The sequence below is a fragment of the Pan troglodytes genome, chromosome 20, assembly GCF_028858775.2.
Source record: "Pan troglodytes isolate AG18354 chromosome 20, NHGRI_mPanTro3-v2.0_pri, whole genome shotgun sequence".
NCBI classification, from domain to species: Eukaryota; Metazoa; Chordata; class Mammalia; order Primates; family Hominidae; genus Pan; species Pan troglodytes.
In genome coordinates, this window is record NC_072418.2 from 45,981,307 (window position 1) to 46,053,395 (window position 72,089).

At 42.0% G+C, this 72,089-nt stretch overlaps 1 protein-coding gene across 1 annotated transcript; it reads right to left on the reverse strand.

Annotated features, from left to right (window-relative positions):
- Window positions 1-26,034: 26,034 nt before the first annotated feature.
- On the reverse strand, window positions 26,035-42,499 carry PSG2 (pregnancy specific beta-1-glycoprotein 2). Its single transcript, XM_063800758.1, is given in 6 exon segments — window positions 26,035-26,119; window positions 31,212-31,466; window positions 31,863-32,141; window positions 34,868-35,146; window positions 40,788-41,153; window positions 42,375-42,499. Coding segments are annotated over 6 exon segments (1,287 nt in total). The 5' UTR covers window positions 42,439-42,499; the 3' UTR covers window positions 26,035-26,075.
- Window positions 42,500-72,089: the final 29,590 nt, after the last annotated feature.

Sequence of the window (72,089 nt, forward strand, 5' to 3'; positions counted from 1 at the left end):
AACATCATCAACAGAAAAGAAAACGGCATGTCAGTTTCTTAAAAAAATTAAAGCATTACCACTTAAACCAGCAATTCTACTTCTGGACATACAGCCAAAAGTACTGAAAAATATTTGAACAGATATTTGTACACTGATGTTCACAGCAGCATCACTCAAAATAGCCAATGGGTGGAAACAACTGAAAAGTCTATTGAAAGATAAGTGGATGAACAAAAAGGTATATCCATACTTTGGAATGTTCTTCAATCTTAGCAAGGGATAAAATTTTGACACATGGTGCAAAATGGATGAACCGTGAAGACATTATGCGAAGTGAAATAAGCCAGACACAAAAGGATAATTATTATATACTTCCATTTATGTAAGATAGTTAGAATAGTCAGTTACATAGAGACGGAAATTAGAATGGTGATTACCAGGGGTTAAGGGGAGAAGGAATGAGAGTTATCATTTATTGGGTTCAGAGGTTTAGTATAGTAGGATAAAAAAAGCTCTGGAAATAGATAGTGTTGATAGTAACACAACACTAAATTGCACTCTTAGAAACAGTTAATAGTAAGTCTTAGATACATAGTGTCTGGTACTCTTACCCTCTCTATAAGTACACTTTTTGTCACTGTTCCTTCCCTGCCATAGAGAGCTTCTGTGAGTTAATCTCCCTATTTCTCCAAGTGTGCATCACTCACAGTCTGCTGTGCTGTGTTCCAAGAACTGTGTCCACAGACTCAGACAGGCAGTGACTTCAGAGCCAGGACACAGCCCTATTCCCATTTTTTAAAGCCTTACCCATGGGAGGCTTGGATTCTACTGGCCACTTGATTTAGCCAGATTCAGAACAGGCCACCCAGGCACCTTATCCACATGTCCTAGCCCCAGCCCGGGTGGAGTCAGGGCAGGGTCGGTCACTTGGCAAGCCCACAGCAATGCAGGGAGCAGAGTCTGGGCTGCTTCTCCCTCACCAAGGGGCTTCCTCCTCTCATTTGGGAAAAGTGTGGGCTTGTTTTGAAGACTCTGATGTTCATCGCAGCTCATGGAGTACACACACACAGACACAGACACACACAAAGGAGACAGAAGGGATGTTTTGGTGACAGAAACAGCTTGACCATGAGGACCCTCCTCTTTCTCCCTCTGTGAAGGCCCTTACACTGCATAGTGCTTGGGGCTGATAAAGCCATTTCCCTACATTTCTCAGGCTGGACCCAAGGTCATCCACCAGAAATTTGGAAAACAAAGGGAAGAGAATCTGTAGATATGAATTGGGAGGGTTCAGGAGAAAAATTGGGGATTTACTTTTGTGCATGGGACAAAGGCTGAGAATAAAAATGTTTTCCTGTCTCTTTCTTGGAAAGCCAGATAGGCTTCACCTGAAAGCATATTGCCAATGCTCCAGCGATTCACTTACCAAGGACTGTGATTTTCTTGGTTGCGAAGATTTTGCCATTAGTGACTGGGTTATGGACATAACACAGATAGTCCCCACTATTCTCTGTAGTGACGTGGGGGATAAAGAGCTCTTGTCCTGTTTGCTGGTTATTCCCATTCAGCAGCCAAGAATACTCTGCTGATGGGTTAGAGCCCGTGAGGCAGGAGAGGTTGAGGTTTGACCCTGGATAGTAATAGGTGTCTGAAGAATAAGTTGTGGGTTCATCTGGGCCATCTGGAGCAAAGAGAATAATGCCACAGGTAATGTTATCAGAGGGAATGGGAAGCTCCTGGTCTGTGAAAGGGACACAGTGTTCCTTTTTGCCAAGTCACAACCCCGAAGTCCCAGCCAAACTTCCTCTGTGTTCACTGAACTGGAGGAGTCTAAGACATTCACCTGTTTCTCCCATCACAAGCTGTGGAACCTGAGTCTCCTAAGACCAGAGAAGCTCCTCCCTTCCTGGGCCTACCCAGGTTTGCCTGGGGCAGGAAATCACGGCCAGCTTGGGGATCCAGGGGTAAGTGTCTTCATACGTGGACCTGAGAGGGACTGAGAGGCCTGGCCTCGAGTTATGTGGATTTGGGCTGGCAGCCTTGTCCATGAAGGAAAAGAGGATACTCACAGAGAACATCCAGGTGACTGGGTCAATTTGGCTGGTACTCACTACATTCTTGCTTTGACATTCATAGAGTCCTGTGTCACTCCGAGTAGAGCACGGACCCTGTTGTCATTGGACATCTGCAGCCTGGAAATGACTATGAGTCTATGACCATTTACCCACCACATGTAAACTGTGCCATGAGTCTCAGGTTCACAGGTTAAGACCACAGCCTCCTCATCCTCCACGGGGTTGCTGGCAACATAGGGCTTGAGCAGATTTGCTGTGCAGATAACAGAAGATTCCCCTGTGTGGCACCGTTGATTTCTCCATGAGCATTTTCCAATCAGAGTTGACATCTCCCACCTCTCAGCCAATCTAAGTCCTTAGAAGCCCACAGCAGGTCTGTGTGTCAAAAGACAGATGGATGCATGATTATCTGAGGGCTCAGAGACCACGGGGCCACCTGCTCTGTGTGGGAGATGCACAGACTTCTGAAGTGTGACTCGAGCAGCAATATTGGTGAAGTGTGAATTGAGCAGGGTCAAACAATTAGAGTTTGATTAACTTTCTTTAAATTGAGACGAATCCAAGTGAGGCAGCAGTGGCTCATGCATCTCCCCACCCGAAGGACCTCACCTTATGACACTGTTGTTATTATGAATACACAGGTGTGCAAGAAACAGGCAGTAAATCAGACAGCACCCACCTGGCCACCTCCACCTGGTCCTAGGAACCACCAGTATTCCCATTATGTGTATGTTACAGCTTTTTAGGCTACAAAATATAAAATACAACTACAGAATATAAAATATTCTATTGTCAATATAAAATATTGAATATGAAGCTGAATATGTTGTTCCACTTTTTCTCACTCTTGTTAAACTTTGCTGATTCAGTTTTGGAAGTTTCTATTGACACACACTTAAGCTAGAGATTCTTTCCTCAGCTGTGTGCAGCCTACCATTAAGCCCATGGAGGGCATTCTTTATTTCTCTTAAAGTGTTTTTAATCTCTAGCATTTCTTTTGGTTCTTTCTTAGAATAGCCATCTCTGTTTAAATCACCCATCCATTCCTGAAAGGTGTCTCCTTTTTCCATCATAATCCTTAACCAGAGTTGTTTTAAATTTCCAGTCTGATAATTTCAGCATCCCTACCACATCTGTGTCTGGTTCTGATCCTTGCTCTGTCTTTCAAACTGCATTTTTTTTTTTTTTTTTGGCCATAGTCTGTCTTGTATTTTTTTGAAAACCACACATGATGTACTGGGTAAAAGGGACTTGAGTGAGCAGGCATTCAGTGACATGGTGGTGAGTGTGGGGAGGGAAGGGTTCTGTGGTTCTGGATGAGGTCTGTGTTCTGGGCTGTGAATGTCACAAGTGCCTCTCAGGTTTTTCTTTCCATTAGGTGGGATATGGTGACTTGAGGCTAGAGTTGGATATTTCCCCTCCCCATGGCCAGTTAAGCTCCCATCAAACTCCAGCTAATTCGGATGCAGTAAAATAGTTTCTCTTAAATGTAGGTCTTACCAAGAAGAACATAATTCACTGGCAACTTTCCAAGTGTTTTTTTCCCTTCTTCCTACAAGAAGGATGTGGATTGTTTTTGAATATTGACTGTGAGAACCTGGTAGAGCTCCAGGAGCTAAGAGTCAGAAAACTGTCCCCCTACTCCCAAGACTAATCCATCCACTGTTGTGTTTATCTCTGCGCTGTGTCCACACTGAGCCTCCAGAATTTCCTCAATTGGAGTTCAGGTTTTCTGACCCCAGCACTGGTTCCCGCTGGGGTTTATGTGCCTGTGTTTCTGCCTAGGTACTGTGCGCTGCTCTGTATTTGCCTGTGGGTCTCTCCAATATGTGGGCCAGTTAGCACTGAGACCTTGCTTCCTGAGAAATCTAAACGAGTTGTTGATTTTTCCATTTGTTCAGCTTTTTACTTGTTGTTAGAACTGCGTGAAAATTTTTAAGCTACTTACATGCCTGATGGAAATTTGAAGTCTCTAGGGCATGACTGGAGGATATGAGCCCCACAGCAGGTTGAGGATGGAGTCATGAGTGAAATGGGTGAAATGAGCCCATGGGCTTTGGAAATGCAGATCTGTCCTTCTGCCTCTGACCCCCTGGTGAGTCCATGTAGAAAGTGAAACCACCATTGCAAAGCATATGATGGTGAGAGGAAGCTAGCTTGGCTGCCCGCATCTCACCTCTAGCCTCAAACTGGCTCTTTTCTCTGATTCCTGGACATAGGCCAGGGTAAGCATGGGAGGAATATATAGTTTAACTTTGAAGCAAGGATGATAATAGTCCCTCCCTAAAATTAGCTCCTCCTTGTCAGGGGCTACCTTGGTAAATCTAAGAAAAGACCATGAATTATGGAGGGGCCCAAATTCTGCTAAAATGCGGGCATAGTTTCTATAATCCCTTACTGCTCAGGAGTCATGTGTCCAGAGGTCACAAGATTTGTGACTTTCCTAGTTGCTCCTATTGATAGCAACACTAGTGTAGAATCTGAGATTTATCTTTTGAAATGTTTCTCAGACTTTTGCATTCTGGCAACCAGCTGACCTCATCTAGACTCATGACTAATTGCTCAAGCAGTCATGTGGTCCCCACTCAGGGGCAGATTCAACAAATACATACCATTTCCCCTACCCGCATCATTTCATCTCCAGCCAGTCAACAGTACTTATTCCTTAGACCTTTGCCCCTTCAAAGTTTTTGAAAAACTCTAACCTCAGAGCCATTGGGGAAGGTGATTTGAGTCATAATAAATTTCTGTCCTCCTGTTTGGCAGCCTTGGGCTAAGCAAAACCATTCTTTAGTACACATCACCTTCACAATAAATTGGCTTTGCCTGTGCAGAGGGCAAGAACCTGTCAGGTGATTATAAGAATGGATGGAGGAGTCACTGATCTCTTTCTGGTGGCCTGTTTCATGAGTCAGCCTCTCAGAGGGAAAGAGCCCTGGACTGGGACACAGTGGAAGCTCATTCTCCTGTTGACCCGGGGACATTGCCTCATTATGGATCCTGGCAGGGGTGGCTACTCTGGCTGATTTTGGTGCATTTTTCATTTCCCAGAAGGCAGGACAGGCCTCAGTGTGAGCAGGAAGGAAATGGAACCATCAGTCTTGTTAGAGAGGATGTCTGGGGAAGTCCTCAGGGTGGAGGAAGCTTTGCAGGACAGGGTTCATCAGGTAGAATGAAAGGGGGATGCACTTTTTTCACTGAACACCTTTCAGATGTCTCACTAACTCTGGCCTCACTGGGCTCTGCCTTTCCTTCTGAGCCCTGAGCCCTGAGCCCTGAGCCCTGATTCCTGGGAGGGAGGGAGGGAGGAAGGGTGAAGCTGGGATGTGTGCTGTCCAGGTTTCTTCCATCTCTGGAATCTTGAAAGCGAGGGACCCTAATGTGTTACCACAGAGGAGACCATGGGAAAAAGCTGTTTCTGAGGGGTGCCTGGCTTATGAATTGAGGGGAATTCAGACCAGGTTGGACTCGTGAACTGCAGGGACCCTGTTCCATGTCAGCAACCAGCTCCTCTAGCTCAGTGTTTCTCTCTGTGGCTAATTCTTTTGTGTGATTTCTGAGCCCATGCTAGAGTCCTCCTCATGATGCCTGATGGTCAGACCTGTGTGGGGAGACCTAATGATGGGGTGGGGGTGGTCTTGTGTGTCACACAGAGTGTCCAGGGAACAGGCTTTGGGACTTTCTCTGCCCCAGCCCCACAGCAAGATCTGGATAGTGGGCTTGGTCAGATAAAGTCAGAATCCATGGGGGAGGGTATGTGTCCTGGCAGTTCTGAGGTTCGTGCCTCCAGCTTAGTTCTCAGTCTCTGCAAATACATTTATGTTGTGCATGTGCTGTTTTCTGGACTGTACTTCTTGAACCTGTCTGCAGATAATGTCATGAGAGGTCTGCATGGAAGTATATGAGGGCTATCAGATTAGGGTGGGTGTGTTTTACATAGTGGGTTTTTTTTTCACCAAACACTTTTCAAAAAATTGTGGTTGAGTGTGTATATAGAAACACATACCTACTTATATTTGTTAGATGTGTATATATCTATATGTGTATATATGTGTGTGTGTGTGTGTGTGTATATATATATATATATATATATATATGTATAAAATGTGCCATTTTAACCGCTTCACTTAAGGAGAGAGAGAGAGAGAGAGAGAGAGAGAAGAGAGTTTGTACTAATACCAAATCTGGGTTAAATAAGGGTGGTCCTATTTCCTGGGGTTGGCCCTCTTCCTTAATGGGCTGTATCTTGAGCACAGTGATTCAGTTGAAGAACAGAGACCAAATTAAAAGCTACATCGCTAAAGAAACAACAGGTGCTGGAGAAGATGTGGAGAAATAGTAACACTTTTACACTGTTGGTGGGACTGTAAACTAGTTCAACCATTGTGGAAGTCAGTGTGGCGATTCCTCAGGGATCTAGAACTAGAAATACCATTTGACCCAGCCATCCCATTACTGGGCATATAGCCAAAGGATTATAAATCAAGCTGCTATAAAGACACATGCACATGTATGTTTATTGTGGCACTATTCACAATAGCAAAGACTTCGAGGCAACCCAAATGTCCAACAATGATAGACTGGATTAAGAAAATGTGGCATATATACACCATGGAACACTATGCAGCCATAAAAAATGATGAGTTCATGTCCTTTGTAGGGACATGGATGAAGCTGGAAACCATTATTCTCAGCAAACTATCGCAAGGACAAAAAATCAAACACTGCATGTTCTCACTCATAGGTGGGAGTTGAACAGTGAGAACACATGGACACAGGAAGGGGAACATTACACACCAGGGCCTGTTGTGGGGTGGGAGGAGGGGGAAGGGATAGCATTAGGAGATATACCTAATGTTAAATGACGGGTTAATGGGTGCAGCACACCAACATAGCACATGTATACATTTGTAACTAACCTGCACATTGCCTACATGTACCCTAAAACTTAAAGTCTAATAAAAAATAAATAAATAAAACCCCATGGTGAATTTCTATTATTTTTGTGTTACCTTGGCATCTTTTTAATCTTCCTTGAACATACCAAATTTTTTCTTGAAAAAGATTAAGTTCTCTCTCTCTCTTTGCTTTGAGATGTAAATGTGCTATGTATTTTCTCTAAAACTCGGTAAAGCCTTCCTCAGATAAATGTTAACCTTTACCATTTACAACAAAGCAATTTGAATCCAATTATCTTTTAAAATGGTGGGTTTTACAGATCTCATGCCTAAAGCCCTAAAATCAAAATTCTAAAATCTTTTTGTCTCTCTCTATCTTTATATGAACATACATAAGTTATATGTTTTATCACATACATGTATATGTCACACATTTATATACTGTTGACACATAGTATCAAATTAATGTAAAAATAAATGAGCACTCACAAATTAAGTGAATAAGCCCAAATGCTTTTCTATACATGTGATTTTAGTAAACTTTGGTGAATATAGTTTTAAAATTGTTGGTAAAATAAAGTAAGAATGTCTTCATAATTTAATTTATACGTTTTTGCCTATGTCTGTTGGCAGGCAGGTTTATATTGTCTTTACTAGATGTTTTAAGGTCATCAAACAGTTGTTTCCATATATATACATTTTCTTAATTTGTCTGTGAGCTTATGTCTTTATATTTGAAGCTTTAAATTCTGAGTTCTAGATGAGTGACCATAGTAAGAACTGGGGACAAAACCCATCCCATCCTCCAGCTGTGCCTTTTAGCCATGCTGGGAGAGATGAGATTATCCAGGCATTTTCTTCATAGTTCTGTTCTTTGTCTTGGGCTTTGCATCTGGTACATAGTTAGAACGGTTTCCTCCCTAGTTTTTTTTCTACTGAAAATAAGGCTGTTTAAGTCTCTTTTTACATTGCTACAGACAAATACATGAACTCAAATAATTTATAAAGAAAAAAGGTTGAATGGTCTCATGATTCAGCAGGTTGTAGAGTAAGCATGATTCTGACATTGGCTCAGCTTTTGAGGAGGCCTGAGAAAACTTACAATCACGGAGAAAGCCAATGGTGGAGGAAGACATCTTATATAATGGGAGCTGGAGGAAGAGAACAAGGGTTGCACACTGGTAAACAACCAGATAAAACTCACTGTTGCTATAACAGCACCAAGGAAAATGGTATTAAAATATGAGAAAGCACCTCCATGATCCAATAACATCCAACCAGGCTCCACCTCCAACTTTGGAGATTACAATTTGACATGAGATTTAGGTGGGGATAAAGGTCCAAAAAAATATTATTCTCCCTATCGTCCCTCCCAAATCTCATGTCTTTCTCACATTGAATAATATAAGAATGGCTTCCCAACAGTCTCTAGAGTCTTAACTCATTCCAGCATTAACTCAAAAGTCCGAAATAGCAAGTTTCATCTGAGACAAGGCAAGTTCCTTTTACCTATGAGCCTGTAAATTCAAAAACAAGTTAGTTACTTTCAAGACACAATGGAGGTATAGGCATTGGGTAAATACTCCCATTCCAAAGGGAAGAAATAGGCCAAAGGAAATAGGATACAGGTCCCATGAAAGTCTGAAACCTTGCAGCACAGTCTTTAAAACTTAAAGCTCCAAAATAATCTCCTTTGACCCCATTTCTCATATTCAGGGCACACTGATGTAAGACTTAGGCTTCCAAGGTTCTGGGCATCACAGGAACATTCCAAGAGAGTCACAAAAGAATTTGTAGTGTGGTTTTTGATGCTAAAGAGCATATTAGACTGAGTAAGTCACTGAAGAGAAAAAAGTCAGAGGAGAAGATGGGTGAGGGTGACAGAAATGGAATGGTGAAAGGAAAGTTCTGATAAAAATGTTTACCGGCAGGGCATGGTGGCTCATGCCTGTAATCCCAGCACTTCAGGAGGCCGAGGTGTGCAGATCATGAGGTCAGGAGTTTGAGACCAGCCTGACCAACATGGTGAAACCCCATCTCTACTAAAAATACAAAAATTAGCCAGGCATGGTGGCATGGACCTGTAATCCCAGCTACTCAGGAGGCTGAAGGCAGGAGAATCACTTGAACTTGGGATGCGGAGGTTGCAGTGAGCTGAGATCACAGCATTGCACTCCAGCCTGGGTGACACAGTGAGTCTCCATCTCAAAAAGAAAAAAAAAAAACTTTACCCAAGAGCTCATCTGGTACCTTGCTCTGTGACTAATATCTTACACATTTTGATTTACTCTTCCACTTTCATTTTCTGATGCGCAAAGGGTCACCCTTCAGCTGAAGATGAGAAAAGAGGCTGAGGGAGCTCAAATGAGTGGTCTAGAGTCATCCAGCTACTTCATAGAGCTTGTGTGTTTCACCTTGACATTTGTGCACAGACAGAAAAGTGAGACACAGAAGGAAGGCAAAGGAAGTTTTTGTTGTGGGTGACATTTATGAAAGTTACCTGTGTTGGCAGAATAACGGACTCCTAAAATGTTTGCACCCTAGCTCCGGAACCTGTGCATTTACTTTTCTTTGTAAAAACACGGTGCAGGGGTGATAAAATTAAAATCGTAAGATGTGGACGTTGTTCTAGATTATCTGGGTGGGCCCATTGTAATCAGAAGTGTCCTTGTAAGTGACAAAGAAAAGCAGGGACATCAGTGTGAGAATGATGAGCCTGTGAAACTCCACTGGCCAATGCTGGGTGTGAGCATGCATCAAAAGACAAAATTACAACTAATGTAGTTATAGATTTTATTTTTCGTTTATTATTTAAGGCAGCTCTTACTCTACAAATATAGTGATAGCACTTCCTGGGCTATACAATAACAAAACAGTGGGTTTTGTCAAGTGGGAACCAGTAAACAAAGCCATATAAATAAATAAATCGGTTAACATTAGGGTACTTCAGTTCGCTTTTCTGTAAAAGTTAAAGCAGAGGAAACTTTTATTATGCTGTCTCAGGTAGAGTGGAATCTCCTGTTTTCAACAAAAAACAAAGGTCTGTTCTGGTATCTCTTTGCTTCATTAAAATTTCAGTTGTAGACTGTAGCATTTAGCAGGAGTGGTTCTATTTTGGAGTCTCTAGGCTCTCACTTAGGTGAGAGTGTGACCAAAATTTAAAGCATTGGCATTCATCTCAGTAACCATCATATTGGGCTTCCATCATTTATAGGTTTATGATGTCTTCCTGATCACAAATTTCTTTGAGTTTTTGTCATTTCAGCCAAAGAGAGACCCTTTGGTATTTGTTGATGGCTGCACACAAAACTTTTTAAGATTTTGTAGAATTCACCACACCAAAATGTAGAATTAAAAAACCTGTAGAATTTATCACGCCAGAGAGGCTACTAGTATGACTATTAGAAGGATAACACCAAAAGTTTGGAGTATGCACTTTAGGCAAGATGCAAACCAACTAAAATAGAATAGATCAAAGAATGAGCCAGAAGAGTCTAGCAATTTTAACCAAGTAGTATGTTTGGTAACTTCTGTGATTGAGTCATTATTATACTCAATATATTTGTTTATGTGCAACAGTCGGTGTCAGAATCTGCACAGGCTCCTCCCTCTTCAGCTGGTAGGGAACAATTTTATTATGTAGCATTCGACGGCTCATTAAATTAAAACAGGGAATGAGAACAATGAGTCTGAAAATGTAACTTTAAAAGGGCCACTGTACATTTGAACAAACAATAGTGTTAAATATGCCGTTGGGTGGACTAAATGATATCTTATGTAAAAATTTGAGGGTGACATGATATATCTGTCACTCTATTACGCTACTCTCAGAAACTACTTCATGTGAAATTCTAATGATACCATCATCCTGCCAAGTGAAAGAGGCAGGCATAAGCATGGACAAATTAAGAGGGGTAAGAGCCTGATTTTGATGTGGAAACGTGTTCTGACAACTTGAGAAAAGCTTTTGACAGTGTGAAGTTGTCAACTTCTTATCCTGGTTTTCAACTTGAGTGTCTCTAGTTATGGTGTCAAACATATTGGTGAGCTCTGAGTGACTCATACTTTAGGCACGAGGGTTTTCCCATGAAATTTACCTTGAGCTTTCCACCTCCAGCTTATAAGGCTTCAGGAACAGAGCAGATTTTGTTCTTACTGATTCAATAAGAGAAAACTGGATGGGAGGAACTAGAAGAATTCAGGGTCTAGTCCAGTCTACCGGTGAAAAATAAAAACTCAAAAACAATGAACAGAGCAGCAATTTCATAGCAGGTATACTACACTTTTTATTTTCAACATTATTTTTCTCTCTATAGGCATATCTATTTTTACCAAAGATAAACCCAATAGGACAAATTTGTTTACAAAGTAGGTTTAGTCTTATCAAGCTTTGCCAGGATTCTTTACATTAGTGCATCAAGAGTAGCAATGGACCACAGAGGCTCTTCCTAAAGTTTGCTTCGCTAGAAATTTTTATAAGTAGTCTGAGATTAAACTTTTACAAACCTCTGGAGACGAGGAAGCCAAATGTAGGCCATCTTCAGACTTTGCCTGCAGTACTTATGGGTCCATTCTATGTATATTCTCAAATATAACTTCTCAGTCAAACCTTGGTAATATAACCAATGTTTTGAAACGTGTCCTTTTGTAAAGAGAGAAGACTCTTACTAAACTTGTGCAAATAACTGTATTAGCATAAACATATGAATACTCATGAATAGTTTCCCAATCCTGGGACAGTTAGGTAAAGAGCAAAAATAAATGGGCTTCAATTATTGCTTCCAAAAGTATACTTTACCAAATTGCTTTAGATATAGCTAGCTTAAAAGAAGGAAAATTCCATAAATCTGGAAAAAATCATTTAAAGAATCAGCAAATTTTCAAATAAAAGTTATAAAAACATTATCCACATTATCATTGATTTCAAGGAAATTATCTTTGTTTTGCTTGGTCTAGGTTGGCATATTTCATGAAGGCATCAACCTGTTTGTTAAAGTTTTGGAAGTCTATAGACAGTTCAGTGATATAATCTTGAACTGCTAAGAAACTTGTATGCAAGAGTACTTGTCAGCATCTTTTCCATAAATCTTTTGAAATAGAAGCAATTTTGGACTGTAGCTGATTGCAGATGCTTTCAGGAAGAATCAAAACAACTATCTGTGAATGACCAACATGTAAAATTACTATTGTTAAAACTCTGATAAGAGTTTGGTATAATAAAGAGAGTAACTCCAGCCAGTACTCCAGTCATGATGCTGACAGTGGCCCCATCTGAGAGACCAAAAGAACTTTCTTGTCCTGAAGCAGCTGTCATGGAAAAAAAAGAGGAGAAGGAATAAATAATAAAGACAGCAAGGGTTTTAGCCAATTATTTTTTGAGATAGGGTCTCACTCTGTTGCCTAGGCTGGAGTGCAGTGGTGCAATCTCAGCTCACTGCAACCTGTGCCTCCCAGTCTCAAGCAGTCCTCCCACCTCGCTCTCCTGAGTAGTTGGGACTATAGGCACACACCACCACACATGCTTAATTTTTGTATTTTTTGTAGAGATGGGCTTTTACCATGTTGTTGAGGGTGGTTTTGAACTCCTGGACTCAAGTTATCCACCCACCTTGGCTTCCCAAAGTGCAGGGATTACAGGTATGAGCCACCGCCCCTCCCGGTTTCATGCTTTTTATAATAAGAATCAACTCCTTATGTAATAGTAAATAAATAAACAGAAATTATTTGCTTTAGATGTAGCATATGTAGATTTAGATTGTCCAGAGTCAGGAGCTAAACCTCATTTTTTTTTTGTTTTAGCTCAGTGTAGAGTGCATTGAAGGTGTCCTAAAAATAATTCCATATAGTAAGCCAACTTTAAACCCTGCTCACAGCTAGATCTGCCAAGTATGAGCCAGGTAAAATTACCAAAAAGGGTGGCTCTGACTGACTCCTTAACAATAACGTGGCTTACAAACAAAGACTGATATGAAATAGTTGATCCAACCCAAACACTTTGCTCATTTCCCAAAATTTTCTATACAAATATATACAACTTACCACAACATAAAGATCATAATGAAAGATTTGCCTTTTATTCCTTTAAATGACCGTATGATCAGATCTGATGTACTGACAGCAATAATTCTCCATTAAGCAGAAACCTAATAAAATTTGAAAAATAGTGATTTTATATTTAGATGATACTCAGATCTTCTGCTACATATGTGAAAATGGAATTATTGCTAGAAACATAGTTTAAAGATTAGGGTATGAAAGGAGTATTAGGAAGTCAGGAGGTTCTTTCCTTAGGAAGCAGCTTATCTGGATTCATTCAAAGAGCTTTAGGTGAGTTTGAGGTCTTTCTGCAAAATGTAAATTGCTATCTGAGAAACCATATATAGTCCAATGATGAAAGAATGCAAAGCCTTAGAAGCACAGGAGACAATTCCAGTATCTTCCCTAAAGTTCTGACAAAAAGGAAAATAACTATCAAATTATTCAACTCGAATGTTTGTTATGTATGTATAAGTCAGTCGGCAGATGAAGAGAGGCGGGAAATATGACTTCTACCCCTAGGGAACTCACAGTCTTGTGGGGGCCACTAGGGGTGGTGGTGTGACCTGCCTGGAGCAGCGCTAAGTATGGACTTGTGAGTCAGGGGCTATCAAAACCTAAGTGAACTGATGGCCGTTCAGAGAAGGTAGAGTTCCATTCCACAGTTTGCAAGAAGGACAATTTCATGGAGGAGGCCACGTTGGACTAGACCTTTAAAAGTTGGTAGAATTTAAAAGCAAGGATATGGAAGCAGGAAGAGTGAAAGTGAGCAGAGGTACAGGAGTGAGGCAAGGGTGAGCAGTGTTAATTTTTTAATGGTGGTATTATAAAACACACATCAAAATTTGCCATATTATTATTATTATTATTTTGGAGACAGTGTCTGGCTCTGTTGCCCAGGCTGGAGTGCAGTAGCTCAATCATGGCTCACTGTAGCCTCCACCTCCTGGGCTCAAGCAATCCTCGTACCTCAGCCTCCTGAGTAGCTGGGACCACAAGCATATACCACCACGCCCAACTAATTTTTATATTTTTGGGAGTGACGAGATCTTCCTATGTTGCCCAGGCTGGTCTCAAACTCCTGGACTCAAATAATCCTCCTGCCTTAACCCCAAAGTCCTGGGACTACAGGTATGAGCCACTGCACCTGACCCCATCTTAAAAATTTTTAAGTGCACAGTTGTGAAATACATTTGCATTGTGCAACCATCAGCGCCACCCATATTCAGAGAGTATTTTTCATCTTCTAACAGGGAAAATTCATATCCATGAAAAACTAAATCCTCATTCTAACTCCTCCCCACCCCAGGTAACCACTATTTCAGTGTCTCTATGATTTTGACTGCTCTAGGGACTTACATAAATGAGATCATACACTGTGTATCTTTTTGTGACTGGCTATTTCACTTAGCATAATGTCCTCAAGGTTCATCCATGTTGTAATATATGTGAGAATTTTTTTCCTTTTGAAGGCTGAATAATATTTCATTGTATGGATAGACCACATTTTGTTTATCCATTCATCTATCCATGGACACTTGGGTTGCCTTCACTTTTCGGCTATTGTAAATAGTGCTGCTAAAAACATGGAGGTACCAATATCTGTTGGGGTCTCTGCTTTAAATTATTTTGACTTTATACCCAGGAGTGGAATGGCCAAGTCATGCAGTACCTCTAAATTTAGTTTTCTGAGGAACCACCATAATGTTTTTCACAGTGGTTGCACCATTTTAATTCTTATGAATAGTGCACAAGGGTTCCAATTTTTCCACAGTCTCATTAACACTTATTATTTTCTGGGATTTTTGCTTTGCGTTTGAGAGTAGCCATTTAAATTGGCATAAGGTATAATTTCATTGTGTTTTACATTTTCATTTCCTTAATGATTAGTGATATTGATCAATATTTTATATGCTTGCTGGCCATTTGTACATCTTCTTTGGAGAAATGTTTATGCAGGTCATCTGCCTATTTTTTTAAATTGGGTTTTTTTTTTTTTTTTTTTTTTTTGCTGTTGTTTAGATACAGAAGGCAATCTTTGGATACCAGTGATGTTTCACTAATGCTGGGCCATTGATTTCACAAGTTGTATGAGGTATTAGTATGTGAGTTTGGTTTCAATCATGGCTGAGGTTGAATGCCTTTTCCAAAATTCAGTGTGAATTTCACCAGAAGCCACAAAGGGTCCAGGAGCAAGAACATGGTGTGACTGCTCTCTGCTAAAGAATTTCAGTCTGATGACAGTGAGCAGGCTGCTCATGAGACTGACACAAGAACAGGTGGAAAGGGAGACTTTCCACTGGAAGAAGGTGATTCTAACATGCAGAATCACCTTCAAGGAGCAAGTAAGCAGAAAAATAGACAATGGCACAGTGGCCAGGCAAGAAGACACTAGGTCCAGAATCTGAGGTTCAAGTCCTAGCTCTGTGAGACAACAGCATGCCTTGGTTTCCCCATGCTACTGAAACACCAGGGTTTGGGTATACATCCCATTGCTCACTGCACAGAAAGCCAACCACTGAGACAATGAGCATTGCCAGGGAAGAAGGCTTTATTTGGGTGCTGCAGCCAAGGAGGTGGGAGATCAGTCTTAAATTCATCTCTGCAGCTGACTCAAATTGGAGGGTTTATATAGCTGGGAAGGGAGGTAACTACCAGCAGGGAAAACAGCAATTAAGGAGGGGTAAGGAAGCAATCATGATAAATGAGGAGTCTGGTGTCTCATTGTCTGATGGTGATGTGGTGAGTTTCAGTCTCTTGCCTGAAGGTCCGTTTCCTAACTCAGATGACTGACAAATGTTAAGTTTCAAGTTATAAGACCAGATGGGTCAATTTCTATGTTTATTCAAAAACCCTGTAAATATCAGTTCTATGTGGAACTTGAGCTGGTTTCCCCCCAGTTATCACAGTTAGGGTTAAATGATGCAATATAAGTAAAATACCAGCAGTTTCTGACACACACACACAGAGTGTGTGTCATTTTTTTATTACACTTTTTATTACACTTTACATTACACTTTTCGTTCTGGGATACATGTGCAGAACCTGCAGATTTGTTACATAGGTATACAAGTGCCATGGTGTTTTGCTGCACCCATTAACCCATCATGTACATTAGGTATTTCTCCTAATGCTGTCCCTCCCCTAGTCCCCCACCCCTCAGCAGGCCCCAGTGTGTGTTTTTCCCCTCCCTGTGTCCATGTGTTCTCATTGTTCAACTCCCACTTATGAGTTAGAACATGCGGTGTTTGGTTTTCTGTTCCTGTGTTAGTTTGCTGAGAATGATGGTTTCCAGCTTCATCCATGTCCCTGCAAAGGACATGAACTCATCCTTTTTTATGGCTGCATTGAATTCCATGGTGTATATATACCACATTTTCTTTATTCAGTCTATCATTGATAGGCATTTGGGTTGGTTCCAAGTCTTTGCTATTGTGAATAGTGCTGCAATAAACATATGTGTGTGTGTGTCTTTATAGTAGAATGATCTATAATCCTTTGGGTATGTACCCAGTAATGGGATCACTGGGTCAAATGATATTTCTTGTTCTAGATCCTTGAGGAATCACCACACTGTATTTCACAATGGTTGAACTAATTTACATTCCCACCAACAGTGTAAAAGCATTCCTATTTCTCCATATCCTCTCCAGCATCTGTTGTTTCCTGACCTTTTAATGTTCACCATTCTAACTAGCATGAGATGGTATCTCATTGTGGTTTTGATTTGCATTTCTCTAATGACCAGTGATGATGAGCTTTTTTTTGTATGTTTGTTGGTCACAAAAATGTCCTATTTTGAGAAGTGTCTGTTCATGTGCTTCGCCCACTTTTTGATGGGCTTGTTTTTTTTTTCTTGTAAATTTGTTTAAGTTTCTGGTAGATTTTGGATATTAGCCTTTTGTCAGATGGATAGATTAAACCTTGCAAGCTGAAACTCAATGACTTATGTAAACTTCTGGAGAAATCATAGCAACTTATGTATAAACAACCTTTGTGGCTGCTGATGTGTGGACTATACAAAAGGTACACATGAACACTGGATTCAGACTGCAATTCAGAGAAATGTGTCAGATTGCCATTGCAATTAGAAGATACTTCAGAAACTCTGGAAAACCTACTCTATAGGGTTAGAACGATATTTGCCAAATGAATTGCTCTAATTGAAGCAGCAGTTGTGTGACTTTAATAAGGTTCCAGGATTATACTGTCCCTTTGTTGCTATGACTTCCCTTTGCCCTTTTCTGATTTGTCTTCATCCCCTTTTCCATGGGGCATGACTTCTTAAGAATGAGCCTTCCTAGTGATGTAGGATGAGATGAAACTTACAGTCACAAAGTCATGTCTTCTACAATGCTTTCTCTGAAAGCTTTTGAAGAATTGGGGGGCCAGGTGTGCTGGCAGAGGCCTGTAATCCCAGCACTTTGAGGGTCTAAGGCAGGAGGATCACTTGAAACCAGGAGTTTAAGACCAGCCTGAGCAACAAAGGGAGACCACGTCTCTACAAAACATAAAATAAATCAAATTAGCCAGGTGCAGTTGTGCATGCCTCTAGTCTCAGATACTTGGGAGGCTAAGGCGGGAGGACCGCTTCAGCCCAGGAGTTCAAGGCTGTAGTGAGTACACTCCAGTCTGCGTGAGAGAGCAAGGTTGTGTCTCTAAAAGAAAAAAAAAAAAAAAAAGGAAAGGAAAAGAACGGGGTAAACAGGAAAGCCAAAGATCTCGGGCATCTCCAGATGATTGTCTGAACAAATTGTTTTTTCTTGGCTTCAAAACCTTTCAAGATGTATATTTCTTTGTAAAAGAAGGACATGCCAATTGTAACTTTAAGTGAGCAATCAAAATCTAGGTCCTAAAACTGAAGTATTTTAACTCTCATTCTGATAATATTTATTTTCTGAGGCAAAGAAGAAAGACAACGTTAGATCAATTGTTTCTCTGCCCACTCCATCTCTTCCAACCTGCCTTCTCCCCTTTAATCAAATGTATAAATGCTAAGCCTCCTGAAACGTCTTCAGAGAAAACACAAGCCACAGAGGTTTTTTGCAACTCATATATTCCCAGGGTGCACTGTCAGGCTCTGGCTCAATAAAACTCAATTGGTCAAGACCCTTGCCTCACTCAGTCATTCTGGATAACCACCATGAGTCCTGCAAAGCCCTTCAGTAATCTATTGCCTGCTTAGGTGATGTGTACCTAGATGAGTCAGATCTTCATGAGTCAAACACTCATCTTCCTTTTCTGTCTTTCCCAACCCTACCACTCAGTGCTGTGTGCTCTGATCTGACCCCAGCTCCCAGGTTGTTTGTATTGGTCTAAGAAAGCAAGACCAGGAGGGGCAGGTTGAGAAGGAAGTAAGAGGCCAACTACCATGGAAAGTGGCAGGTAGGGCTGTCATTGCTCAACGCCACACACCCTGGGTCCATTTTGTGAAATTTTCTGGAGTCATAATCTTTTCCCTGTGTGTCTATCTAGAAACTCACCCTCCTCCTACTTTCTTCTCATTACACTTTCTGTTTCTAGTGCACTCGTTTATGTCCAGAGAATGGCCATGCAAATAGTTGACAATAGAATAAAAAATGACGATTTGTCAGACTTGGAAGCTGGCCTTTCTTTTTTCCAAAAGAGACTGACGTTTCTAAAAGCTGGCTTTTATGCAGGGCTGTGCAGTTGTGAGTGTAGTTTTAGGGAACAGGTGCATAAGTGAAGGGTGAGACAGAAAACAAAATGCTGGCTATTTGTCAAATCCTGAAAGTGAATGGGACAAAAATCATTTTTGAAGGAGGATGTCATTCAGCAGACCTTGTAAATCTTAGAGTGTCCTCTTACCAGATGAAGTGGAGGATGAGGTTGAATTATGGAGTTAGGTGACAGTGGGTACATACTTCTCTGCCTCAGTTTTTTTTTTTAATCTGTAAAAATGGGGATTGTGGTACTTGGGATTTTTTGGTGAGGACTGTAGTTTCCTGGAAAGCTCTCAGGATAGTACCGGGTACATAGTGAGTGCTGCATCAGTGTGAGCTATTATAATTATGGGAATAGACAAAGGTGCCACCCTGGCCATCCAGAGTGGGGAGATATTTTCTGGTCAGGGTCCAGGCAGGCCAGCTGGAGATGAAGCTGATTAGTGGGGAAGCTTAACTTCCAGGAGTGGAAGAATTTAGGAGGAGTAAACAGAATGCACAACATTCTGTAAACATTCCTTTACCCAACAGTAGGAATACTCAGAGTTGGTGTGCCTTCCGTGCTAATCATTATCTCCTGGGAATCTAAGAATGTGTCCTAGAGTCAAACGGCTTTGATGTAAGCCAAACCCAGAAATGGGCTTCAGGGCTGCCTTGCACATAGCATTCATTCATCTTGAAAAAGGAAAGCATTCATCTTGCTAAAGGAATCCCCTCTTCTGGCCCAGGCCATTATTTTTGTTTTTGTACTCTCCTAATTTTTAAGGTGTAAGGAGAAAGTCCGAAGAATAAAACAATGGAGTACATGTATGAAATAACAGGGTAGAATTGAGACGGCTACATGTAAGTTAAGAGAAATTGTGTATAAATTTTGTGTGAACATAAGAAGGATTTCTTGTTGCAAACAGACCTCTCCATATAAATAATACCCATTGCCTTTAGTGGATAGCAGACCACATCAGAAGAACATTCCAGCAGAGTCATGAGACAATGGGTAGTGTGGCTTCTTTAATTGGCAGGTTAGACTGATTAAGTTACTGAAGAGAAAGGAGTTGAAGGAGAAGATGAGTGAGGGCAAGAAAAATGGGAAGGTGAAAGGAAAGGACTGAAAGGAATGTTTACCGAGGGCTCATCAGGTACCAGGCTCTGTGACTAATGTCTCACACATGTTAATTTACTCTTCCACTGTCATTTTCTGATGCAGTAAGAGTCAGCCTTACACTGCAGATGAGGAAAGAGGCTGAGGGAGGTCAAATGAGTGGCCGAGGGTCATCCAGCCACTTCATAGCAGAGCTAGTGTGTGTCACTGTGGTTCGTGCAGACAGAAAAGTGAGACGTGGAAGGAAGGCAAAACATTTTTGTTGTTGGTGATGTTTATGAAAGTGACCTGTATGAGGCAGAATAATGGCCTCTTAAAAATGTCCACATCCAGGCCGGGTGCAGGGGCACATGCCTGTAATCCCCACACTTTGGGAGGCTGATACGGGTGGATCACAAGGTCAGGAGTTCGAGACCATCCTGCCCAACATGGTGAAATCACATTTCTACTAAAAATGCAAAAATTAGCTGGGCGTGGTGGCGGGCAACTGTAATGCCACCTACTTGGGAGGCTGAGGCAAGAGAATCATTTGAACCTGGGAGGCGGAGATTGCAGTGAGCCCGGATTGTGCCACTGCCCTCCAGCGGGGGCAACATGAGTGAAACTGTCTCAAAAAAAAAAAAAAATCCACATCCTAACTCTTGGAACACATGCATTTACTTTTCTTGGCAAAAACACTGTTCAAAGGTGATGAAGTTGAGTATCTTGAGAAGGAAAGCTTATTCTGGCTTATCTGAGTGGCTCCCAGTGTCATCATAAGGGTCCTTGTAAGTGAAAGAGAAAGGCAGGAGGGTCAGGGTGAGAATGATGCAGCCTGAGAGACTCCACTGGCCATTGCTTCCTGTGAACATGTGTGATAAGACAAAATTACAACTAATTTAGTTATAGATGTAATTGGCTTTTATTTTTGATTTATGATTTGGGGCAGCTCTCCCTCTACAGATGCTTCAGCATCCCAAGTAGCTGGGACTATATTGCGGGATCTGGCCAGCAGCTTGCAATGCAACAGGGCTCTTTCTTTGTTCCCAGGCAGATCGGCAGGTTGAGAAATAAAAGACACACAAAAGATAGTGAAAACTGGGTCCAGAGGGGTCACTGCCTTCTGGTCCTGCGATGCTACCAATGCACTGGATATACCAGCATTTATTATTAAGTTTAGTGAGAGTGTTGGTAGGTTAGTGAGGGATTTAAGGTCATTTGTAAGCTCTCCACAAGGGTCGCATTCCATTCCCAGAGCTATGGACGTCTGCTTTTCTGGGATAGGAATCTTGGTAATGTGAAACCTCCCTGACTGCATGTCCATTCATAGGCTCTCTGCAGGCGGAAGCACATCACATGCTGTTGGCTCATTCTGGCAGCCCAACCTGGCATTTGTCTTTACACAATCCTGCATGCAATTTTGTATTTACAATAATCAGGAGCATTTCATCTTTTATTCCATAGCAATAGTTTCAGGGGGTCTCCCTACATCTCCCCCTTTTCTCTGATTTAAATGAACCATAGCAATCATAGCTTGGCACTGATCATGATTGGATTGAAGAATATTTTTTCCAATTTTACACACGAACAGTAAACCAATAGCACAAATTATACACAGAACAAAATTAACGATAGTGGATCCTCCCAAAGATTTTACCTATTGAATGGGGTTGAGATTAGATAACCCCTCAGAGATACTGTCTAAATCTTCAGCACTGGGTAAAGCAGATAAGCGTGCTTGAGAGGCTTCAAAAATCTGTTCTTTCAGCTTGCTTATGTCTAAACTTAAATTATCTTCACTTCCTTGTAAATGGTATTTTACAGATTCCCAATTGTGAAAAGACTCTTTATATTGGAACGGAGTTATACAAAAATCAGAAGTATTCCAATGACGTTGCATTTGTAATCTATGTTCTAAACTCATAATTCTATCTCCCATCCATATAACAGAAGCACATCACGCGCTGTAGGCTCATTCTGGCAGCCCAACCTGGCATTGTCTTTACACAATCCTGCATGCAATTTTGTATTTACAATAATCAGGGGCATTTCATCTTTTCTTCTGTAGCAATAGTTTCAGGGGGTCTCCCCACAGGACTACAGGTGCGCGCCACCATGCCCTGCTAATTTTTGTATTTTTAGTAGAGACAGGGTTTCACCATATTGACCAGGATGATCTCAAACTCCTGACCTTGTGATCTGCCTGCCTTGTCCTTCCAAAGTGCTGGGATTACAGATGTGAGCCACTGTGCCCGGCTCATAAATCACACATTTCTTTGAGTTTTTGTAATTCCAGCCCAAGAGAAACCATTTGATATTTGAAGAATGGCTGCACACCAATAAAAACATCTGTAGATTGCACCACACGAGGGAGACTACCAGTATGACTATCAGGAGGAAAATATCAAGAGTTTGGAATATGCACCTTAGGCAAGATGCAAACCAACTACAATAGGATAGATCAAGGAAGAAGCCAGAAGAGTCTAGTCATTTTAACCAGGCAGCACATTTAATGATTTTTACAGCTGAGTCTCTATAAAACCCGATGTATTTATCCATGTGCAACAAGAAGGGTCAGAAACTGCACAGGCTCCCCCCTGTTCAGCTGATAGAGAGCAATTCTATTATCTAGCATTGCATGTCTATGTTAAATTAAAACAGGGAGTGAGAATAGGCAAGTATAGAAGTGGAAGCCTAAAAAAATCTCCATGCATTTGAGGAAAAAGTTGTGTTACAGGTGCAGCTAATGTCAGCCTTTGGGTGGATTAAAGGATCTCTCGGTATGTAAAAATGGGTGGGCTGGGTGTGGTGGCTCACGCCTGTAATCGCAGCACTTTGGGAGGCTGAGGCGTGCGGATAACCTGAGGTCGGGTGTTCAAGACCAGCCTGACCAACATGGAGAAACACTGTCTCTACTGAAAATACAAAATTAGCTGGGTGTGGTGGCACCTGCCTGTAATCCCAGCTACTCGGGAGGCTGAAGCAGGAGAAGCACTTGAACCCAGGAGGCAGAGGTTGCGGTGAGCCAGAATTGTGCCATTGCACTCCAGCGTGGGCAACAAGAGCAAAACTCCGTCTTATAAAAAAAAAAAAAGTGTGGTTGACATGATATATCTGACACTGTTAACTTACTCTCAGAGGCTATTTCTGGTGAAATCCTAAGTACAGCATTATTCTGGGAAGCAAAGGAGACAGGCATAAGCAAGGACAAATTAAGAGAGGTAAGAGTCTCATCAAGATTGATAGTCTTGTTCTGACATCTTGAGAAAAGCTGTCCACAGTGTAAAGTCATCAACTTGTCGTGGTTTGCAGTTTGAGTGTCTCTAAGTTACGGTGTTGAACATGTGGTGAGCTCTTAGTGGCCCCCACCTCAGACACGAGGGTTTTCCCATGAAATTTACATTGAGTTGTCCACCTCCACCTTATATGGCTTCAGGAACACAGCCGCTCTTGTTCTTAATGATTTCATTGGAGAAAATTGAATTGGAAGAACTAAAAGAATTCAGGGTCCAGTCCAGTCTACCAGTGGATTATAAATACTCAAAGATAATGAACAGAGGTTCAATCTGGTAACAGGTGTACTACAGTTTTTCTTTTCAACATAGTTTTTCTGTCTATAGGAGTCTCTATTTTTACCAAAGATAATTCCAGTAGGATGAATTTGTTTGCAAATTTGGTTGAGTCTCACCGAACTTGCCCAGATTTTTTACCTAAGTGCGGCAAGAGTAGCAATGGACCGTAGAGGCCCTTTTTAAACTTCGCTTTGCTAGAAGTTTTTAATAAGAATTTCAGATTAAACTTCCAAAAACCTCTTGAGACTAGGAAGCCAACCCAAGGCCCACTTCAGACTTTGCCTGCATTCCCTATGGGTTTATTCTATGTATATTCTCAAATATAACATCCCAGTCAAAGCCTTGGTAATATAACCAATGTTTTCAAACGTGTCCTGTTATAAAGAGAGCAGATTCTTACTGAACTTGTGCAAATAACTTTATTACCATAAACATATGAATACTCATGAATAGATTCCCAATTCTGGGGCACTCAGATAGAGAGCAAAAGCAAATGTTTCAATTTTTGTTTACAAAAGTATACTTTACCAATTGCTCAAGAAAAAATGTTCATAAATCGGGAGAATAAAACATTCAAAGAATCAGCACATTTTCAAATAGAAAATTATGAAAACATTATCCTTTTGATTATTTAGTCCAATAACATTGAGTATTTTTCTTCTTTGTCTTGAATTTCATGAAGGTATCAGCCTGTTCATTAAAATTTTGAAAGCTCTTAGTCCAGTGGTATGATCTTGAAGTTATCAGGAGCTTCTATTCAAGAGTCCTTGTAAGAGACTTTACCATAAATCTCCTTGAAGAAAATGCAATTTTGGACTGTAGCTGATGGTAAATACTTTGAGGAAGAATCAAAGCAACTGTCTGGGAATGACAGAGATTTAAACTGACTATGGTTAAAAATCTAATGAGAATTTATTATGGTAAAGACACAGCTCACATAGAAATCTAGTTACTTCTGTGGCATATGACACTATGATAACATATTTGATTTCCAGAAATTTCATATAATTTTTAGAATACTCATTAAAATTTTTTTTTTTTTCAGATGGAGTCTCACTCTGTCACCCAGGCTGGAGTGCAGTGGTGCCATCTGAGTTCACTGCAAGCTCCGCCTCCTGGGTTCATGCCATTCTCCTGCCTCAGCCTCCTGAGTAGCTGGGACTACAGGTGTCTGCCACCACACCCGGCTAATTTTGTTTTTGCATTTTTAGCAGAGATGGGGTTTCACCATGTTAACCAGGATGGTCTCGATCTCCTGACCTCATGATCCGCTCACCTCGGCCTCCCAAACTGCTGGGATTGCAGGCGTGAGCCATCGCGCTCAGCCTAGAATACTCATATTACTAACATTCCCATAAATATTATTTAGACAAGGTTTAGCATCACTTATCCCTTATTTGAAAATGCCTTCTATATAATTTAATATATCAAATAAGGTGGCTTTTCCGTTCAGCTGCTGTTTCTCAAGAGGATTACTGAGTTCTTGGTGTAGCCCATTCATAAATAGGGCCAAAAATGTATAGTCTTACGTATGTTGAAAAAGGTCCTTAGGTAATTCCAGTACTTTTAACTGAAAATCATTGATTTAGTTTTAAGTTCTACCTATTGCAACAGGAGTTCTCCATCCTTGTTACATGTTAGTAGTGTCAGGGAAGACTTAAAAATTACCAATGCCTTGGTCCCTCTCCAGACCTTTGAACTGGAACTAATGGGTGGGGCTTGAGCATCCACTTTTAGAAATGTTTTCCAGTGATTCCAATGTGTAGCTCTATTTCCCATCAGATTTCTCTGATTTCTTGTGGCATTCTATTTTTTCTATTTTGGTATCATGATTATTTTCAGGTCTCATTTCCTGTCTTAGGCTTTACGTCTCCCGGGGTAGGGACCTTGCCTTCTTCATTTCTGTATGTTTTTTGAACACATGAACTGATCATCAGGAAAAGATCTCAACCACACATAGGTTGTGTTCTGAGTCCCACGTTCACATGTTAATCCTAAAGTCTTTGTTCTCCACGAGGTCACATGTTGCTTGTGATGAAGGGTGTGGTTAAGTCTGCATTGCAGATGGTGGAAGGGATTTCACTCTGTTTTTAGACATAGCATTGGAACTAAGAATTTTATGTCTATATGGGTGAAGGGGCAGGGATGTGTAGGAAGACAGTTCTAATTAGGATGGAGGATTTATACTAGGAAGTAGAGGTAAAGGAAGTGAGAAGGCTTAGTGAATAGAAGAAATGTGAACTTATCAAATAGGCTAGAGTAGACCCCTGGAGATTCTTGATTAAGTGAATTAACTAGATTTTAGAAAGGTAATGAGGCAGTCATATGCAAGGAAGATTTCAAAGTCTGGAGACAAGAAGTCAAGCAATACTTTGAGAAGTGGTTGAGCTTTATGGGAATGGAGAGAATTACAGTATTGAGAGATGTTAAAAATAATGAAGAGGGTTTCACCATGTGAAATTGTGTTTCTCATTTGAATCTGAGAAACAAATGAGCAGAGGCTGGAGATAATTATGTCTAAAAGACAGTGGGGTACAGGGAGCATAAAGGCCAGGGAGAAAGGGAACTGCAGGAATTAGTGCTGAGAAGCAGGAGTTTAGTGGAGAAAGGAGGAGATCCAGGCCCAGATACAGGCAAATAAGTCTTTTCCCTCTCCCAAGCATGGCAGTCAGCCCTGCAGGAACCAGGATAAGAGAAAAGGCCATCATACCTGCCAGTCTTCCTGAAATACAGAAATGACATCACGGCTGCTATGTTGGATTAAGGAGAGGAAGAAGTCCTATTTTTGTAGAAGCTGTCATGGAAAGAAAAGAAAAGAAGGAATGAAGGTGATGTTATTTTACATGGGGGAGCGTCAGGAACAAGCATGTAGCATGAGGTACTCTATAATTGTTTCTTCAAGGACTACATTATTTCTCTTGGAATATTGATGGGAGATGATTATATTCTTGCAGTTTTTTTCCCTCTCACCACGTGTCTCGGTTGGTGATCAGTCCTCTGTCAATTCTCTACTGCACTCAGATATTTTGGAAGGCTTTCAGATGTGAGAAAGGCTGATTGCTATTTTCTATGTCATTAGAACTTGCCACATTTTCACCTTTTCATGGTTGCATCTTTTTCTCGGTGTTTCTGTTGTGGCAGTCATGAATGAGACTCTGTCAGGTCTCCATGGCAGGGACCTGATTGGCAGAAGGCCCACGTCAGTGCATTTCAAATTCACCACCTCTTTTGCACAGAAAGCTTCTTTCCTACAGGCTCCCAGGAAGGGTGTGAAAGCAAGCCTAGTTCTCTGAGGCTCTCTTTAACTCTAATGGGTGACTGGTTGGAGGATTCCTCATCAGCCTTCCAAAAACTCTTAGAACTGCATTGGTACCTAAAACTTCTTTCTCTTTCTCTTTCACAGGAATCAGCTCTGCATAGTGGTCTGCGGGTTCTCCCATACTACCTTCATGCCTGCCCCACATTCCCTCACAGGTGTCTTCCCTGATAAATTATCTTGTAGGTCTAATCCCATCTTGGATGCATCTCAGTTGGTAAAAACTAACATACCAGGCTTGATTCTTTGCCCTTAGCTTTTTTTCTTTCTCTCCCACAAGCAGTCAGTAACCATGTCCTAGTGTTTTATGTGTTACCTCTTTTTCCATATATATATATATATGGAAAAAGGTAGGTACTGTTGAGGGGCACTTCCTATGTGCCAGGCCCTGTGCTAAATGCTTCCCTGTATCTCATTTAATCCACACAATAACCCTGTCAGGTAGACATTATTTCCATTTTGGCAATGAAAAGACAGAAGCTTAGCGTGGTGTAAAAACTTTCCTGGTGTCATATGGCTAGTGACAGGTGGATCTGAGATTTCATTCTAGGACTATTTGACCTCAAGGTTAATGATGATGATAGTAATATAGTAGCTGACATTGGTTCCTCTGTGTGTGGCATCTTGTTTCATTGACTGCATTAAATCTTTAAAAGAATGGTATGAAGAAAGCACTGTCATTGCAATATTCAGGTAAGGAATCAGAGGTTCAGAGAAGTTGAGTCTTGTGCAAGAAATTTATAACTGTAAACTCTTACATTAAAAAAGAAGAAAGATCTCAGGTCAACAACCTACTTTAATACTTCAGGATATGAAAGAAGAACAAACTAAACCCAAGCACAGAGAATGAGGGAAATAATAAGGATTAGAGTGGACATAAATAAAATGGAGAATGGAAAAAGAATAGATGAAATTAATGAAACCAAAAGTTGATTCTTCAAAATGAAATCAACAAAATTGACAACTATTAACTAGATTGACTAAGAAAAAAAGAGAAAAGTTTAAAATTACTCAAATCAGAAATGAAAATGGACTCTGAGCATGGTGGGTCATGTTTTAATCCTAGCACTTTGGGAGGTCACAGCAGAAGGATTTCTTGAGACCAGGTGTTTGGACCAGCATTGGTAACCTGGGGAGACGCTGTGTGTACAAAAAAATAAAAAACCAATTAGCTGGGCATGGTGACATGCACCTGTAGTCCTAGCATCTTGGGAGGCTGAAGAAGGAGAATTGCTTGAGCCCAGGAGGTTGAGCCTGCAGTGAGCCATACTCACACAACTGTATTCCATCCTGGGCTGGCCTACAGAGTGACAGCCTGTCTCTCTCTCTTCAACAAAAAAAAAAAAAAGAAAGAAAGAAAGAAAAATGAAGCGATTACTACCAATTCTAATAAAATAATGATTATGAAAGCACTATAAATAATTGTATGCCAATAAATTGGATAACCTAGATGAAATAGACAAACTCCTAGAAACACACAAAAATATGAATAAAACTATAATCAGTAATAAGATTGAATCAATAAAAGCATTTGATGAAATTCAATATTTTTTCATAAGAAAAACATTGTAAGAGTGGAAGGAAACCACTTCAACATAAAGGCAATATGTGAAAAACCCAATGGTAACATCATACTCAACGGAGAAAGACTGAAAGCTTTCCCTTTATGAGCAGGAATAAGACAAGGATGCCCACTTTTGACACTTTTATTCAACATAGTGTTGAAAGGTCTAGTCAGAAAAATTAGGCAAGAATTTAAAAAAAGACATTCAAATTGGAAGGAAGGAGTAAAATTATTTCTGTTTATAGATAACTTGAACTTATATGTAGAAAATCCTAAAGGTGGAACAAACCTATTAGAATTAATAAATAAATTCAGTAACGTTGCACAATAGAAAATCAACATTCAAACATCAGTTGTATTTCAATACACTAACCATGAACAGTCTGAAGGGAAATTAAGAAAAAATTTCAATTTATATTAACATCAAAAAGAATAAAATATTTAGGAATAAGTTTAACCAAAGAGGTGAAATGATTATACCTGAAATCTACAAAATATGGCTGAAAGAAATGAAAGATGACATCAGTAAATTGAAAGACATTTTGTTTTCATGAATTGGAAGACTCAATATTGTTAGGAGGACAGTGCTACCCAAAGAGAGGGGCGGATTCAATACAATTCCTATCAATCAGAATCTCAGTGACATTTTTGCAGAAAAACAAAAATGTGTCCTAAAATTTATATTGCATCTCATGACTCTAAATAGACACAGAGCTTTGAGGAGGAAGAATGAAGCTGGAGGACTCACACTTCCTGATTTCAGCATTTACTACAAAGCCCCAGTAATCAATACAGTGTGGTACTGGCATAAAGGAGGACATAGAAATTAATGAAGTATAATAGCCCAGAAAGAAATTCTTGCATATATGGCCAAATGATTTTCATCGAGTGTGCCAAGATCGTTCAATGGGGAAGGGACAGTGTTCTCACCAAATGATATTGGGAAAGCTGGATATCCAAGGGCAAGAAGAGTAGAACCTTTACATAACACCATGTACAAAAATCAACCCATAATAGATCAAAGATCTAAATGTAAGAGCAAAAACTATACAACTCTTAGAAGAAAAGCTTCATGATGCTGGATTTCACAATGATTTCCTGGTTGTAACAACAAACGCATAGGCAACAAATAAAATGGATAAATCGGACTTCACAAAAATCAAACCTTTTATATGTCGAAGAACATTATCAAGAAAGTAAAAAGGCAACCCACGAAATCATAAAAATATTTGCAAATTATGTGTGTGATAAGAAATTAATTTCCAGAATACATGAAAAGCTACAAGTCAACAACAACAAACATCCAAAAACCCAATTAAAAAATGAACAAAGGATTAAAATAGAGTTTTATGCAAGGGAGATATACAAATATCCAATAAGCCCATGCAAAGTTCCTCAGCATCACGAATACTTGGAGATATGCAAATCAAACCCACAATGCTACACCACCTCACACACTTTAGGATGGCTTTGATAAACAACAACAATGACAGCAACACAAAGCAACAGGTGTTTTCAAGCAGATGGAAAAATTGGAGCTCTAGTGCATTGCTGATGGGAATGGGAAATGTTATAGCCACTGTAAAAACTGGTGTGCTGTTTCTCAAAAAATTAAACAATAAATTACCGTTTGATCCAGCAATTCCACTTCTGGATATACTCCCCATAGAATTGAAAGAAATTTGAACAAATATTTGTGCACTGATGTTCAGAGAAGCATTACTCACACTAGCGAAAAAATGGAAACAACCAAAAAGTCCATTGAAAGATAAGTGGGTAGGCAAATGAGGTATGTCTATACATTGAAATGTTATTCAACCTTAACAAGGAATAAAATTCCAATACATCGTGCAAAATGGATGAACCTTGAAGATATTATGCTAACTGAAATAAGCCAGACACAAAAGGATAATTATTATATAATTCCATTTATAAAAGATAGTTAGAATAGCCAGTTACATAGAGACAGAAATCAGAATGGTGGGTGCTAAGGGTTCGAGGGAGAAGGAGTGAGAGTTACTGTTTATTGGGTACAGAGGTTTAATATGGTAAGAGGACAAAGTTCTGGAAATGGATAGTGTGATGGTTACACAACACTAAATTGCACACTTAGAAATAGTTAATGGTAAGTCTTATATTAGATATATATAAAGTGTCTGGTAGTCTTACCCTCTCTATAATTACACACTTTTTGGCACTGCCCCTTTCCTGCCATGGAGAGCTCCAGGGGTGAATCTCCCTATTTCTCTAGCTCTGCATCAGTCACTGTCCTCCATGCTGTGTCCCACGTACTGTGCCCACAGCTTCATACAACCGCTGACTTCAGAGCCAGGACCAGGCTCAGGAGTCTGCCCTGAGGCTCCTTCTCTTCTCATTTCCCTGCAGCCTGGCCCGGGGGAGGCTTGGCTTCAACTGGCAGCTCCATTTAGCGAAATTCAGGTCAGGCCACAAGGGCTCTTTCTCCACACATGCTGGTCCCACCCCAGGTGGAGTCAAGCAGGGCCAGTCACCAGAGGAGCCTGGAGCAGAGCAGGAAGCAGAGTCTGAGCTGCTCCTCCCTCACCCAAGGGGCTTCCTCCTCTCATTTGGGGGAAAAGTGTGAGCTTGTTTCAAAGCCTCAGATGTTCCTTGTAGCTCATGGAATAGGTACAAGAAAACAAAGACGTGGCAGAAGGGGATGTGTTGGTGACATCCAGAAGCAACTTGATCTTGAGGACTCTCCTTCTTGTCCCTCTGTGAAGCCTCTTCTACCACATAGGGCTCAGGGCTGATAATGACCCCTCCCTACCTTTCTCAGGCCAGACACAAGGTCAGCCATGAGAAAACAGAAAAACAAGGAGAAGAGAGTTTGTAGAGACAAATTGGGAGGGTTCAGGAGGAGAATTTGGGATTTGCTTTTGCCCATGGGACACAGGCTGGGAATAAAAAGGTTTTCCTGACTCTTCTCTGAAAGCCAGATAGACTCCACCTAAAACCCCACTGCCAAGGATGCTGGGATCCACTTACCAGAGACTTTGACTGTCAAGGATGTGGAGCTTTCCTCGCCAGTGGCTGAGTTACGAACAGAGCAAACATAGAGCCCGCTATGCTTTGTAGTAATTTGGGGGATAAAGAGATTTTGTCCTGATTGCTGAAACTTCCCATTAATTGTCCAAGAATACTGTGCCGGTGGGTTAGAGTCCGCGAAGCAAGACAAGTAGAGGTTTTCTCCTGAACGGTAATTGGTGTATGAAGGGTGAATTCTGGGGAGGTCTGGACCATCTGGAGCAAAGAGAATAAAGCCACAGGTGATGTCATCTGAGGGAAGGGGATGCTCCTGGTCTCTTAAAGGGACACAGTGACCCTCTGAGCCAAGACACATCCTCAAGTCCCAGCAAAACCCCCTCTATGTTCACTGAGCCGAACCCTGAAGTATTCACCTGTTTCTCCCACCACAAGATGTGGGCCCCAAGTCTCCCATGACAAGAGCGTCCACTCCCCTTATATTCTTGGTTAAGGCTGTGTCTACCCAGGTTTTCCCAGGGCAGGGAGTCATGGCCAGCTTGGATGTCCAGAAGTAAAGTTGTCTATACTTGGACTGGAGAGAGACTGAGAGGCCTGGCCCCTGGTCATTTGGATTTAAGCTGGTGGCCTGGCCCACAGAGGAACAAAAGATACAGAGGACATTCAGGGTGACTGGGTCACTGCGGATGCCACCATATCGGTCCCGTACTTCACATTCATAGGGTCCTGTTTCATTTCTCGTGACACTAGGTAGAATGAGGATCCTGTTTTCAATGTGTCGCTTTACCCCGGGACTGACCGGGAGGCTCTGACCATTTAGCCACCAAATGTAGGTGTAGTTCTCACTCTTAGGTTCACAGGTGAAGGCTAAGACATCCTTATTCTCCCTGGGGTTTAAGTTGTTGATGGTGATTTAGGGCTTGGGCAGCTTCGCTGTGTGGATAACAGAGAGAAGATTGTCCTGTGTGGCACCTTTGATTCCTCCACAGGCATCCTTCAATCAGAGTTAGCATCTCCCACCTCTCAGCCCACCTGAGTCCTTGAAAGCCAATAACTGGTGCGTGTGTCACAAGACAGATGCATGATGATCTAAGGGCTCAAAGACTGTGAGGCCGTCTGCTTCTTCTTAGGAAAGCACAGACTTTCTGAAGTGTCAATTGAGCAGCAGTGTTGGGTCATGGACAGACATGTCAGTGGGAGTCACAGCCCCTTGTACCCCTCCCAGTCCCTCCCTAATCAGTTGACTGGCTGGCTCACCTTGGGTTCCTTACCTGGAATGTGCAACTGCTGGGCCCCTTCCAAATTCCATCCTACTTTGCCCCCCTAGATGTGATTTCTCTGCAGCTTCCATTTCCAAGGACATTCTAGAGATGAGTAATAATGGGACTTCCCATTGTCCTGAAACCCTGAAGATACTGAGCAGCCTGGCCTGGGACTGGATGTTTCAGCAGAAATAACACAGGGGAGACCAGAGTCAAGCCTGGAGGTCAGTTCAGTCATCAGGCAGTGGAGGCACAAGGTGGGGCAATTTTTTGCAGGTGTTTCATGATGACTTACTTGAACCAGTGACCTCTAAAGATAGAACAGAGTGCAAGGAATGATCTAGAAAGAGTGAAGGTGACAGGCAAGAGCTGGTGGCTTTGGAGCAGAACCATGTTCCCTGTCTTGGGTTCTTTAAGTTTCCTCTCCTTCTGCAGAGGGCAGGTGAGGACCATGTTGGTCTTTCCAGAAATACATGTGGACATTTGCAAAAGCAGAACTGACTGGTGGAAAGGGTGGGAATGAACTGCTGGAAATCTGGTCGTCATGGACCATGTGTGTTTGATGGATATGAGACAAATTTGGAGAGAAGTTTTGCAAATATTTTCTTTCACTGAAGAGTCTACTCTGTGATTCCCTGGGTTCGACTACTCTAGGGACCTCATGTAAGTGGATTCCAGAGTGAATATGAGAAGAGACTGCTGGTTACCAGGAGCTGGGAGTGGGGAGAATCAGAACTTGTTCATGGGTGTGCAGTTTCAGTTATGCAAGGTAGGGAGTTTCTAAAGATCTGCTGTAGAGCTTGATGCCTATAGTTCACACAGACTGAGTATTTCTTATGCATAAGACTTAAGACAAAAAGTGTTTCGGATTTCTGACATTTTTTGATTCTGAAATATTTGTCGTATACTTACTGGTTTAGCATCCCAAATCTGAAAGATTCAAAATCTAAAATGCTCCAGTGAGCATTTCTTTTCAGCATCAGATTAGTAGGCAAAAGTGTGAGGTGATAAGCTAAATATATTCTTGCCCTTTTTTTTCTCTCACCACATTTCTAGCTTGGTATTAGTTTTCGGTCAATTCCATACTGGCCATGCTGCAGTCATATATTTTTTAAGGCTTTGGGTTGTGAGAAAGGCTGATTGCTATTTTCTATGTAATCAGAACTTTCCACCTTTTCATGGTTTCATCTTTTTCTCAGTGTTTCTGTTGTGGCAGTCATTAATAAGAGCCTGTCAGGTCAGATTTAGGACGGAGTTTTCTAATTCTGCAAAAAATGTTACTGGGATTCTGGGAGGGGTTGCACTGAATCTGCAACTCACTTTGGGTAGTATTGTCTTTCTAACAATATTGAGTCCTCCAATCCATGAAAATGAAATGTCTTTCCATATATTGATATCATGTTTAATTTCTTTCAGCAATGTTTTGTAGTTTTCAAGGTATAATCATTTGACCTTTTTGGTTAAACTTATTCCAAAATATTTTATTCCTTTTGATGTTAATGTGAATTGAATTTCTTTCCTTAATTTCCTTTCAGATTGTTCATTGTTAGTGTATAGTCTAAAGAATGATCTAGAAAGAGTGAAGGGGACAGGCAGAAGCTGGTGGTTTTGGAGCAGAAACATATTCCCTGTCCTGGGGTTTTGATTTTCCCTCTCCCTTTGCAGAGGGCAGGTGGCTCTTCCCTGATAGCTAGATAGACTTCACTGGAAAACATATTGCCAGTGCTTCAGGGATCCACTTACCAGGGACTATGGTCCTCTTGATTATGAGATTTGTTCCAGCAGTGGCTGAGTTATGGATGAAACAGACGTAGAGCCCTCTATATGTTTTAGTGATTTGAGGGATAAAGAACACTTGTGCTGATTGCTGGAACTTCCCATGAATCAGCCAAAATGCTCTGCCAGTGGGTGAGTGTCTGTGAGGCAGGAGAGCTTGGGGACTTCCCTTGTATGGTAATAGGTGTATGAGGAAGAAATGGTAGGGGCATCCAGGCCATCTGGAGCAAAGAGCATAAAGTCACAGGCACTATTGTCAGAGGGAAGGGAAAATCCCGGTCTGTGGAAGGGCCACAGTGACCCTGTGAGCCAAGCCGCAACACTGAAGTCCCAGCCAAATCCCCACTGTGTTCACTGATCTGGAGCCTGAGACATTCACCTGTTTCTCCCATCACAAGCTGTGGACCCTGAGTCTCCCATGACAGGAGCAGCCTCTTTTCTCCTATTGTGGATCAAGCCTAGGCCTACTCTGGTTTGCCTGGGGCAGAAAGTCATGGCCAGCTTTGATGCCTAGGGGTAAAGGTCTCTGTACTTGGACCTGAGAGGGACTGAGAGGCCTGGCCTCTGGCCATGTGTATTTGGGATGGCAGTCTGGCTCACAGAGGAACAGAAGATACTCACGGAGGAGATTCAGGGTGACTGGGTCACTGCGGCTGGCACTCCCTGAGTTCCGTATTTCACATTCATAGGGTCCTGCAGTATACTTTGTGACACCATATAGAAAGAGGGTCCTGTTGGTTTCGGACAGCTGAAACCTATGAGTCATAGGGAGGCTCTGACCATTCATCCACCACTGGTAGCTTGCGTCCGGAGTCTCAGGATCACAGGTTAAGATCACAGTCTCCATGGCCTCCCTGGGGTTTAAGTTGCTGCTGGAGATGGAGGGCTTGGGAGTCTCCACTGTGCAGAAAACAGAGAGAAGATTGCCCTGTGTGGCACCTTTGATTCCTCCAAAGGCATTTTTCAATCAGAGTTGGCATTTTCCCCCTCTCAGCCCACCCAAGTCCTTAAAAGCCCATGGCAGGTGTGTGTGTTACAAGACAGATGCATGGCAATCTGAGGGCTCAGAGATTGTGAGGCTGCCTGCTTTATGTGGGAGAAGCATAGACTTTCTCAGGTGTGAATTGAGCAGCAGTGTTGGGTCATGGAAAGACACAGGACCAGCAGTCACAGCCCCTGGTGCCTCTCTGAGTCCCTCCATCTCCAACTGCCTGACTGGCCCACCTTGTGGTCCTGACTTGGAGCATGCAGTGCTGGAATCTTCTTAGTTTCAGTCTTACTTTGCCCCCGAGGTATGTTTTCTCTTCAGCTTCCCTTGCCAAGGACATCCTAGAGATGAATGATGGAACTTCCCATTGTCCTTAAACCCTTTGGGTACTGGAAAGCCTGGCCTGGGACTGGGTACTTCAGCATAAATAACACAGGGGAGACCAGAGTCAAGCCTGGAGGTCAGTTCAGTCATCAGGCAGTGGAGCCACAAGGTGGGGCAGTTTTCCCAGGTGTCTCATAGTGACTGACTTGAGCCAGTGACCTCTAAAGATAGAGCAGAGTCCAAGGAATGACCTACAAAGAGTGAAGGGGACAGGCAAGAGCTGATAGCTTCCGAACAAGACCATGTGCCCTGTTCTGGGTCCACAATGCTCCCTTCCCCCTGTAGAGGGCAGGTGAGGACCATGTGGATCTTTCTAGAAATACATGTGGATGTTCGCAAATGCGAAACTGACTGGTGGAAAGGGTAAACATGAACTGATGATGGAAGTCTGGCCCTCATGGACCATATGTGTTTGGTGGATATTAGACCAGTATTTGGGAAGAAGTCTTGCAGACACTTTCTCTCATTAGATATTCTACTCTGTTTCTGAGTTTGACTACCCTATGTACCTCATATCAGTGGATTCCAGGGTGAATCAGAGAGTAGAATAGTAGTTTCCAGGAGCTGGGATCAGGGGAATAGGGCATTGTTCCGTGGGTGTGTGGTTTCAGTTATGCAGGATGAGGAGGTTCTAGAGATCTCCTGTACAGCCGCATGCCTATAGTTCATTCAGATAAAGTGCTCCTTATGCAGAAAGCTTAAAACAAAGTGTTTTGGATTTCTAATTTTTTTTATTTTGGAATATTTGCCGTATATGTACTGGTTTAGCATCCCAAATCTGAAAAATTTAAAATCCAAAATGCGCCAGTGAGCACTTCTTTTTAGCATCACATCAGTGGTCAGAAGGGTTGAGTTTTGGAGCATTTCAGATTGTGGATTTCTGGATTTGGGATGCTCCATATTTAATAGTGTAATTATCCCATAAAAAGTTGTCAGGAGATTAGACGTCATGTTATGTTCTGACTCTAGTAACAAAAAAAAAATTTGGAGGAAACATTAAAATGTTTTCATAAGTGGAAATTTTTACCGATGGTCTAAACATCTAAGATCAATTGCTGGTAGTAGTATTTCTCTTGAGACCAACATAAGGTTTAGGTGTGCTGTGAATTCCAGCAGGATCACATTATGCTCAAAGAAAGATGCCAAAGGTGATTTGAAATTAGCAGCTCCTTAAGTAGAGAGAGTCCCGTTAAAAGGACAGAACTGGTCAGTGCATCAATTACATAAAGTGAGGAAGGATGCCAAATTAAAAGAAGTGATGTGTGTTATGTTAGTAAATATAGAAAGAACTTCCTGCTTCTTTTTTTTTTTATTATACTTTAAGTTTTAGGGTACATGTGCACATTGTGCAGGTTAGTTACATATGTATACATGTGCCATGCTGGTGCGCTGCACCCACTAACTCGTCATCTAGCATTAGGTATATCTCCCAATGCTATCCCTCCCCCATACCCCCTCCCCACCACAGTCCCCAGAGTATGATATTCCCCTTCCTGTGTCCATGTGATCTCATTGTTCAATTCCCACCTATGAGTGAGAATATGCGGTGTTTGGTTTTTTGTTCTTGCAATAGTTTACTGAGAATGATGGTTTCCAATTTCATCCATGTCCCTACAAAGGATATGAACTCATCATTTTTTATGGCTGCATAGTATTCCATGGAACTTCATGCTTCTAATTTCTGTGCAGAGTTAGGAAAAATGGGGAGGACCCCAAAACAGTTATGTGAAATGCTTTCTTCATTTTCTCCTAAGCTCAGGAAACACCACTAGAGTTTAAGTTTGTGTGAAATTGGAAGAGTCTAAGTGAGATGCCAATGGCTCGTGTGTCTCCCCACAAGAAGAACTCCAACTTATGAAAATGACATCATCATGAGGAAACACTTGTGTGTGGCACAGGCAGTAAAACCATCAGATAGCACCCACCTGGTCACCTCCAACTGGTCCTCAAAACCACCAGTATTCCTATTATGTGTACGTTACAGCATTTGTATTTGTCCCACAACTACATAATTTAAAAATTGCTATTGTCAAAACAAAATATTAAATATGAAGTTGAATAAGTCGTTCCACTTTTTTTCCCCACTCTTTTTGAACTTTCCTGTTTCAGTTTTGGAAATTTCTATTGACACATCCTCAAGCTAGGGATTCCTTAGCTTTTTTACTTAGTGTTGGAACTGACTGACAAATTCCAAGCTTGTTATATGCCTGACCGGAAGCCAGAAGTCTCTAGGAAGTGACCAGAGAATGTGAGCTCCATAGCAGGTTGAGGATGGAGTCACGAGTGAAATGGGTGATATGAGCCCATGGGCTTGGGGGTCTGCAGGCCTGTCCAGCCTCTGACACCCTGGCGAGTCAGTGCAGAGATTACAACAGTGACAGCAAACTAGCATGGCTGACTCCATCTGGCATCTAGTCTCAGGCTGGCTGTCCTCACTTATTCCTGGGCATAGGCCAGGCTAACCTTGGGAGGAATTTAGTTTATGGTTTAACTTTGAAGCAAGAATGATAATAGTTCCTCCATAAAACTAACACCCTTACTTTGCCCAGGGACGGCCTTTGTAAAACTAGTGAAAGACCATGAGATTAAGATTATAGGAGGGAACTGAATTCTGCAAAAATGTTGGCACAGTTTCTATAATCCCTGACTGCTCCAATGTCATTTGGCCAGAGTTTACAAAATTTGTAACTAATTGATCCTATAGATAACATCACTATTGTAGAAGGTGAGATTGGTCTTTTGAGATGTTTCTCATTCTTTTGCATTCTGGCAACTGGCTGACCTCATCCATACCTATGACTAATGGCTCAGCCAGTCATGTGGTCCCTACCTAGAGGCGGATTCAAGCACAAACTGATCATTTCCCTCCGCCCGCATGATTCCATCACCAAACAATCAGCAGAACTAATTTTTTAGTCCTGTGCCCCTGAGACTATCCTTGAAAATCTCTAATCCCTGCTCCACTGGGGAGGCTGATTTGAGTAATAATAAACCTCCGTCCTCCTGTTTGGCAGACTTGGAGTCATTAAAATCTTTCTTTAATACAAATCACCATTTCAATAATTTTTTTTTTTTTTTTTTTTTTTTTTTTTGTGCAGGAGGCCAGAAGAACTTGTCTGACAATTATAAGAGTGGTTGGAGGAACTGCCTATCCCTGTCCCATTGTCTTGTCCACAGGTCAGCCTCACAAAGGGAAAGAGCCATGGATGGGAGTACAGTGGAAGCTCATTCTCTTAGTGACCTGGGGACATTGGCTCGAGATGAAGCCTGGCAGGAGTGGCAACTCCAGGTGATTTCTGTGCCTTTCCTATTTCCTGGGAGGTTGGCTAGGCCACAGTGTTAGCAGGAAGGGAACAGAACAGCCGGCCTAGTTAGAGGGAGTGTCTGGGGAAGGCCTAGGGGTGGAGGAAGAAGCTGTGCAGGACAGGGCTTGCCAGTCAGAATGAAGTGGGAGGGAGATGAGGGACACAGAGAAGCAGAGAGAGGCAGAGACACCATGGCAGTGAGCAGTGAGGGAGACACTGACTTCAGAGACCCCAGGGACCAGGTGCCCCCAGTTCCACAGTCCAGGACCAAGGAGCCCCAAGAACCTTCCAGTGGCCAAAGTGCTTCAGAGTTACATGAGGTGGGGTTGCTTTAGGGGCAAGAGGTAGTGGGGGTATGAAACATGGGTGTCAGCCTCTGAAGGACAAGGGACAGGTGTGGCTAGAACCTCCTAGGATTCTGCATCCAAGATCCAGTCTCTAAAGAGGTTTTGGATCATTCATTTCTTCATTCCATTCCTTCATTTGTTATGTGAGAGCTCCTGAGTGTGTGTCTCTGGCTGGGCCTGTGCTGGTGTAGGGTGTGAGGGGGGAAAGAAAACAAGGTCCTCTCCTTGATCTTCTCATGACAGTGACATGGACACTTTGGGAAACACAGGATTTCAGGTTCAGTGATGGGGGTTAAGATCTGAGGGGGAGGCCTGGACATGTTTTTTGCACTGACTCTGATGGTTGAAGCAGGTGATTTAGTTCTGGAGTACAGACTAATCAGTTGACCATTTGCTCTCACCCCTCTGAGGTTTGGATGCCTAAGAAGAGAGGATTTGAGCCAATAAATGACAAGGGGTCCTTGGGACCCAGTAAGCCCTCGCTTCTGGTGGAGGAGAGGATGGGCCTGTGGCTGCAGACAGACCTCATGTGACCCTGATCTCCCCTTTGTGTTGGTGTGACTCTGGTTCAGTGACAGTGCCTTCCTGTGCCTCAGTTTTCTCTCAATCAAATAAGTTAAATGGCAAATGGACTGTGGCTTTTCATGCTATCTGTGAATAAATGTTAAAGTATTCACCGTCACTTGACCTAATGCTTGGCACAGTGGAGGTTTCACACAAACAGCATTTATTATTAATTTGCTTCCATGAGAAAGCACCATTACATCAGATCCCTGTGGACAAGCTGCTACCAGGTACATCTTCTCTCTTCTGTTTCTGCTTCTGGGGACATTAGACTTCCTATGGACTCTCCTAAGCCTCCTAAGGGAGTTGGCTGATGGCCTACAAAGCTTGTCTTTCTGTCCTCTCCACTCTGCCTCTCCTGTTTTGACCTCTGTCCTCTACACCATTGCCCAGATGAGGCTCTGAGGGCTGAGCCCTGGCTGGTGAACAGCTCCAGGAGACACAGTCCTCAGACAGCTGGTAAATCCTTGGTCCCAGTAAGCCCTGCCCATGAAGCCACAACCCAGCCCTGGCACAGGCTCCTCAGCTTTATCTGGAGCAAGGATTTAGGGACAGCGTTTGGAGGTTGAGGTTTCTAGGGCTGAGCTTCTCTGAGAGTATCTCAGGGGGACCCTCAGGCCAAGCCCTACTCAATTCTCCAGGGTCTTTCTCAGGGTCAAATTCATGAAGAGGGCATGAGGTGCTTGGCTGAGACTGATCTCCTCCTGCTGAGTCCCCCCATCAGACTGTCCTTCCTCTGCAGCAAGTGTCTGCAGGGTCTGGATGTGGGAAAGAAATTCTGATCTGTTGAAATTTGTCTCCTGTGTGTGGGTCCTGCACTAAATGCCCAAACCCCAGCATGGGACATAATGCAGAGAGGGACACAGGCACAGTCTAGGCCTGACAATCCTGTGTGTGTGAAGTAGAAATGACCCCTGTCCCCCAACACCCAGGGATCATGTGGAATCACTTACGGTATAAGGTGAAGGTGAAATTTCCAGTTATTCCTCTAGTCCCATCACCTCGCTTTGTGATGTGTAAGGTGTAGGATCCTGCGTCCTCCCGGGTGACATTCTGGATCAGCAGGGATGCATTGGAATATACTGTTTCTCGTCCACTATATGCAGGCCCATATATAATTATTTGACCGTCTACTACATATGATGTAATGTAATGGTAGAGGTCCCTTATTTGCCCTTTGTACCAGATGTAGCCAGTAAGATTCTGGGGCAAATTGTGGACAAGTAGAAGAACATCCTTCCCCTCGGAAACTTTTGGTGGCTGGGCTTCAATCGTAACTTGGGCAGTGGTGGGCGAGTTCCAGAAGTTTAAAAGTGATGCTAGGAGGTGGAGAGAGCACCAGTCAATATTGAGACCTATGTATTGGGGAGAAAAGATGGGGCCCTGGGACCTGAGGAGGTCTCTTCAATCCTCAGCCTTGAAGACACATACACACACACAAACACACACACACAAAAGGGGCATGTGTGTTTTTGTGTGTGTATGTGTGTGTGTCCTACTGTCCTACTAGGTCAAGGTCAACAGCATGACCCCCATTCCTTCACCACTTCTGACCTTGGCATTTTTCTGTTTGGAATCCTCTTCCCCAGGGTTCCGCATGACCCCGTCAGGTCCTGCTCACATCAGGGTATCCTTAGACTTCTTTCCTGACACCTCCTTCAGAGACCCCGGGTCTTCCCTTTCTGACCTTTCCCTGCTCTGCTCCCTAAAGGGTTCTTGTTAACAGCTGACCTCACATTCTAGATCTCTTTGTATGTCTGTCTTCCTCCCCATGACAGCGTGAGCTCTGTGAGGACAGGGACTTTTGTGATCTTGGTTGCGTCCCAGTGCCTGGAACAGGCTGCAGACTCCTGTAGATGTGAGAGTTCTCAGGGCCCTGCACACCCTTGGTGTTGTTTTTTCTCCCCCAATTGTTGAGGTTTTTTGCTGAGGACAGTGTTTCATGTCCTGCTTATATTTTTATTTGAAGTGTCATCTGATATAGTTATTATTATCATTTTTCAAAATGTGGTGGCCCCTGATGATTAATCAGGAAAACAGAACACTTAAGATTTTCCTACCTCTTACCAATTCCAGTTCAATGTGACTTTCCTGTTTTGACCCCTGTCCCTCTCTGGTGTATTTTCCCCTATCCAGGCTCCAACAGACCCTTCTTTCCTTTTATTTCTTTTTTCTCTTTTTTCTTTTTTTTTTGAGACGGAGTCTCGTACTGTCGCCCAGGCTGGCATGCAGTGGCACTATCTCGGCACGCTGCAACTTCTGCCTCCTGGGTTCACGTGATTCTCCTGCCACAGCCTCCTGAGTAGCTGGAATTACGGGAGCACACGACAATACCTGGTTAATTTTTTGTATTTTTAGTAGAGACAGGGCTACACTGTGTTGGCCAGACTGACCTTGAACTCCTGATCTCATGATCCAGCCACCTCAGCCTCCCAAAGTGCTGGCTTCTTTCATTTTTTAGAACCCCATCCTCTCCAGGAGACCCCATCCAGTCACTCTGCTTCCTCCTCCTGTCCACTCCCAAGAAGTTCTCTCCTCACCTGTGAGCAGGAGCCCCTTCCATTTGATGTGCTGTGTGCAGGGAGGGGCTGAGAGGGGCCCCATGGTCTCTGCTGCCTGTGTGTTCTCCTCTGTGGAGATGAGCCTAGGATCCAGAAACTTCCTGAGCACGGCTGTCAGCTGTGCTGTCCTTCCTCCTTCTGCGCTGAGCCTCTTCCCGGGGCAGCAGCAATTCCCAGGCTCATGGGTGGGGTCAGGCCCAGGACACCTCTCTGTCCCCTCCTCTCTCAGTCCTGCCTCCTTGTCCCTCCTTCTGTTTTCCTTTTGTCTGTGTTTCAGGTCCCCGGGGATTGTGGAGGCCTCTGCCCTTTTCAGCAGTGATTCTTTCACCAAACCTCAACACACACTTTGTGCAGACACACACACACACAGAAGAGACACACACAGACCCACACAGTGACACACATACCCTGCAGGTTGGGCAAGGACAGTCCTGGGCCTCAGCCTCCTGCCGTCCACATGGCCCTGGGTCGGGGTACACATTCACGCCCTTTGCCCTCTTACATCCCCATCTGGCTCTCCCTTGCAGTGCAGGAGGCTGGAGCTGCACCAGGTCCCTGTCACAGTGATGCCCCATTGTGCTGTGTGTGAGCTGTGTGTTTCCTGGTGAGAGGGACCCTTCCTTTCTCTAATCGTGTCTAGCTTGGCTGCAGCTTCCAAGAATGGACATTCAGGACCTGGGTGTCCCAGAGGAAACTGTCTTTCCTGGAGGTGTGCAGGGTGAATCTCTCATGCCTCTTGGTAGGAGAGGCCTCTGCTGGTTGCTCAGTGGGTGCTGTGAGTCCCGTAGTCAAGGGAAAGTTCTTGGTCACTCTCTGACTCCCTGGGGTTTGGCTGCTGAGCTGGTGCTCAGGGTTTCTCATGTTCTTCCTGACCATCTTTGATGTCCTCTCTTCTCTGCCGAGCTGATTGTCCTGTGGTCACCACACCTTCCCCGTGGTGGTGCAGGAGGAAGTGGGGAGTTACCCAGGAACCCCGCGGGACATGGCTCGTTGAGACGCAGGAGGGGGAGCCTGGGACAGAGCAGGGGTTCAGAGCTGGAGAGATTCACCCCGACTTACTCCGTGGCCATGATGGGCTCAGCCCTCCATGTGCTGACATACCCAGGGGTCTGTCCTGAGGATTTTGACCTGGCCAAGCTGCTGTATGTAGAGGAGGAACAGGCATTGGCCAGAGAGCCTGTCTGGAGGGACGTTGCTCACACCTGAGAGGGCGTGTGGGGGTGAGTTGTGTTCTGAGAGCAAAGAGCAATAACACCCCCCTTCTCCCAGCAAGCACACAGGAGAGGTCTGTCTTCCCAAGGGACAGCTGGGGGCAGGTGGCCCCATCCCGGATGGTGCCTGTGTGTGACCATCACACGCGCTCTGAGCCCCCAGGGTGCAGCGGGCAGGCAGGACACAGGGTGCCTGGCTGATTCCCGGGGAGGCTGTGGGCCCTCAGGCAGCCGCTGTTTTGTGTCAGCGCTAGGCTTGGCCTGCGATGCCCCAGAGGACAGGACAGATGGAGCAGGGGCAGGCATTTAGGGAGCAGTGACAGAAAGAGTTGATGAGGATGGAGGGAGGTCAGGAGGGGAAAGCTCCCAGTGTGGCGTCGCGTGTAGCAGCGCTGCCCTGGGAGATGCCTTTAGCTGGGCCCAGGGAAGGAGCAGGTGTGTGGAGCTGGAGCTCCCTGCAGAGGGAGTGGTGTTAGGTTGGCGGCCGCCAAGGCAGGGAGCAGCTGACAGAGTCCCTGTGGGGAACATGGAGGGCGCGCTGAGGACTTGGGCCGCAGCGACGCTGGTGAGGGTGGACCCTGCTGGGTTATGGATTCCGCTGAGGGAGGTTGGCATCCTCTGGGAAGGCTCCAGGCTGGAAGGGACTCTGTCGCCCTCTTGTGGACAGGGATGGAAGTGTGAACGGCAGCAATCCCAGGCCAGGCTGCATGTTTTATTCCATGTGGATCTGCACACTTCACACGAGGTCACACATATGTTATGTTACAGCTCCTTCACCTTCCAGCCCCGTGAGTCCCAGTCTCTGTGGCTCTACGTTCACTGTTCTCCCTCTTTCACAATCAGATGTCCCAAACACAGATTTTTGTCACCTTCTGTGAGTTTGTGTTTGTGTGCAGTAGGCGGCACTGTGTATACCCTGGGGGCAGTGATGTCTGGGGCTGAGCAGTGGACATGGGCTTGGGAGCAGAAGAGGGAGCAGCAGGGTGGGAAGATCAATGTTGAGGGGCAGGGACAAGTCATTTTCATTTTCTCACTCCCAGGGACCAGAACCCAGGATTCTGACTCCAGGGCACAGTATCACACCCTTCTGGTGTCCCTGGATGTCATGATGCTCATAGCGTCATGTTGCCTTGGCATTCATTTTTTAAGGTGTAAGTTTATTTGCCTCAAATCAGAGGCAGGGCTTGGTCACCATGGCAGTTTTCAATACTGTATCTGGTTCAAGTGGCTCCAGTTGGTGTCCAGAGATAAAATCTTAGAGGCATCTCTCCTGCTTGGTGTGCTGGGCTCCCCTCTCTCCAGCTGCTTTCTTTAAACTGATAATTCTGACATTCGCCCTCACATTTAAAGTGACCACCTCTCAGTCACAGCCTGAGCTCCTGGTCCCAGTGTTTGCTGCTTGCTTTCTACACATCCATTAAAGCTCCCTGCTGGAAACCTGTCAGATAACACCCTGGACTTAATAAAGCCATTGGCTTACCGGTCTCTTTCCTCCCTGCCTGTGCTCACTGACCTCTGTGGTCTCCAGGTGTGCTGAGTGCTCCCTAGTGTGTGTAAGTATTAAAAATACTTACATTTTCACATTGTGGTTGTATCATTGTAGCCTCACATGCCATCCAGGGCCTGACATTGAGGCTGTCCTATGGGACCTGTGCTGGTTGGGCCCCTACTGGAGCTCTTGTTTTGGGGCCTCTGGTTCTGCTGGGGACAGGAGCTTCCAACTAACTTGATTGAAAATCTGATGCCTTTCATTGAAACACTGGGTCAGATGATGTATTCATGGGCTTCAGCTGCCATAACAAACACCTTAACCTGGGTGAATTAAATAATAGAAATCTATTTTTCACAGTTCTGTGAATAATGTGCTATTTTAACCACTGTAAAATCCAAAATCAAGTGAAATTAACCACATACACAGTGTTAAATTACCATCACCACTATTTTTCCTAGAAAATTTTTGTCATTTTAAACTGAAGCTTTGTATCTTTCAAACAATACCTCCCTGTATGTTCCACCCTAGACTTTGATCATCTCTACTCTGTCCCTATGAATTTGCCTATTCTTGGTGTTTCACATAAATGGAATTATACAATTATGTTATTTTGTTTCTGACACATTTCACTTAGCATAATGTTTCCAAAGTCCATGCATGTTCCAGAGGGTGTCAGAGCTTCATTCCTCTTTATGGCAGATTAACATTCTGTTGTGTGTGTCACCATATTTATTTATTCATGTGTTGGTGAGCACTTGGGTTGTTTTCATATTTTATCTCTTGAATAATGCTGCAATCAACATTCCCATTCAAGTACCTGTTTGAGTCCCTGGATTTAATTCCTTGGGTATACACCTAGGAATAAATGTTGGGTCAAATGAGAATTCCATGATTAGCTTTTTGAGGAAAAGCAAAACTTTTTCTCCTAGGGGCTGTACCTTTTTATATTCTCACCAGCAATATATGAGGATTCCAAATTCTACATAATGCTGCAACTTGTTATTTAACATTTTAAAAGAACGGTAGCCAGTTTTGTAGGTGTGATGTGGTGTCTCATTGCAGCTTTGACTTTGTATTTTCCTAGTGACTAATGATGTTGAGTATCCTTTCATGTCCTTCTTGATGTGGTTTGCAAATATTTTCTCTCATTCTGTGTCTATTAATTATTTTCTTGATAATTTCCTTTGATGTACATACAGCTCACATCTTGATAAAGCCCAATTTATCTTTTTTTCTTGTTTCTCATGCTTTTGTATCATATCTAAGAATCCATTGCACATTTGAGGTCATCAATATTTACCTCTATGTCTATTTTAAGATGTTTTTATGGTTATAAGTCTGATATTTAACTCACTGATGAATTTTTTAGAGAATTGTTTGATATGGTAGGAGCTAGAGTTACCTAAATTCACTGTTTTGCATGTGGTTATCTAGTTGTTTCTGCACTATCATTTGAAAGGAGAATTGTTCATCCATTAAATTGTCTTGACACCCTCTTCAAAGAGTAATTGACCATAAGTGTCAGGGTTTATTTCTAGACTCTCAATTCTATCCCATTTTTCTTTATGTCTATTCTTTTGCCAGCACCTTCTGTTTTAATAATTGTACTCCTTTGTGAGATTTCAAATAAGAAAGTTCAAGTCCTACAATTTATTTTGGCAAGATTGTTTTGGCTATTCAGGTGTCCATTTTTAAAAGGTGGGGAAGCCAATGTTTCACAATTGGGAAAGTCTTTTCTGTCTTCTTCAGGGGGAAATTTGGGAGAACCTTTTAAGAAACTTAATCTAAGTAGGTAAACTGTCACCACTTTATTTGCTGAAGTGCTGTGTTAAAGTGTGCATTGCCTATTGTGGGAGAATTGTGAGACCCTGGAAGCACCTGCCCACGTGGTGAGAGACAGTGAATTCCACGATGAGGGGCAGAGAGGATATTGTTTTCAGATACAATGTTGTTGGGGGAGTTATATACATCTCAACTTCTTTATGTCTCTGTACAGTGGGTGTAGGGACCAGCCCCACAGGGTCGGTGGGTTTTTCTCCCTGTGTGCGGAGATGAGAAATTGTAGAAATAAAGACACAAGGCAAAGAGATAAAAGAAAAGACAACTGGGCCTGGGGGACAACTACCACCAAGATGCGGAGACCGGTAGTGGCCCCGAATGCCAGGCTTCGCTGATATTTATTGGATACAAGACAAAGGGGCAGGATAAGGAGTATGAGCCATCTCCAATGATAGGTAAGGCCACATGTGTCACGTGTCCACTGGAGAAGGGGCCCTTCCCTGCCTGGCAGCCAAGGCAGAGAGAGAGAGGAGAAATAGAGAGCTTACAGCATTATTTCTGCTTATTAGAGACTTTTAGTACTTTCACTAGTTTGCTACTGCTAACTAAACGGCAGAGCCACGTGTACAGGATGGAACATGAAGGTGGACTAGGAGCGTGACCACTGAAGCACAGCATGACAGGGAGATGGTCAGGCCTCTGGATAACTGCGGGTGGACTTGACTAATGTCAGGCACTCCACAAGAGGTGGAGGAGTGGAGTCTTCTCTAAACTCCCCCAGGAAAAGGGAGACTCGCTTTCCCGGTCTGCTAAGTAGCAGGTGTTTTTCCTTGACACTGAGGCTACCACTAGACCATGGTCCGCTTGGCAATGGGCATCTTCCCAGACGCTGGCGTTACCGCTAGACCAAGGAGCCCTCTAGTGGCCCTGTCTGGGCATAACAGAGGCTCGAACTCTTGTCTTCTGGTCACTTCTCACTATGTCTCCCCAGCTCCTATCTCTGTATGGCCTGGCTTTTCCTAGGTTATGATTATAGACCAAGGATTATTATAATATTGGAATAAAGAGCAATTGCTACCAACTAATGATTAATGATATTCATATATAATCATATCTAAGATCTATATCTGGTATAACTATTCTTCTTTTATATTTTATTATACTGGAACGGCTCGTGCCCTCAGTCTCTTGCCTCGTCACCTGGGTGGCTTGCCGCCCACAAGTGGGCATCTCCATTGGACACAGTAGGTTTTGAAATCCTTGTTTATCCTCTGGGGTCTGGGTCTTATCTTACCTGTTAGCTGCAGCTGAAAGAGGTGTCTGCTAAGGCAATGACACCTGTGGGGAGGAGAAGGGTTCAGCAGAGTGAAGGTAGCTGGGACTCAGAGAAGCCAGGAAAGTCTGACTCTTAGAAACTATGGGTCAGCAGATGGGTGTCCTCAGGGATAAATGGGCCATGCCGGTAGCCACTGCAGTGGACTGGAAGAAGGTAAGTGCTGCTGGGTATCCCATGATCTGTCTCAGCTCTGCAGCTGAAGATTTGGGCCCTGGGCTGGTACAGCCCTGCAGCAGGGGAAGGGTATACAGGAATGGCTGCATATCAGGACCAAGTCCATGTCATCTTCTTAGGCATTGTTACTGCAGATGGAGGATTGTGTTCAGAGACCTGGCCTGGACACATGGGAGGGCCCACCCCATTCTTTTAAAATTATTTTAAGAGAACAGTGTTAGCAAATGTGGTACATGTTTTATTCTGCTAGAATCAGTATTACTGTCACGTTTTACAATGTATCTCTTAGGAAATCATGAGAGCCATCCACACAATGTGGATTTAAAGGGGACTCTACTATAATTTCAGCTTTCCTACTCTTTACAGAAACCATCTTCTCTGCAAACACACAGGCAATATCTCTGCATTCATTTCTATTGGGAGCCCTGTATGCAAGGTGGAGAGAGCCACATTTCCCCCTGAGATGTTATGTAAAAGTTTGAGGTTGAGATGACATATCTGACACTCTGTTGTTACCCTCAGAAGCTACTACTGTGAAATTCTAATGACTGCATATCCTGCCAAGTGAAAGAGGCAGGCATGAGCAAGGACAGTTAAGAGGGGTGAGAGCCTCATCATGATGGGGAGTCTTGTTCTGACATCTTGGGAAGAAATGTCCAGAGTGTGAAGTCATCAACTTGTTGTCCTGGTTTACAGTTTGAACATCTGTTGTTATGGTGTCGAAAATGTTGGTGAGTTCTGAGTGGCTCACGCTTCAGGTACAAGGGTTTTCCCATGAAATTTACATTGAGTTGTCCACCTCCAGCTTATAGGGCTTCTGGAACAGAGTGGGTCTTGCTCTTAGTGATTCCATGGGAGAAAATGGAATTGGAGGAACTAATAGAATTCAGGGTAATGTCTAGTCTACAGGTGGATAATAAAAACACAGAAACAATGAACAGAGCTGCAATCTCATAACAGGTGTACTACAGTTTTTATTTTCCACATAATTTTTCTCTCTATGGGCATCTCTAGTTTTACCAATGATAATTTCAGTAGAATAAGTTTGTTTGCAAAATAGGTTGAGTTTCTTCAAACATGGTCTGATTCTTTACATAAGTGCAGCAAGAGTAGCAATGGACCATGTAGGGTCTCTTTTCAAATTTTCTTTGCTGTAAGTTTGTATAAGGAGTCTGAGATGAAACATTTACAAACCTCTTGCGAATAGGAAGACAAACCAAGGCTGACTTCAGACTTTGCCTGCAGCTCATATTGGTTCATTCTATCTGTATTTTAAATATAACATCCCAGTCAAAGCCTTAGTAATATAACCAACGGTTTCAAATGTGTCCTGTTAAAAAGAGAGCAGATTGTTACTGTACTTGTGCAAATATCTGTATTACCATAAACATATCAATACTCATGAATAGTTGCCCAATTCTGGGGCAGTCAGGTAGACTGCAAAAGTAAATGTTTCAATTATCACTCACAGAAGTATAGTTTATTGAACTGCTATAAGCTATAGATAGATTAAAAGAAAAAAATTCCATAAATCTAGAAAACAAACCATTTAAAGAATCAGCAAATTTTCAAATAAAAATCATAAAAACATTATCCTCATTATTATCAATTTTTTCAATGAAATCAATGTTTTTCCTGCTTGGTAGGCTGAGAATTTTACGAAGATATCAGCCTGTTTGTTAAAGTTTTGGAAGTTTTTGACAGTCCAGTGGTATAATGTGAAAGTTATCAGAAACTTGTACTAAAGAGTACTTGTCAGCATCTTTTCCATAAATCTCCTTGAAAAGGAAGCAATTTTGGACTGTAGCTGACTGGAAATGGTTTGAGGAAGAATAAAACAACGTCTGTGAATGACAAAGATTTTAGATGACTATGGTTAAAACTCTGATGAGAATTCATTATGATAACACAGCTCACATAAAAAGTTAGTTATTTCTGTGGTATATGACATTATGGCTGATAACATATTTAATTTCTAGGAATCTCATACAATTTCTGGAACAATCATATCAGTAACATATCCATAAATATAACATAGAGAAGGTTTAGCATCCTTTACCACTTATGATTTGAAAATGCTTTTCACATAATTTTACATATCAAATAAAGTGGCTTTTCCCTGTAGCTTGTGTCTCTCAACAGGATTACTGAGTTCTTGGGGGAGGCCATTAATGGATAGGGCCAAGAAAGTATAGGCTTATGTATGCTGAAAAATTTCCCTAGATAATTCCAATACTCCCAGCTAATAATCATGAATTTGGGTCTCAGTTTTCCTATTAGAACAGCTGTTCTTTATCCTGGTTACACATTAGTAACATCTGGGAAGACTTAAAAATTACCAATGTCTGAGTCTCACTTTAGACCATTAAATTGGATCCTATGGGTGGGGCTTGGGCATCCATTTAGAAAAACGTTTTCCGGTGATTCCAATGTGTAGCTGTATTTCCCCTCAGATTTCTCTGATTTCTTTTGGCATTCACTTTTTTCTATTTTGGTATTATAATTATTTTTCTGGTCTTATCATCTATCTTAGGCTTTATGTTCCTTGGGGTAGAAACCTTGCCTTCTTCATTTCTGTATCTTTCATGGACATATGAGTTGATCATCAGGAAAATGTTTTCAATCACATGTAGGTTGTGTTCTGAGTCTCAGGTTTACACATTAATGCTAGAGTCATTGTTCTCTGGGAGGTCAGAGGTTGCTTGTGATGAAGGGTATGGGTAAGCCCATAATGCAGATGGTAGATGGGAGATCACCCTGTTTTTAGCCATTGCATTGGAACTAAGCCTTCTATGTGTATATCAGGTGGAGGGGAAGGGATGTGTAGAAAGACAGATTTTATTAGAATGGAGGAATTATACTAGGGAATAGAGGTAATGGAAGCAATAAAAATTAGTAAAGAGAAGAAATGTGAACTTATCAAATAGGCAAGAGTAGATCCCTGAAGGTTTTTGAATAGGTGAGTTAACTAGAATTTAGGAAGGTAATAAGGCAGTCATACACAAGGAAGATTTCAAAGACTGGAGATAAGTCAAGCAGTACCTCTAGCAGTTGTTGAGGTTGTGGGAATGGAGAGAATGACACAAGTGAGAGATGTTAAACAAAAGGATAAAGAGGGTTTTATAAGGTATTGAATCCGGCAAACAAATGAGCAGAGGCTGAGGATAATCATTTGTAGGAGACAGTGGGGTACAGGGAGCATGAAGAACAGGGGAGAAGAGACCTGCAGGAATAAGTGCTGAGAAGCAGGAGTTTAGTGAGAGGAGGAGGAGGTCCAGTCCCAAATACTGGCAAAGAAATCCTTTCTCTCTCCCAAGCAAGGCAGTCAGCCCTGCAGGAAACAGGACAAAACCAAAGGCCATCATACCTGCCAGTCTTCCTGAAATAAACTACACCAGGGCTGCTAGATCGGAGCCACACTGGCCAGTACTTCAATCATGATGCTGACAGTGGCTCTACTTGAAAGGCCAGGAGAACTTCCTTGTACTGAAGTATCTGTCATGGAAAGAAAAGAAGAGAAGGAATAAAGGTGATGTTATTTTACAGTGTGGTACCTTAGGAACCATCACTAAGTATGAAGTAGTTTCTATTCGTCCCTTCGGGGATTACATTAATTTTGTGGGAGGGTTGCTGGTAGATGATTAGCCAACTATATTCTTGCAGTTTTTTAATCTGTCAACATGTTTCTAGGTTAGTGATCAGTCTTCTGTCAATTTCATCCTGAGCATGCTTCACTCAGATATTTTTGAAGGCTTTATGATGTGAGAAAGGCTGACTGCTATTTTCTGTGTCATTAGAAATTTGTACCCTTTCATGGTTGCATCTTTTTCTCAGTGTGTCAGTTGTGGTAGGCATGAAATAGACTCTGTCAGGTCTCCATGGCAGCTTGTGTTTCTCCAGAGGATTACTGAGTTCTTGATGGAGCACATTAATGAATAGGACCGAGAAAGTATAGGCTATGTATGTTGAAAAATTTCCCTAGGTAATTCCAGCACTCCCAGCTAGTAATTGATTAATAATAATCAATGGACTTGATTGACAGAAGGCCCAAATCAGTGCCTTCCAAACTGACAACCTACTTTGCATAGAGTCCTCACTTTCCTGAAGCTCCCAGCAGGGATATGAAAGCAAGCCCAGTTCTATGAGCCTCTGTTTTATTCTCCTGGGTGACTGGGGGGAAGACTCCCCATCAGTCTTGCCATGCTTTCTTTGAACTGTAGCTAAATCTTCTTTCTCTTTCGCCTTCACATGAACCAGATTTGCATGGTGGTCCCAAAGCTCAACAGACTTTTTTCATGCCTGCCCCACTTTCCCTCACAGGCATTTTTCCTAATAAATTATCCTGCATGTCTAATCTCATCTTGGATGCATCTCAGTGGGCATAAACTAACATACCAAGCTTGATTTTTTTGCACTTAGCTTTTTTCTGTCTCTCCCACATGTAGCCAGTAACCATGTCCTAGTGTTTTATGTGTTACCTCTTTTTTCATGTGTATAGAAAAAAATATATATTTCCATATACTTATTTATATGTAATATATATGATAAAATGTGTAATATAAAATGTATAGTAATGTAAAACATATACATATGTTCCATATATGTATATGGAAAAAGACGTAACACATAGAACACCAGGACATTTACATATAATAAAATTGACATATGTTATATATATATGTAGTGTCTGGTAGTCTTAACCTCTCTATAAATACACACTTTTTGTCACTGCCCCTTCCTTCCCATGCAGAGTTCCCATGGCCAAATCTCCCTATTTCTCCAAGTGTGTGTCACCCACTGTCCTCTGTGCTGTGGCCCATGTGCTGTGTCCACAGCCTCCTAGTGTTTTATGTGTTCTCTTTTTCTATATATATTGAAAAAGCATATACATATTTCTCTCTATAGATTTATATACAATATATAATAATCTAAAAATATAGAATATGTAACAATTTAAAATATGTACATATTTCTATATCTATGAAAAAGGTAACACATAAACACTAGGCCATTTATATATAAAATCCACATATGTAATATAAATGCCAATTTTATCATATATAAATAAGTATATACACGATAGACTTATCATATATAAGGTGAATTTGGAATGCCCTGACCTGGGCCCTCTGTCAGTCAAGTCCCTGCCATGGAGGCCATTCATGGCTGCCACAACTGAGACACCGATAGAAAGATGCAGCTATGAAAAGGTGAAAAGTTCTAAAGTTGTAGCAAATAGCAATCAGCCTTTCTCACATCCAAAAACCTTCAAAAATATCTGAGTGCAGCATGTCCAAGATGGAATTAAAAACTTCAATCTCAAAAAGGAAAAAGGAAGCTGGAGGATTCACACTTTCAATTTCAGCATCCACTGCAAAGCTACAGTAATCAATACAGTGTGGTACTGGCATAAAAGAGGACATGGAAACTAGTGGCATAGAATAGAGAACCCAGAAAGAAAGCTAGCATACATGGCCAAATGATTTTTGTCAAGAGTGCCAAGACCATTCCATGGGGAAAGGACAGTCTTTTTAACAAGTGATACCAGGAAAGCTGGCTATCCATGGACAAGTATGAAATGAACCTTTACCTCACACCATATACGAAAAAATGAACCCACAATGGATCAAAGACATAAATGGAAGAGTGAAGACTACCAGACTCTCAGAAGAAAACATAAGGAAAAAGCTTCATGATATTGAATTTCAGAATGATTTATTAGTTATAACTACAAAAGCATAGGCAACAAAAAAGGGATAAATTGGACTTCATGAAAATTAAAAACTTTTATATATCAAAGGCCATTATCAAAAATGTATAAAGGCAAACTATGACATAGGGAAAATTTCTGCAAATCATATATCTGATAAGGGATTAATTTCCAGAATACATGAAGAACACTACAAATCAAAAACAGCAAAAAAACAAAAGCCCAATTAAAAATGGGCAAACGACTAAAATAGAGATTTTATTAAAGAAGATATACAAATGGCCAATGAGGACATGAAAGGATTATCAATATTACTAATATTTAGAGATACGCAAAGCAAAACCTCAGCGATACACGACCTCACACACATTAGGATGGCTTTGATAAAAACAACATGAACAATAACATCACAAAACAAGTGTTTTCAAGTACGCAGAAACATTGAAGCTCTTTGTGTATTGCTGATGGGAATGGAAAATGTTATAGCCACTGTGGAAAAAGTGGCATGGCATGGCCAGCTCATGCCTGTAATCCCAGCACTTTGGGAGCCGAGATGGGTGGATCTCTTGAGGTCAGGAGTTTGAGAACATCCCGGCAAGCGTGGTGAAACCCCATCTCTACTAAAAGTACAAAAATTAGCTGGGTATGGTGGCATGCGCCTGTAATCCCAGCTACTCAGGAGGCTGAGGCATGAGAATCACTTGAACCTTGGAGGTGGAGGTTGCAGTGAGCCAAGATTGCACCATTGCACTCCAGTCTGGGTGACAGAGCAAGACCGTGTCTCAACATCAACAACAGAAAAGAAAACAGTATGTCAGATTCTTAAAAAAATAAAGCATTACCACTTGAACCAGCAATTCTACTTCTGGACATACAGCCAAAAGTATTGAAAAATATTTGAACAGATATTCGTACACTGATGTTCACAGCAGCATCACACAATAGCCAATGGATGGAAACAACTGAAAAGTCTATTGAAAGATAAGTGGATGAACAAAAAGGTATATCCATACTTTGGAATGTTCTTCAATCTTAGCAAGGGATGATATTTTGACACATGGTGCAAAATGGATGAACCTTGAAGACATTATGTGAGAGGAAATAAGCCAGACACAAAAGCATAATTATTATATACTTCCATTTATGTAACTTAGTTAGAATAGTCAGTTACATAGGGACAGATACTAGAATGGTGATTACCACAGATTAAGGGGAGAAGGAATGAGAGTTATCATTTATTGGGTTCAGAGGTTTAGTATACTGGGATAAAAAAAAGCTCTGGAAATGGATAGTGTTGTTAGTAACACAACACTAAACTCCATGCTTAGAAACAGTTAACGGTAAGTCTTAGATATATAGTGTCTGGTACTCTTACCCTCTCTATAAGTACACACTTTTTGTCACTGTTCCTTCCCTGCCATAGAGAGCTTCTGTGAGTTAATCTCCCTATTTCTCCAAGTGTACATCACTCACTGTCCTCTGTGCTGTGTTCCCAGAGCTGTGTCCACAGACTCAGACAGGCAGTGACTTCAGAGCCAGGACACAGCCCTATTCCCATTTTTTAAAGCCTTACCCATGGGAGGCTTGGCTTCTACTGGCCGCTCGATTTAGCCAGATTCAGAACAGGCCACCCAGGCACCTTATCCACATGCCCTAGCCCCAGCCCGAGTGGAGTCAGGGCAGGGTCGGTCACTTGGTGAGACCACAGCAATGCAGGGAGCAGAGTCTGAGCTGCTTCTCCCTCACCAAGGGGCTTCCTCCTCTCATTTGGGAAAAGTGTGGGCTTGTTTTGAAGCCTCTGATGTTCATCGCAGCTCATGGAGTACACACACACAGACACAGACACACACAAAGGAGACAGAAGGGATGTTTTGGTGACGGAAACAGCTTGACCATGAGGACCCTCCTCTTTCTCCCTCTGTGAAGGCCCTTACACTGCATAGGGCTTGGGGCTGATAAAGCCATTTCCCTACATTTCTCAGGCTGGACTCAAGGTCATCCACCAGAAATCCAGAAAACAAAGGGAAGAGAATCTGTAGATATGAATTGGGAGGGTTCAGGAGAAAAATTTGGGATTTATTTTGTGCATGGGACACAGGCTGAGAATAAAAATGTCTTCCTGTATCTTTCTTGGAAAGCCAGATAGGCTTCACCTGAAAGAATATTGCCATTGCTCCAGCGATCCTCTTACCAGGTACTGTGATTTTCTTGGTTGCGAAGATTTTGCCATTAGTGACTGGGTTATGGACATAACACAGATAGTCTCCACTATTCTCAGTAGTGACTTGGGGGATAAAGAGCTCTTGTCCCATTTGCTGGTTATTCCCATTCAGCAGCCAAGGATACTCTGCTGATGGGTTAGAGCCCATGAGGCAGGAGAGGTTGAGGTTTGACCCTGGATAGTAATAGGTGTCTGAAGAATAAGTTGTGGGTTCATCTGGGCCATCTGGAGCAAAGAGAATAAAGTCACAGGTAATGTTATCAGAGGGAATGGGAAGCTCCTGGTCTGTGAAAGGGACACAGTGTTCCTTTTTGCCAAGTCACAACCCCAAAGTCCCAGCCAAACTTCCTCTGTGTTCACTGAACTGGAGGAGTCTAAGACATTCACCTGTTTCTCCCATCACAAGTTGTGGAACCAGAGTCTCCTAAGACCAGAGAAGACCCTCCCTTCCTGGGCCTACACAGGTTTGCCTGGGACAGGAAGTCATGGCCAGCTTGGGGGTCCAGGGGTAAGTGTCTTCATAGTTGGACCTGAGAGGGACTGAGAGACCTGGCCTCGGGTTATGTGGATTTGGGCTGGCAGCCTTGTCCATGAAGGAAAAGAGGATACTCACGGAGAACATCCAGGTGACTGGGTCACTGTGGCTGGTACTCACTGCATTCTTCCTTTGACATTCATAGAGTCCTGTGTCACTCCTTGTGACACTGAGTAGAGCAAGGATCCTGTTATCATTGGACATCTTTAGCCTGGGACTGAGTGTGAGCCTATGACCATTTACCCACCACATGTAGATTGTGCCATGAGTCTCAGTTTCACAGGTTAAGACCACAGCCTCCTCATCCTCCGCAAAGTTGCTGTGACATAGGGCTTCGGCCAATTCGCTGTGCAGATAACAGCGAAGATTCCCCTGTGTGGCACCATTGATTTCTCCACGAGCATTTTCCAATCAGAGTTGACATCTCCCACCTCTCAGCCAATCCAAGTCCTTAAAAGCCCACAGCAGGTCTGTGTGTCAAAACATAGATGGATGCATGATGATCTGAGGGCTCAGAGGCCATGGGGCCACCTGCTCTGTGTGGGAGATGCACAGACTTCTGAAGTGTGAATCAAGCAGCAATATTGGTGTACTGTGAATTGAGCAGGGTCAAACAATTAGAGTTTGATTAACTTTCTTTAAATTGAGACGAATCCAAGTGAGGCAGCAGTGGCTCATGCATCTCCCCACCTGAAGTACCCCACCTTATGACAATGTTGTTATTATGAATACACAGGTGTGCATGAAACAGGCAGTAAATCAGACAGCACCCACCTGGCCAGCTCCACCTGGTCCTAGGAACCATCAGTATTCCCATTATGTGTATGTTACAGCTTTTTAGGCTACACAATATAAAATAAAACTACAGAATATAAAATATGCTATTGTTAATATAAAATATTGAATATGAAGCTGAATATGTTGTTCCTCTTTTTCTCACTCTTGTTAAACTTTGCTGTTTCAGTTTTGGAAGTTTCTATTGATACACACTTAAACTAGAGATTCTTTCCTCAGCTGTGTGCAGTGTACGAGTAAGCCCATGGAGGGCATTCTTTATTTCTCTTAAAGTGTTTTTAATCTCTAGCATTTCTTTTGGTTCTTTCTTAGAATAGCCATCTCTGTTTAAATCACCCATCCAATCCTGAAAGGTGTCTCCTTTTTCCATCATAATCCTTAACCAGAGTTGTTTTCAATTTCCAGTCTGATAATTTCAACATCCCTACCACATCTGTGTCTGGTTCTGATCCTTGCTCTGTCTTTCAAACTGCATTTTTTTTTTGCCATAGTCTGTCTTGTATTTTTTTGAAAACCACATATGATGTACTGCGTAAAAGGGACATGAGTGAGCAGGCATTCAGTGACATGGTGGTGAGTGTGGGGAGGGAAGCGTTCTGTGATTCTGGATGTGGTCTGTGTCCTGGGCTGTGAATGTCACAAGTGCCTCTCAGGTTTTTGTTTCCATTAGGTGGAATAGGATGACTTGACGGAGTTGGAGTTGGATATTTCCCCTCCCCCTGGCCAGTTAAGCTCCCATCAAACCCCAGCTAATTAGGCTGCAGTAAAATAGTTTCTCTTAAATGTAGGTCTTACCAAGAAGAACATAATTCACTGACAACCTTCCAAGTGTTTTTTTTTCCCCTTCTTCCTACAAGAAGGAGGTGGATTCTTTTTGGATATTGACTGTGAGAAACTGGTAGAGCTCCAGGAGCTAAGAGTCATAAATCTGTCCCCCTATTCCCAAGACTAATAATTCCCAAGACTTATTCCCAAACTAAGACTAGTTTAACTTTGAAGCAAGGATGATAATAGTCCCTCCCTAAAATTAGCTCCTCCTTGTCGGGGACTACCTTGGTAAATCTAAGAAAAGACCACAAATTATGGAGGGGCCCAAATTCTGCTAAAATGCAGGCATAGTTTCTATAATCCCTTACTGCTCAGGAGTCATGTGTCCAGAGGTCACAAGATTTGTGACTTTCCTAGTTGCTTCTATAGATAGCAAGACTACTGTAGAATCTGAGATTTATCTTTTGAGATGTTTCTCAGACTTTTGCATTCTGGCAACCAGCTGACCTCATCTAGACTCATGACCAATGGCTCAAACAGTCATGTGGCCCCCACTCAGGGGCAGATGCAACAAATACATAGCATTTTCCTACCTGCATCATTTCATCTCCAGCCAGTCAACAGTACTTATTCCTTAGACCTTTGCCCCTCAAAGTTTTTGAAAAACTCTAACCTCAGAGCCATTGGGGAAGGTGATTTGAGTCATAATAAATTTCTGTCCTCCTGTTTGGCAGCCTTGGGCTAAGTAAAACTATTCTTTACCACACATCACCTTCACAGTAAATTGGCTTTGCCTGTGCAGAGGGCAAGAACCTGTCAGGTGATTATAAGAATGAATGGAGGAGTCACTGATCTCTTTTGGGTGGCCTGTTTCATGAGTCAGCCTCTCAGAGGGAAAGAGCCCTGGACTGGGACAGAGTGGAAGCTAATTCTCTTGGTGACCCATGGACATTGCCTCATTACGGATCCTGGCAGGGGTGGGTACTCTGGCTGATTTTGGTGCATTTTTCATTTCCCAGAAGGCAGGACAGGCCTCAGTGTGAGCAGGAAGGAAATGGAACCATCAGTCTTGTTAGAGAGGATGTCTGGGGAAGTCCTCAGGGTGGAGGAAGCTGTGCCGAACAGGGCTCATCAGGTAGAATGAAAGGGGGATGCACTTTTTTCACTGAACACCTTTCAGATATCTCACTAACTCTGGCCTCACTGGGCTCTGCCTTTCCTTCTGAGCCCTGAGCCCTGAGCCCTGATTCCTGGGAGGGAGGGAGAGAGAGAGGAAGGGTGAAGCTGGGATGTGTGCTGTCCAGGTTTCTTCCATCTCTGGAATCTTGAAAGCGAGGGACCCTAATGTGTTACCACAGAGGAGACCATGGGAAAAAGCTGTTTCTGAGGGGTGCCTGGCTTATGAAGTGAGGGGAATTCAGACCAGGTTGGACTCATGAACTGCAGGGACCCTGTTCCATGTCAGCAACCAGCTCCGCTAGCTCAGTGTTTCTCTCTGTGGCTAATTCTTTTGTGTGATTTCTGAGCCCATGCTAGAGTCCTCCTCATGATGCCTGATGGTCAGACCTGTGTGGGGAGACCTAATGATGGGGTGGGAGTGGTCTTGAGTGTCACACAGAGTGTCCAGGGAATAGGCTTTGGGACTTTCTCTGCCCCAGCCCCACAACAAGATCTGGATAGTGGGCTTGGTCAGATAAAGTCAGAATCCATGGGGGAGGGTATGTGTCCTGGCAGTGCTGAGGTTCCTGCTTCCAGGTTAGTTCTCAGTCTCTGCAGATACATTTATGTTGTGCATGTGCTGTTTGCTGGACTGTTTCGTGTCCTTAAACCCTTGAACCTGTCTGCAGATAATGTCATGAGAGGTCTGCATGGAAGTATATGAGGGCTATCAGATTAGGGTGGGAGTGTTTTACATAGTTGGTTTTTTTTTCACCAAACACTTTTCAAAAAATTGTGGTTGAGTGTGTACATAGAAACACGTACATACTTATATTCGTTAGATGTGAATATATATTTATATAAATTTAATATATAGATACATATGTCTATAAATATACATGCATATGTATATGTGTATATGTATGTATATGTATGTATATATATGTGTGTGTCTGTGTCTATATATATATATATATATATATATATATATATGTATTATGTGCCATTTTAACTACTTCACTTAAGGGGGGAGAGAGAGAGAGAGAGAGAGAGAGAAGAGAGTTTCCACTAATACCAAATCTGGGTTAAATAAGGGTGGTCCTATTTCCTGGGGTTGGGCTTTTGCTAGATGTGTCAATTCCTGTTGGAAGTGAGCCAGAGAGGTTACATGCTTAACAAATGTAGAGATTTTCTATATGAAAATAATCTGTGAGCACATTGATAAGTTTTATCCTTTCTTAGGTGAAGAGCTTGGTGAAAGATTTTAAGGACTTCCCATTGGCTGAAGGCTGGCAAATGGAGTTTGCCATCCTCTGACTGCAGCCATTCTGAAGACTGGAAAGGATACCCTGAGAAGTGGCCTATTTTATCTCTGCAGGAAGGTACTGAGGTTTAATTTATCTTATGGAGTCTTCCTAGATTAGAAGGCTTTAAGGTGTGTTGATGCCTTGCCAGTGACTTAGCTGCCTGATCAGCGAACCTATTTCCTTTGGCTACATCATCTGTTCCCTTTTTGATGTTCCCTATAATGTATCACTGCTATTTCTCATGGAAGAAAACTGAGGATAATAAGCTGTTAATTTTTTGGTGGTATTTTATAGGAAATCCATTGGTGGTAAGAAAATGCCTTTTATTTTAAATGGCAGCATGAGCATGAAGAACTAAAAAAGTATACTTGGAATCAATGTAAATGTTAGCTACCTTTCTCTTGCTTAATTTAAGTGCTCTTGTAAGAACTATTTGTTTAGCTGATTGAGCATCTGCACCTGAAGGGAGATGTTATTTAGAGTGACTACTGCTTATCCTGCCTTATATATTTCTTGCTTTACCAGCTGTTTGTTAGCTAAGCGCTCCCTCTAGAGGAAAGTAATTTTGCCACATTAAGTGGGGGTGTAAACCGTTTTTTCCTAGGGTTAATTTGGAGACTTTTCTGACTATTGGAGCTATTGTGACAGTGGTTTGGAAGCAGTTGTAAACAATAGGTCCTCCTAATTGTAAATTACAGGTTGAGAAAAATATTGTATTAGAATTTTTAATGAGACACCCCTTATGGTTGTGCTATGGGAAGAGAGGAGGCCTGGATAAGAAAGGAGAAAAGAGAGAGACTGGATCTAGTGTTTAGAAGGAGATCTACTTTCTTTCCTATAATTTCCAGAATCACCTGTGTCTCCTGTGCTGTAATGGCAGTTTGAGCTGCTAGAGCCAGGGGTTTGAGCCCCAGGAACCATCAGTCCTGCTGGACCACTGTGAGACTGGTTCTGAACCCAGTGACCTCCAACTCTGGGAGCAGATGCATCTCCAGTGGTCTCCACCACAGGCTGGACAGGGTCAAGGTGGCTTCCTCTTGCTCTTTGGACACTCCTTCCTAAAATGCCCTGGCCTGCCACACCAAGAGCAACTAGTGGATACACCTCTGGGATCCTGGACTTTGCAACTCTGCAAAGCAGCTACTAGAGGCTTTGTCCTTCTCTTGAGCTTTCTCTCTTTCTTCTGGGCCTTCTCCTGGTCCCTATTATAAAAGACTGAAGTGGCTACCCTCAGAAGGTTTTCCAAGGTTTTATCTGCTGCTATAGCTTGCCTTGTAGGTTCCTTCTAATATTGGGAGCTTTCTGTATAATAAACTTATCTTTTAGAATGGGCTGTCACTTGACTGAATCAGGAGATAAAAAGGTGTGTGCTAATAGTGCCCCTCTCAACCTATCCATAAAGGCTGCAGGATTCTCATCTGGCTTTCAGTCTATCATAGACAGTTTAGAGAAATTAAGAGGTCTGGCCTTAGTTTTTCTTTTCCATTCATCTGCAGAGCTATTGGGGTTTCAATCAGGGTTGTCAAGAGGTACTGCTTCACTTCTTATTTGGAATGGTGTTTCTGCTATTTCTTCACTTTCCATATCTCCTTCCTTCCCTTTTGGTGTATTATAGGAGATATGTTGCTCATCTCCAAAATTCTCTGCTGCTTGCAGAGCTGCCTATTTTTCAGCTACAGTTAGGGTTTGGTTTAGGAGCAGCATAACATCCTTCCATGTGAGGTGAAACACCTGACTTAAATTCTGGAAAGCTTCTATATACCTATCAGGATTGTCTGAAAATCAGCCTAAGTCTTACTTTATTTGCCTAAGGTCCTGTAATGAGAAGGGAACTTGGAAGGACCCCAAATTATGGAGTTTCTTCTCAGATGGTTCCCTTGGAATTTGCTTTTCTAATTCGAGGGGATTATTCTTTATAGGCCTGCCTGATATGGCTGTTAAAAAAATCTGGGTTGCTGTTACAATGCTTGTAAATGTTTAGTAAAAATGCCCTGTCATTGTGCAAAATAGAATGAGTTGCTTTTCTCTTCAAAGTCCTGAGGTTAAAAGAGTTCTAGTGCCTCAGAGTGCACTCCAGAGGGGTGCAAGCTGAAGATGCTCTGTTAGCCATCTAGAAAAAGAAGTGAAAATAAAAGCGTCCTTATAGTCCTCCTTCTTTCATTGTGACCCAGAGTGGAGTGGAAGACAGTGGGAGCATCCCCCCAACTGTTTTCTCTCCTTGGTTCCTGAGTCCTGGCACTGTGTAAAATGTGCCACCCATGGTTGTAGGTGTGGCCCTGTAAGCCATGGAACTGGATAAATGAAGTGATGGGATTAGCCACACTTTACCCATGTAACCTTAGCTTATCTGCCTGTGATCTGCCTGGCTTCCTGAAAAATGGATCTCTGGAGAAACTGTAGCAGTTGCCTTTGAGCAAGCTTTCTTTAACAGACAGATTGTGCCAGTTTCCGGTTATGGCCCGTGCTAAAATATTTACCCTCAGAAAAGTGGTCCTGGTTAACTCTGTTCTTAAAATGCCCTTACTAATTAAATCATGTTCTAATTGGAGATAGAATAAGTACCTTAAATGAACATAGGGACCTAATGGCAGTTTTTCCTGCTGATGGGACAGTATCAGAACTAAAATTTGGCTACGGAAGACATTTTACTCCTAACTGTTGAAAGCAGAGCTTCCCCATTCACAAAAAGGGCTTTTCTATCAGTGCGAAAAGAGAGAATTGTAAAAGTGCAGTGTTATGGCAAAGGACCAAAAATGTGCCTCATGAGGAGGATTTCTGCTTCCACTAGGTGACACTGTTGGCTTAGAAATACCATGTGCTTACCAAAGGAAGGAGAGAGAGAGAGAGAGAGAGAGAGAGAGAGAGAGAGAGAGAGGAAGGGACCTATTGGGTTAGTTATTATAGCATTTACCGATCTTTCCTAACAGAACTGTTCCCTGAACTGTAAAAATTTGCACATATTGCATACACAGAAAGAATAGGAGACATAGAGACCATGGGTAGAAAGGAAGAACAAATTTGCAACAGGATAGCAAATTAGGAGACCCATTACTAACATCTGGATGAGCTGCTGGAGGCTGTGTTCAATCCAGAAGCCTTTGAATAACATCAGGGTGTGTCCTGGCCAGAAATTCTCAGCTGCTCCAGGACATCCCCCAGCCTCATGTGATGATGAGGTTCTCCATGAAAGGAAACTAGTTTGAAGAGAACCTTGAAATTAAAGGACAGATTTGAGGTTTGCTCCATACTCACCATTCTGATGTTTCTATCTTCTCTTCTGATCACAATCCCGGATAAGAACTCCCAAATAAAATGACTCTGTTTGGGAATCTATCCATGGTTCTTTGTCACACACTAGAAAGAATTCAGGACATGGAAACACATGAAGAGTGGGTTTAGGAGTGAAAAATTTAACAGACAAAAAAGAAGAGAGAGAGAAAAAGCTTTTTCATACTGAGAAAGCAGTCACCTAAGAGAGGGTCTCCAATTTGTGGTGGAATGCAATTGATTTTATACAGAGACTTGAGGAGGCACTGATTGATTTACATAGGGTCCAGGGTGTTGTTTTGACCAGGTGTGCTGTTTAGGTAGCCCGAGAAAAGGCTGGCCCTCCCACCTTAATCTTTTATTATGCAAATGTGGCTTCTACCTGGTGGTCACCATGACACCTGCACATGTGGTGACAAGGAAAAAAGAGCAGAAACCGCCATATTGGGAGTACCTGGCTCTTAGTTGCCTGCATCTATATATGCATATCTGTGCTTGCAGCCTGATCATTCAGTATTTTTTCTGTTAGAAATGGTTTGGGGGCTGCTTTTTATTAATGGAAAATTCCACCAAGAATTCTTTTACCCTTTCTAGCTGCCTAAAAATAATTTCTCAATAACTCCTGTATTAGGACCCCTTTAGGAAAACAGAAAAGATGACACAGACTCTCCTGTAGGGGAGTAACCATAGTTTTCTTTTCTCATGGAAGCCCAAGAGTTGCAAGTGAATGGATTTCTCTCAGGTCTAAAACTCCGCTCTTTTCTCCGTTGTGTTACCTGACCTCTTTGCCTTTTACATTACTTTGTACTGTAAAAATATTTGACTTGTGTGTGTAATGATTGCCAGGTCAGTGGTAAGAGCTATGGCTTTGAAGGTGACTAACAGTGGTTATAATAAATTATTCTAGCTTCAGAGGGTTACTCATTTCTTTGCATGTTTAGATACAAAAGACACAGTTTAAACAATTAAGGAAATGCCTTTGTAGCAAGGTACTCTGTGGGAGTGTTGCACAGTATGGTCCCCATTGCATTTTCCTCTTCTTGGGGACCTGGGATTCAGTGAAATACTTGATTTTTAATGTCTAAATGTTGTCCCTTCCAACTTGTTCCCTTTTTTACATATTTAAATGATTAGAATCTAAAAATTGCATAGACATTGTTGTCCCTCTTCCTTAATGGGCTCTACCTTGAGCACAGTGATTCAGTTGAAGAACAGAGACCAAATTAAAAGCTACATCTTTTAAGAAACAACAGGTGCTGGAGAGGATGTGGAGAAATAGGAACACTTTTACAGTGTTGATGGGACTGTAAACTAGTTCAACCATTGTGGAAGTCAGTGTGGCAATTCCTCAGGGATCCAGAACTAGAAATACCATGTGACACAGCCATCCCATTACTGGGTATATACCCAAAGGATTATAAATCTTGCTGCTATAAAGACACATGCACACGTATGTTTATTGTGGCACTATTCACAGTAACAAAGACCTGGAGCCAACCCAAATGTCCAATAATGATAGACTGGATTAAGAAAATGTGGTACATATACACCATGGAACACTATGCAGCCATAAAAAATGGTGAATTCATGTTCTTTGTAGGGACATGGATGAAGCTGGAAACCATCATTCTCAGCAAACTATCGCAAGGACAAAAAATCAAACACCACATGTTCTCACTCATAGGTGGGAGTTGAACAGTGAGAACACATGGACACAGGAAGGGGAACATCACACACCAGGGCCTGTTGTGGGATGGGAAGATGGGGGAGGGATAGCATTAGGAGATAAACCTAATGTTAAATGACGAGTTAATGGGTGCAGCACACCAACATGGCACATGTATACATATATAACTAACCGGCACATTGTGCACATGTACCCTAAAACTTAAAGTCTAATAAAAAATAAATAAATAAAACCCCATGGTGAATTTCTATTATTTTTGTGTTACCTTGGCATCTTTTTAATCTTCCTTGAACACATCAAATTTTTTCCTGAAAAAGCTTAAGTTCTCTCTCTCTCTCTTTGCTTTGAGATGTAAATGTGCTATGTATTTTCTCTAAAACTCAGTAAAGCCTTCCTCAGATAAATGTTAACCTTTACCATTTACAAGAAAGCAATTTGAATCCAACTTTCCTTTAAAATGGTGGGTTTTACTGATCTCATGCCTAAAGCCCTAAAATCAAAATTCTAAAATCTTTTTGTCTCTCTCTATCTTTATGTGAACATACATATGTTATATGTTTTATAACATACATGTTTATGTCACACATTTATATACTGTTGACACATAGTTTCAAATTAATGTAAAAATAAATGAGTACTCACAAATTAAGTGAATAAGCCCAAATGCTTTTCTATACATGTGATTTTAATAACCTTTGGTGAATATAGATAGTTTTAAAATTGTTGGTAAAATAAAGAAGAAATGTCTTCGTAATTTAATTTATACGTTTTTGCCTATGTCTGTTGGCAGGCAGGCTTATATTGTCTTTACTAGGTGTTTTAAGGTCACCAAACAGTTGCTTCCATATATATACATTTTCTTAATTTGTCTGTGAGCTTATGTTTTTATATTTGAAGCTTTAAATTCTGAGTTCTAGTTGAGTGACCATAGTAAGAACTGGGGACAAAACCCATCCCATCCTCCAGCTGTGCCTTTTGGCCATGCTGGGAGAGGTGAGATTATCCAGGCATTTTCTTCATAGCTCTGTTCTTTGTCTTGGGCTTTGCATGTGGTACATAGTTAGAATCATTTACTCCCTAGTTTTTTTTCTACTGAGAATAAGGCTGTATGAGTCTGTTTTTACATTGCTACAGACAAATACATGAACCCGAATAATTTATAAAGAAAAAAGTTTGAATGGTCTCATGATTCAGCAGGTTGTAGAGTAAGCATCATTCTGGCATCTGCTCAGCTTTCCAGGAGGCCTCAGAAAACTTACAATCACGGAGAAAGCCAATGGTGGAGGAAGACATCTAATATAATGGGAGCTGGAGGAAGAGAGCAAGGGTTGCACACTGGTAAACAACCAGATAAAAACTCACTGTTGCTATAACAGCACCAAGGAGAATGGTGTTAAAATATGAGAAACCACCTCCATGATCCAGTCACATCCAACCAGGCTCCACCTCCAACTTTGGAGATTACAATTTGACTTGAGATTTGGGTGGGGGTAAAGGTCCAAAAAAATATTATTCTCCACGTCGTCCTTCCCAAATCTCATGTCTTTCTCACATTTAATAATATAAGAATGGCTTCCCAACAGTCTCTAGAGTCTTAACTCATTCCAGCATTAATTCAAAAGTCTGAAATAGCAAGTTTCATCTGAGACAAGGCAAGTTCCTTTTACCTATGAGCCTGTAAATTCAAAAACAAGTTAGTTACTTTCCAGACACAATGGAGGTATAGGCATTGGGTAAATACTCCCATTCCAAAGGGAAGAAATAGGCTGAAGGAAATAGGATACAGGCCCCATGAAAGTCTGAAAACCTGCAGCACAGTCTTTAAAACTTAAAGCGCCAAAATAATCTCCTTTGACCCCATATCTCATACTCAGGGCACACTGATGTAAGGCTTAGGCTTCTAAGGTTCTGGGCATCACAGGAACATTCCAAGAGAGTCACAAAAGAATTTGTAGTGTGGCTTTTGATGCTAAACAGCATATTAGACCGAGTAAGTCACTGAAGAGAAAAAAATCAGAGGAGAAGATGGGTGAGGGTGACAGAAATGGAATGGTGAAAGGAAAGGTCTGATAAAAATGTTTATGTGCTGGGGATGGTGGCTCACGCCTGTAATCCCAGCACTTTGGGAGGCTGAGGTGGGTGGATCACGAGGTCCGGAGTTCGAGACCAGCCTGGCCAACATGGTGAAACCCCATCTCTACTAAAAATACAAAAATTAGCCAGACATGGTGGCATGCACCTGTAATCCCAGCTACTCAGGAGGCTGAAGGCAGGAGAATCACTTGAACTTGGGATGTGGAGGTTGCAGTGAGCTGAGATCGCGGCATTGCACTCCAGCCTGGGTGACAGAATGAGACTCCATCTCAAAAAAAAGAACAAAAGTTTATCCAAGGGCTCATCTGGTACCTTGCTCTGTGACTAATATCTTACACATTTTGATTTACTCTTCCACTTTCATTTTCTGATGCGTGAAGGGTCACCCTTCTGCTGAAGATGAGAAAAGAGGCTGAGGGAGCTCAAATGAGTGGTCTAGAGTCATCCAGCTACTTCGTAGAGGTTGTGTGTTTCACCTTGACGTTTGTGCACAGACAGAAAAGTGAGACACAGAAGGAAGGCAAAGCAAGTTTTTGTTGTGGGTGACATTTATGAAAGTTACCTGTGTTGGCAGAATAACGGAATCCTAAAATGTTTGCACCCTAGCTCCGGAACCTGTGCATTTACTTTTCTTTGTAAAAACAGCATGCAGGGGTGATAAAATTAAAATCTTAAGATGTGGACGTTATTCTAGATTATCTGGGTGGGCCCATTGTAATCAGAAGTGTCCTTGTAAGTGACAAAGAAAAGCAGGGGCATCAGTCTGAGAATGATGAGCCTCTGAAACTCCACTGGCCGATGCTGAGTGTGAGCATGCATCAAAAGACAAAATTACAACTAATGTAGTTATAGATTTTATTTTTCATTTATTATTTGAGGCAGCTCTTACTCTACAAATATAGTGACAGCCCTCCCTGGGCTATACAATAACAAAACAGTGGGTTTTGTCAAGTGGGAACCAGTAAACAAAGCCATATAAATAAATAAATTGGTGAACATTAGGGTACTTCAGATCTCTTTTCTGTAAAAGTTAAAGCAGAGGAAACTTTTAGTATGCTATCTCAGGTAGAGTGGAATCTCCTGTTTTCAACAAAAAACAAAGGTCTGTTCTGGTATCTCTTTGCTTCATTAAAATTTCAGTTGTAGACTGTAGCATTTAGCATGAGTGGTTCTATTTTGGAGTCTCTAGGCTCTCACTTAGGTGAGTGTGACCAAAATTTAAAGCATTGGCATTCATCTGAGTAACCATCATATTGGGCTTCCATCATTTATAGGTTTATGATGTCTTCCTGATCACACATTTCTTTGAGTTTTTGTCATTTCAGCCAAAGAGAGACCCTTTGGTATTTGTTGATGGCTGCACACAAAACTTTCTAAAAACTTTTGTAGAATTCACCACACCAAAATGTAGAATTAAAAACCTGTAGAATTTATCACACCAGAGAGACTACTAGTATGACTATTAGGAGGGTAACACCAAAAGTTTGGAGTATGCACTTTAGGCAAGATGCAAACCAACTAAAATAGAATAGATCAAAGAATGAGCCAGAAGAGTCTAGCAATTTTAACCAAGTAGTATGTTTGGTAACTTCTGTGATTGAGTCATTATTATACTCGATACATTTGTTTATGTGCAACAATCAGTGTCAGAAACTGCACAGGCTCCTCCCTGTTCAGCTGGTAGGGAACAACTTTATTATGTAGCATTCGATGGCTCATTAAATTAAAACAGGGAGTGAGAACAAGTGAGTCTGAAAATGTAACTTTAAAAGGGACCACTGTACATTTGAACAAACAATTGTGTTAAAGATGCTGCTAATGTCAGCCGTTGGGTGGAGTAAATGATATCTTATGTAAAACGTTGAGGGTGACATGCTATATCTGTCACTCTATTACGCTACTTTCAGAAGCTACTTCATGTGAAATTCTAATGATACCATCATCCTGCCAAGTGAAAGAGGCAGGCATAAGCATGGACAAATTAAGAGAGGTAAGAGCCTGATTGTGACGCAGAGACAACTTGGGGAAAGCTTTTCACAGTGTGAAGTTGTCAACTTCTTATCTGTTTTTCAGTTTGAGTGTCTGTAGTTATGGTGTCAAACATATTGGTGCGCTCTGAGTGACTCATACTTCAGGCACAAGGGTTTTCCCGTGAAATTTACATTGAGCTTTCCACCTCCAACTTATAGGGCTTCAGGAACAGAGCAGATTTTGTTCTTACTGATTCAGTAAGAGAAAACTGGATGGGAGGAACTAGAAGAATTCAGGGTCTAGTCCAGTCTACCGGTGAATAATAAAAACTCAAAAACAATGAACAGAGCTGCAGTTTCATAGCAGGTATACTACACTTTTTATTTGCAAAATTATTTTTCTCTCTATAGGCATATCTATTTTTACCAAAGATAAACCCAGTAGGACAAATTTGTTTACAAAGTAGGTTTAGTCTTATGAAACTTTGCCGGCATTCTTTACTTAGGTGCATCAAGAGTAGCAATGGACAACAGAGGCTCTTCCTGAAGTTTGCTTCGCTAGAAGTTTTTATAAGGAGTCTCAGATTAAACTTTTACAAACCTCTTGAAGGCCATCTTCAGACTTTGCCTGCAGTACTTATGGGTCCATTCTATGTATATTCTCAAATATAACATCTCAGTCAAAGCCTTGGTAATATAACCAATGTTTTGAAACATGCCCTTTTGTAAAGAGATAAGATTCTTACTAAACTTGTGCAAATAACTGTATTAGCATAAACATATGAATACTCATGAATAGTTTCCCTATCCTGGGACAGTTAGGTAAAGAGCAAAAATAAATGGACTTCAATTATTGTTTCCAAAAGTATACTTTACCAAATTGCTTTAGATACAGATAGCTTAAAAGAAGAAAAATTCCATAAATCTGGAAAAAATCATTTAAAGAATCAGCAAATTTTCAAATACGAATTATAAAAACATTATCCACATTATCATTTATTTCAATGAAATTATTTTTGTTCTGCTTGATCTAGGTTGGCATATTTCATGAAGGCATCAACCAGTTTGTTAAAGCTTTGAAAGTCTATAGACAGTCCAGTGATATAATCTTGAACTGCTCAGAAACTTGTATGCAAGAGTACTTATCAGTATCTTTTCCATAAATCTTTTGAAATAGAAGCAATTTTGGACTGTAGCTGATTCCAACTGCTTTCAGGAAGAATCAAAACAACTATCTGTGAATGACCATCATGTAAAATGACTATTGCTAAAACTCTGATAAGAGTTTGGTATAATAAAGAGAGTAACTCTGGCCAGTACACCAGTCGTGATGCTGACATTGGCCCCAACTGAGAGATGAAAAGAACTTTCTTGTCCTGAAGCAGCTGTCATGGAAAAAAAAAGAAGAGAAGGAATAAATAATAAAGACAGCAAGGGTTTTAACCAATTATTTTTTGAGATAGGGTCTCACTCTGTTGCCTAGGCTGGAGTGCAGTGGCACAATGTCAGCTCACTGCAACCTGTGCCTCCCAGGCTCAAGCTGTCCTCCCACCTCGCTCTCCTGAGTAGCTGAGACTAGACACACACACCACCATGCATGCTTAATTTTTGTATTTTTTGTAGAGTTGGGCTTTTACCATGTTGTTGAGGCTGGTTTTGAATTCCTGGACTCAAGTTATCCACCTGCCTTGGCTTCCCAAGGTGCAGGCATTACAGATGTGAGCCACTGCTCCTGCCGGTTTCATCCTTTTTATAATAAGAATGAACTCCTTATGTAATAATAAATAAATAAACAGAAATTATTTGCTTTGGATTTAGTAAATGTAGATTTAGATTGTCCAGAGTCAGGAGCTAGGCCTCATTTTTTTGTTGTTTTAGCTCAGTGTAGAGTGCATTGAAGGTGTCCTAAAAATAATTCCATATAGTAAGCCAACTTTAAACCCTGTTCACAGCCAGATCTGCCAAGAGTGAGCCACGTAAAATTACCAAAAATGGTAGTTCTGACTGACTCCTTAACAATAACGTGGCTTACAAACAAAGACTGATATGAAATAGTTGATCCAACCCAAACACTTTGCTCATTTCCCAAAATTTTCTATACAAACATATACAACTTACCACAACATAAAGATCATAATGAAAGGTTTGCCTTTTATTCCTTTAAATGACCATATGTTTAGATCTGATGTA